This window comes from Plasmodium gonderi (assembly GCF_002157705.1).
Source record: "Plasmodium gonderi DNA, contig: Chr02, whole genome shotgun sequence".
In the NCBI taxonomy this organism is placed as follows: Eukaryota; Apicomplexa; class Aconoidasida; order Haemosporida; family Plasmodiidae; genus Plasmodium; species Plasmodium gonderi.
In genome coordinates, this window is record NW_021628926.1 from 180691 (window position 1) to 234531 (window position 53841).

Here is a 53841-nt window from a genome sequence, read left to right on the forward strand (position 1 = left end):
GACTCAAATATTTTTTGAATTATGTAATGAACAGAGGAAAATTTTTCTTGGCATGAAAGAAGCGATATCTAACATATCTTTCATGTTAGCAGCACAATTTAATATACAAAATAAAGAGAGGTCAAAATGTTGGTCTCCTATAAATATTGAACTTGCGAGAGTGTTAAATCGATTTGATATACGTGACCGTACTGATTTTAATAATTTTTTGATGCTTAAGAAACAACATTCTGCTGAAGATTTTGCTCATTTTATAGAAAAGAGAATTTTTTTATGGAACAAATTAACGAGAGAAAATAGATATGAATCCTTTCTTGAGCTATATAAGCAATTAAAAAAATGCAGTACCACAAGTGAAGCTCCAGATTTTGATCAAAACATCAGAGCTATGTCTCACGAGGATGTTTATGCTAATGACACTGCAATGACAAATAATTTTAATGCTAGCAACACTCAAATGTCAAGTAATTGCAATGAAAACAATAGCACAATGCCAAACAGTTTAAATGTTAACAGTGCAACAATGCCACACAGTTTCAATGCTAACAGTGCTACAATGCCACACAGTTTCAATGCTAACAGTGCTACAATGCCTAACACTTTCAATGCTAACAGTGCTACAATGCCATATAATGTTTTTAATCCTAATGCTGCAACCATGCCGAATATTATGTTTAATCCTAATACCGCTGCAATGCCAAATATTATGTTTAATCCTAACGGTGTTGCAATGCCATATAATGTTTTCAATCCTAACACCGCTGCAATGTCTTATAATCCATTTAATCTTAATAACCCTGCTATGCTATATAATCCTAATAACCCTGCTATGCTATATAATCCTTTTAATCCTAATAACCCCGCTATGTTATATAACAATTTTAATGCTATTAATAGACTTAGAGCACCGAATAATCTCAATGTGGTTAATGCACCTATGCCATATAGTAACGTTGCTATGCCACACAATAATTTCAATGCTAATATTATGGGTACACCACCATACAACAATTTTAATGCTAATAATAAACCTATGTCTGGAAATAATTTGAACACTAATAATGCAGCTATGACACATAATAACTTCAATACGAATAATGTTACAATGCCGTACAATAATATGAATACTAATAATGCCCCAGTATCGTACAGTAATTTGAATACTAATATTCCAGCTGTCCCTTACCAAAATTTTAATCCTAATAATACAGCTATGCAGAATAGCAATTTTAATCCTAACAGTGCAGCTATACCATGCAACAATTTTAATCCTAATGTAGCAGCTATGCCTTGCAACAATTTTAATCCTAATGTTGCATCTATGCCATATAACAATATGACCCCGAATGGTAAACTAATGACACCAGAACTAGAAATAGATAAAGAACACTCCAAGAAGAAGAAGAAAAAAAAATGAAACCTGAAAAGTTGCAAAATCTATATCCCTTAGCAAAACATAAACATATATATATATATATATGTATATATAACGTATAAATATAGGTACATATATTAACCATTAGGAAAACGTTTAAAAAAAAAAAAAAAAAAAAAATTGACATCTATGCCTGTATTGGATTCAATACCATTTTGAAGTTATACGAGAAAAAAAATATATATATTAATATCCATACATGTATTGTATTCAATACCATTTTGAAGTTATATGAAAAAAAAAAAAAAAAAAAAATATATATATATATATATATGTGAGTTAAACAACTTGTTTATTCTATTTGTTATTTTTTTAAGACAATCAACAAAGTTGAGCTCAATTTCTTATCGTGCAATTCGAAATAACTTTTTTTTTTTTTTTTTTTTTTTTTTTTTTTTTTTTTTTTTGTGTATCCATTTTGTTATAATTTTTTTTTTTTTTTTTTTGTAATGCTACATAAAAATAAAAGAAAATTATGGATAATTATAGCTGTATATATATACACACACGCGCGAAGTTTTGTTTAAATTATACAATTTTTTAATTTCTACAACTTTCATTTGTATTAACAAATTTGTGTCATTATATAATTCTACGTAGTTTTTATTCATGTTTAAACATACAACTCATTTTTACTTTGTTAAAATAAAATTTGTCAATGTGTCTTATATTACAATACGGGTTATAAGTCTGATATATACATTGTGACACACACCTCCATCAACTCAAATTTTTGCATAACATATGTATAGCCCTTGTATATCCAATATATGTGCAATATATACGCAACATATTTGCAATATATACACAACGCATTTGCAATATATACACAACGCATTTTCAATATATATGCAACACATGTCCTTAAGGACACTGCTAGAAACACTTCATTGAACTATTTTTCTAGTGACAAGTTAGTAGAAGAGAGGGGGTTGTTACAAAGAATGCAAACTTTCACCCTTGCTCAGCAGGAACAATTAAAGAAATTGACCTTGAAAAATAAATTTAAATCATTGCAACAATTTGTAGCACATATATATTGCATACGCATATATATATATATATATATATATATATCGCAGTTCTTCTTTTTTCTTTTTCATTATACTACATTTCTTTAATAATATACACACTCATTTATCTTAATTTGTATGTTATTGCATAATATATGCCGACTGTTTCATAAAAGTTTGTGCAATTTTGAGCTCAAATATTATTCTCTCTTCCAAAATAAGGAACATAACCAATGATTTGGAAGTTTTTTCTTTACAAAAAAAAAAAAAAAAAAAAAAAAAAAAAAGATACAATAGAAACTTTTAAAACTTATAGCGATTGGGGTAATAAATGTGCGAATTTACTATTCCTGCTTCCACCTCCCCAACACAGAAATAGGAAAAGTATCAAAATAACACAGTATGCACATGTACATGTGCATATGTAAATACCACTATGACTTTGCCTGATTAAGATCCCAAAAAGAACTTTCTAACACATCAAGGATTTTGAAAGATAGTCTAATCAGGAACCCATTTCTAACAGTTGTGCTAACTCAGATTGAGTTTTTATATCTTTGGAACTGCAACTATGGGTTACTTCTCCATTTCTTAGTACGTAAATAAAATCACAGCAGGATAATGCGTGTGTGTCATGAGAAATTATTAGAACCGTGTTATCTGGAAAGTAGTTTTTTATAATATAATTAAATGGTTTTGCGTTGCCAATTAAGAAATTATTCAAATTGGAATGCACAGTATTAAAATTAAAAATAGGAATTTCATCAATTAATATGTATTTGTATTTGTGCCTATTCAAGAAAAGACGAACTAGCGAGAGGTACCTTATGCAATCATCCGTCAGTGAAATTGTGTTATCTAAAACATTAAACTTTCTTTTATTTTTTTTCTCTTTCTCATTATGTGTATTTTTCTCTTGTTGATACATATACTTGTTCAAATCATTTATATTCAATCTTATACCAATTAAATCGAAAGCATCGACAACTTCTTCATCTGTAAAATTTTTATAAGGATCAATAAATTCTCTTACTCTCCAGTTATGAAAAAAGAATGAAGACTGTGGCAAAACAGTGATCATAGTCTTTTTCTCCCTTCTTTGAATAGTGTTAATAGGCCTTCCTTCTATTGTTATTTTCCCGCTACTAGTAGGAATTAAACCCAAAATGGATAAAATTATTGTGCTTTTACCTGAACCAGATTTGCCTACTATTCCTATTTTTTGATTTTTCAAAGCATATATATTAATATTTTTTAATGATGGTTCTTCATCTTCATAGCAATATGTATTACTATTTTTATCTAAAAGAACTTTTTTCTTGTAACTAACATATACATTTTCAAGACAAATGCCATATTTCTCTTTCGATTTATCTATAGTATATTTGTCTACAATGGTGGGATGTAAATGGGGCGTAATTTCTGCTGATTTGTCATATATTTTCTTCTTTTCCTGTTTGTCATGACATTTTGATATTCCATCTTCATCTACTTCATCTACTTCATCTACTTCATCTACTTCATCTTCTTCATCTTCATCTAAAGAACCTTTTTCATGCTTTAATTTTGAAAATTCCTCTAGTCTTTGAACACAACACATCTCCTTTTCCACAAAGGTATAATCACATAAAAGAATTTTTGTGAGTACACCAAGCCTTGAAGAAAAAGTAATGCAATATCCAATTGTGCTTATAATTCTTTCGTAATTTTTGCCTTCATACAAATTTCCTATTTTATTAAAAAAGATATGAGGGTGCATAACAAAATAAGTAGTTAATATCAAAACAATAAGCCTAATATAAAAAGATGCCCATATAGTTATCGACCACTTCAAAAGAGAATAATTTCTGAAAGTCTCTATATAACCTTCGTGTATTTTTAAATGGTATAAATTTTGTTCATATATATTAATTACGCGTTTTCCTAATATAGAATTGCTATATATATTACATAACGGAGAATGGCACCTTAAATAGCCTCTTTGAGCTTCTTTACACCCTCTTGAATAATTTTTAAAAACAAAAAAATATATTAAGACAACAACAAAAGAAAAAATAATAATAGAATCTTTCATCATACAAAATAGTAAAATGGCTGATAGTACAAGTCGAAAAAAAAGGAAAATGAACTTGTAAAATCTTTTTAAAAATCCATTGTCTAAAGAATACATATCCGTAATAAATCTATTTATAATATTACCTAAATTATTATTGTAGTATATATGCATTGGCAAGTTCAAAATACTTATTAACACTTCCTTGTGAACTTTTACTGCTGAAATTACTGTGCCGTATATAATAAACATGAAACAAAAAAAGGATGCTACTAATGATATTATTGGCAGTATCACAAATAATTTTAAATACTTAACTTGCTGCTGAAGAATTTCATTTGAATACTTTTTATCATTTCGTGAAATCATACTAATCATACTTAAAATGAAAAATTTTATTTCATCTGTAAATATAGATATAAACATGAAAATCATTATATACAATATTATAACATTCCCAACTTTATTCAAAAGCCATATATATGTTTTTAGTTCTATTTTTCCTTTGAAAAATGATTCACCTTCATCATTCGAAAAACCAGCCGTGTTTGTGCACCACGTACTATTCTGTAAAGTTTGTGATAAATTTGTATTCATATTATTATCCAATCCTGTTACACAATTTTGTTCTTGTGGCACTTGTCTAGCAATTTCATTTATGTTTTTGCTAGCATTAATAATGTATCCATTTTCCAAAAACGATTTACTCTCTGTGATATCTCCTTTATTAGGTTCTATCACAGTAATATTATTCATTTTAAAGGAATCATTATCGTTTGACTCTTTCATTAGTTTATTACATTTTTCATGTTCTCCTTTTTCATGTATTTTACTGCATGCTTCTATTTCATCCCCCCCATTAAATTTTGTGTTGTCTATATTTAATTTTACTCTATTGACAATACTATTTTTCTGTATGTTTACATTTTTTTTTTTTACATAACATGATGCATTTCCTGAATGTTTTAAAGTGTAATTTTCTAACTCATAAATATCTGTTTTATAATGAATATTTTCAAAAAGACCATTAATTAAAAAATTATGAAGTGTGCTTTCATTCATAGATACAACAAAACTGCAATGATCTTTGAAAATTTTATTTTCCTCTTTGCAAAATAAATTATAAAAAATATTTTTAGATATTGCTGGGTCCAGAGATGTGAAAACATCATCAAGTAAATACAAAGAAAAAATGTTTTTCTCTTGTAGGAATTTTTGAACATTGTCTTCATTGGGTACGACGTCACCCTCGTAAACTACATTTGTTTTATCTTTCTTATCATTTGAAAAATCAGTTAGACTGTTCTTTTTTGTAAAATTATGATTTATATGCAATTCCTTCTCACCACTAGTGCTTACTTTATGCACATGCATGTAGTGATGATATAAAGCTCGTGCCAAGGAAATCCTAACCCTCTGTCCTTTACTTAAGTTATGGTCATTATTAATGTACCGCATATCACCATTTTTAAAAGAGTTTATATCATTTAATAACTCAGTTTGCTCGATGGCATAACGATAAATTCGTGAATTGTATTCTTTTCCAAACAAAATTATTGATCTAATATTTTCTATAGATAACCAAGTGTTCTGAGGTACATACAAAATTGGCATATTATACAGCAAATTTTTAACATATAAACTGCCATGAATCAATTGAATATCTCCTAAAATCGATTCGAAAAAAGCAGTTTTACCTGACCCAACATTTCCTATAACTATTGCTAAGGTGTTATTTTCTAAACTAAAATTTAGATTCTTCAATATATACTTATCATACTTCCGATCACCCTTTTTGGCAGTGCCAAAAAAAGCATTTTCTAATTTTATTATTAAATTATTTTTTTTCTTCGCTTCTATATTTTCACTATTGTTATATTTTTTTTCTTTCTTCGCACCTGTACTACTACTAACACAATCATGGGTGCAACAAATTGTTTCCTGGAAACAAGTTTTTTCCATACTTTCACTTGTACTGTAATTTACATCATATAATATTTTCTTATTTATTATACTTATGTGTTTTATTTTTTTATTAAAACAGGAAAACATAATACACTTTCTCAGCTTGTTTTTTAATTCGATAAAATATTTTTTACATCCCGAATAATCTTCTATTTCATTTTCTAAATATGTAGGAGCATATGATATATTAAAATAGCAGTTAATTTTTGAAACATACCTAGAATAGTTGTTAATATCATTATAATATAAATGATGATTAACATATTTATTTATGCGCTTAATATTTATTATGCCTTCTATTATATGATTTATTAAATTAGGAAAATTAGACACACTTAAAATTAAGGACTTGTACACAAATAAAGGCATGATAATTGAGCTAAAACTAACTTCTCTTCGATTATCTAATTTCTCCCTTATAAACAAAAAAAATAATACCACTTCAACTATATCAGCTGACACAGCATTTATAAAAATGCCAACAGTGCCCAAGTAAAGTCGTATTTTACAGAATATCATTTCTTTTTTCCGAACAAAATTTATATAATTAAAAGCAAACGATTCCCAATTAAACATTTTCATTAATTTAAATTCTTTCAATACATGATGTGTATTGTCAATTCTTTGGTCTCTATATTTTAAATATTTACTTTTAAACAGACTTGGCAAAAATGAAAATAAAATCATTGTACTATACAACACAATCGACAATGTTACTCCAGTTTTTACAGCATCAGAACCCATCCTTAAATAAAATACATAAAAAGATATATAAAATTTGACAAATATATTAGATAAGCTAATGATAGCACCAACAAAAAGTGCTAAAGAAGGAGTATCAGAAAACATAATGTTATAAATGTTTACATTAGATATGTCCTCTTTTTCCATATCTTCCCCTTCTTCTTTCGTTTTACTGTTTTTAAAAAAATTGATTAAATAAAGTTTTTTTTTAAATGAATCACCATAATTTTTTGTACAAATTTTAGGCATACAAGAAGGATTTTCATTAATATTATTATAACGAAATTTCTTTCCTATTCCATCTGATAGCATATTCGAAAACTCTTGTTTATTTCTATATAAGGAGTGATTCGTTAAATCACTGTTACGACTATACAGATTAATTTTGTAAAGGAAATGTATTAATGATATTTCCATATTCACTAGAAATTCATAATAATAAAAACTCAAAATAGAATCAAAGAGAAATTCAAAAAATAATAAAATAACGATGTATAGTCCAAATATTACTTTTGAGTTATTCAAAATGGCAGGATAAGATGGAATAGTTTCACCTTTTAAAATAACCATATATTTGTCTATAGATCCTCCAACAACAATTATAAATAAGGTGTGTAAAATATTAAAAATAATTATAGAAATTATACTAACTTTAAACGTTTTAAAAATTGACCATACAATATTATTGTAATATACGTTATATTCCTTTTTTACTCTTATATCTTTTGAGTTATTATCATGTTCTATTACAAAATTGCTGTTTTCATAAAAATGTTTAGAATTGCACTTTCTTACATTAATTTTTCTTAAGTTCTGTTCCAATTCATATGCATAATACGTCACATTATTGTTTTTCCGTAATACAGGGAACTTAATTTCATCCTTTTTAAGATCATTTAGCAACTTCGTTACCCATTGGAAGGTTATGAAACTAAAAATTGATACACATTCTGTTTCTTTTTCATCGTTGTCCTTATTTCCATTTCTTTCACATTTTTTAGGCGTAGTCATATTTCAATACAATAAATGTTTACATTAATTTGGCTTATTTTACATAAATACATGTTGCACATATATGTAAGCTGGTTTCTAGGAAAAACACTCAGATGTTGATAAAATGCATTGAGAGAAGCAACAGCATTCATCTACCCATTATACACTTTTTCTATTAAAAAATATACACGTCTCTTGAGTTTTATAAAACCATGATCTGAAAATTGAATGCCTAACAACGTATTTCCAAAGTGAGGTACTGTGGACAAACGTTATGTGTGAAAAACCAGTCTAGAGAATTTTAGTTGCCACTAAAATGTATTTCACACAAGGTTAGTACGTGAAGAACTTAGAGTGTCCGTTGAAATAAAATAGAATTAAAAAAACATTCTTGTTAAAATCTTCATTTTGCGCCGTATATGTGCTTACTGTAAAAGATAAAACATTATTAGGCATCTAAAAAAAAACATGTCAGAAAACAACTTTACATAGATGCGGAAAAAGGGTTAAGCAAAAGCAAAAATACAATTTATTTATTTTAAAAATATCTTAAGTTCAAATGGTTAAAAATAGAAAACAAAAAATGTTAATTATGCAAACTTAAAAACACATTAATCGAGCTGAAATAAAAAAATTTATGCATAAAATTTTGTTAAAGCGCGCAAAAAATAAAATGCAAGGCGAAAAAATAAATGTGAAAATAGTAAACATTTTTTATATTATATATTAATTAATAGATGCATCCCCAAAATGAAGCAATGTTGTAATGGGGGATAGACCCTTTAAATTTTACATACTAATTAATAGTATTTACATTCCTTTTTTATGGGTTATTAAAGTATTAGTCCAAGCTTAGAAGTAAAAAATTGGAAACAAATTTTCTATTAATAAAGTTTACCTGCCCATATAAAAATCGAAATATCTCAACCACTTTCTAATATTCGAAGCTTTTTTTATTCTTTTCCCCCCAAAAAAAAGTAAACACTGTTTTTTTGTTCTTTTACCATGTGCAGAATTTGCATTGTTTTTTGGTTCCATATTCAACATTGTTTAACGCACAACTGATATATAAAATTACTTGAACTTTGTTTTTTTTTTAGTTCCATGATAGATAAAAAAGTTAAAAATTCATCCGTTCTTCTATCATTTTTTGCCTTTGTTATTTTTTATTTCTTAAATTTATTTATTCCTCACAGCAAAGTTGACCTAACGTAAAACAACCTTAAGGATAGCATACACGTTTTACGCAATAAAATACCGTTTTGAGTGTGAAGAATGTTTTCACAAATTACTTTTACCTTTATGTGTTTGTATGTAGTGTTATTTCATTTGCAATTACGTCTTTAATTTATTGTCCATAAATTTAAGATATTATGTGTATGTGTCTTGTTTTTATCTTAAGGCAAATGTTTTAACATTTATATATGCAGTGGTAAAGGATTATTGCAGAAAAACAAATATCATTATGCTGGAAAACACAAAAAATTTTCTAATTAGTTAAATAATCTTGTTATATTTAATTTTTTGTGTTTTTTTTTTCATTTATTTAAGTTCTTTTTGTTCTTCATGTTTTTTTACCCATGTAAAGATTTAATTATGTAAAAACATCCCCCACCCTTTTTATAGCATCTAAAAATGCATAGTGTGCATGTTTAAATATTCATAAAATTGTAAACAAGTGTAAGTATGTTTATTAATCTGTGTTTATTAATTTTATATGGGTTTCCTCGAAGTGGAAAGGTTGGACAATATTATGTATAGGCATCAATACTTATCAGATGCTATTACATCAATGTGTAATCTATAATATGTATGTCGCATTTATGTGAAAAAAAAATTTTAATGCAAAATATTCTTCCCTTTTTTTAATTTCTTACTGAATTAAGAATACTTAAGTCTCTACTGTTCCATGTTGTGCAATGGAGTATGTACAGATATTCTTTTTCCCCTTCTTAATACATCGTGAGAATTCAAAATTGATTTATGCATATTATGAATGATTCTATTGCTTCAATTTTAAAGATCGGTAACTTGTAAGCAAACTTTTAACATTGCTTGATATGAAAATGTGTTGAAAACATTTAAAATTTTATAGTTATGTTTAACATAACATAATCATTATGGTTAAAGGAATTCAGGCTAATTTTTTAATTATAACAACATCTATTTAAATAAAAATTCTTCGTTAGCACAAACATGTTTGAATGATATGCTTCATATCCTTTTTGTTTTTGCTTTCATCATAATACTATCACTCAGAAGTTTCCTTATTTGCTTATTTATTATTTTTATTTAAAATAATATATGGCAAATTACATATGAAAACAATTGCTAGTGTCCGATAATTTGTTTTTTTACAAAAATTGTCGCGCCTGTGAATTCCATGCTAACCTAAAAAGAAGTATATATATGTTCAAAAAAGAATGTAATGAAACTACGACTGACGACTTTTCAATTATACTACACACACATGGTACGCGAAATGTCTTTTGTGATTTCCAAATTAAAAGGGTGTTCAAGAATGATGGTAAATTTAAGGAGGTTCCCTTTTTTATAGATTTATTGTCATGATATTTACACTCTTTGTTATCATGATAAATATGAACCCAAACTTCTGCTACTCATTTTTACCCCCAAGGCATGAATAATAATGAAGGGGCAGTAATTTTTTTAGCTAAACATTTAGATATTTATAAGAAAATTGTGGTACCTACAATATATATTTTTGCAAAATGATAAAATGTTCCTTCAATTATATGTTTTTATATATATAAAAAAAGTATTGTTATGTGTGAAATATATAAAGGGAATAGAGTATATAAGATTATCTTTCTATTTGTAAGATGAAAGACAAAAATAATAAATGCAAATTTATCTGTTTACAAAATAAAGGACTACATTTATATATTTTTAAAGGATTCATATTCATGTAAATTCATTTTAAATAAACGTTTCAAATTGTTAACAAGTTTCTGATTCCAAGTAATATAATTTAATGTAATATAGGATATAACAAAGAAAATAAAAGATAGAATGACTGCATACTTTTTTAAACAAAACTAAAAAAAATGATTTACAATTTTTTTTAACATTCTCTATATACGAAAATACAAATATTTGAACAATTTTCTTAAACTATGCACTCGTAGGGGCTTTCGTCATACCTACATAATATATATCATATTCCAGTGCTTAAAAGACTAATGTGTTAATAAGATAAGGTACATGCGAACAATTAAAAAAAGATATATAAATATTACTAAACGTTGTTATAGTCATATAAAACGGAAAAGTATAATCAAACAAAAAAAAATACATAAATTATAATGATAATACAAATGATAGTTTTAAACAAATCATCCATATGTGTAAGGTAAAAAGCGGTGAAAAATAAAAAAACAATAGTTATAAAAATTTTTTTTCGTTAAAATGCTGTTAAATAAACATAAGACATAATTAAAAAAAATATGTTTATTGTTTTCTTATAAATAAAGTGTTAAATAAATATAATGTTGAGTTAATAAAATATAAAAGTTATTACGTCATAAGTATTTTTAATTAAAAAAATAAATTCATTAATATAGTATTAGTAAATGAATATATTAATTTTGGGATAATAAAAAATATATATTAATAACAAAAAGAAAAAATAAATAATAATATATAAATTAAAAAATATAAGAATTAAACATGTATATAAATTAATTATCAATAAACAATAAAAAAATACAATATGTGTCATAATTAAAATTAATAATATATAAAACAAATTAACAATTAAATTAAATAATATATAAAATAAATTAATTAAATTAATGGCGCGTATAAAATAAATTAGTTATTAAATTAAATATAATAAATAAATTAAAATTAATAGCATATAAATTAGTTATTAAATTAAATATAATAAATAAATTAAAATTAATAATACATAAAATAAATTAATAATTAAATTAATTAATATAATATAATAATAAATAAATTAAAAATAATATATATAATAAATTAATTTATATTATAGTAATATATAAATAAATTAATAAATATTAATAATATATAAATAAATTAATTAAAATGAACTATATATTAAATAAAATTAATTTAATAATAATTATATATTATATAAAAATAAATTATTAGTACATTTAATTTTAAGTAATCATATTACAAAAATATAAAGCATTAATTAAATATAAATTTAAATTATTTTATTTTTTATAGCCCAATTATATAATATTTATTTAAGTAATATATATTTTTTTATAATTTAAAATATATAAAAAAAATTAATAATTAAATAATATTAAAGTAAATACAATATAATAAATTAAATTATAACATTTATTGTGTAAAATACAATATTATAATATAACTACATATTTTTATTACCATTTAATTATTAAATTCACTTTTTTTATATTTAAATAGATAAAGTAATATAATAATTAAGATTATTAATACAAATAAATATTATCAGTATAATAAAATAAAAAAAATTAAATAATTAATTTTATTTTTTTAATAATATTAATTAAAATATATATAAATTATTAGTTAAAAATAAAATAAATATAATTTTATATAAAAAAATATTGATTAAAATAAATAATTTAAAATATATACGTTATATTTTTATATTTTATAAAAAGATTTAATGATAATATATTTAATATTTTATTTATGTAATTTATAAATTATTTACATTTAATAAATATATATTTAATGTAAAAAACTATGAATAATTAATAAAATAAATAATTAATTATATTATATTTAAGTTAAATATTTATGCATTTAATATAGAGATTATTTAATAAAAATATTACCAATAATATTAAGTAGTATATTTAATTAAATAGCAATTTAATAATATATATTATTAACTAAAAATAATAATTATTTTATAAAACAATATAAAACTAAGTTTCATTATATTATTTATATTTTTTATATTATTTTAGTAAAAATAGTTAATTATTAATAATATTTTCAGCAAAATAATATAATTAGTTATATAAAAACAGTATATTAATTAATTTATTAAATATATAAATATTTGTATAAAATTAAACATAATAAACAAAATACCTTAATATTAATTTAAAATTTTAATAAATAATTTATTATTCACATAATTTTAAATAAATATAATATATATTTATTATTTTAAATAAATATATAAATAAAAATAAATATCTTAAATAACATTTAATTTATGTAAATAAATTTATAAATAAAAGTTATATTAATAAAAAAAACAATTATTAAATATTTTATATGTTATTTTTTAAAAATTAAATAAAATAATTATATTTTTGCTCTGTAATTAAAGAAAATAATTTTATATAACATCATATAAAATTAATTAATTCATTTTAATAAAAATAATTAATAATATTATAATGATTTAAAATGTAAAAGATACATAAGGAAAGAATATATATTAAATATGTTTATCAATTTTTATATTTAATTAATTAAAGTAATTATAAATAAATTAATATTAGCGAAGTATTAATAAATTCCTTTAATTAAAATGCAATAATGTATTTATATAAGAAAGAATAAAACAATGAATAGGCTTATTGTATTAATATCTAAGGGTAATATGTATACATATGTACTCAATAAAAACAATTATATAATTGTATGTTAAGTGTGAATTATATTCCTTTTTTTTTTTTTCTTGCGATTATAAGTAATTTTAATACAATAATATTGTGCAATATGTTATCGCAAATTACATAATAAATTTTAGAAAACGTTTATTTCAAATGTAAAACCACTACTAGAACACATAAGGAACAGAGCATATAGTTCCCATTTTTTTTAACTTCTGCTTATATAAATTTGTAAAAATTATGTTTATTATAGTTTTTAAACTGAATGTACCAATATTAACACAAATATTTCCATTGAATAGGAAAAAACATGTTTTGTAAAATAGGACACACTTCTTAATCTTTTTTTGGACACCATTATAGCTTCCTGTCGAAGTCTTTTTTTTTGTCTGAGCTCATATTTATATTTAGATCATTTGTAATCCCGTTAAAAGTGCACATAAATCTTTGTGCAGATAACATGTCATTTCTTCATTGTGTATGTAAATTTTATGTATCATTGACTCTACATTTAACATATTTATTAAGTGATACATTTCCAGGTTAAAAAGCATACAGGCAGTTATGATGACAACCCCTTTTTATTTTTCATAAAGTTTTTACAATTCATCACATTTTAAGACTGTCATTTTAAGTACATACACTTGCTTATCAGAAAAAAGTCGTAAGTGGAAATTTACGCACAAATTTATGATGTTTAATTTCTTTAGAATTAATCACTGTCAATTTTCACTGTAATTCATATGAAATCTTTCGTTCATCGCACAAACATTTTATGTAGAACTAGTATTATGTTAAATTTTTTATTTGTTTAACAACGAGAAAGCCTTTTAATTGTAACGTGTCTTTTATGACTTTTGAATAAACGGTAACACCTGTAATTATTTTTAAAAATGTATAATATATTTATTACAGCTTATAATTCGCTATTTCTAATCTATAACTATAATGTATGAACCCCTTTCTTTAGTTAAGATAATTTTATAACAAAATTATTCTTAAAGTAATAAATTTATGGAGGATAAACACCCTTTTAAACTCTACTTTTATTAAACATTCATGTACTCAACAGTGGCTAATAAAATATGAAGAAAAAAACGAAAAATTTTTGAATATTTGTAATGTCCTTGAAATAATTTCCCCATATTTCAGCAAGAGTTTTACCATGATTCAATAAGAGTACCTATAGAGCGCTCAAATTTTCCTAATGTGAGTCTTTTCAGGATTAATGTTATATGTTAATTCATTAGTAGTTATTTTTTTCTTTTCAAGAGGAATATAAATTCAGTTAAGAATGATTGAAGAAAAAAATATAGAATGTAAATATGAAATAAATTTAACCCATAAAACTTTTTGTGTTGTCTTATTCAAAAAAATACACAAAGGTGTTCTAATTAAATGATTAAGTATAAATCTCAAATAGTGCACACTTGTGAAAATTTTTGAATGTGTATTAGATTTTTTACACCTTAGAAAAAATTAACATTGCACTTTTTCCGTTGTGATTTTTGTTTATCTTTTTGTATGTAGAACGATAACCAATATTTTTTATTTTGCTTTTTTTTTTTTTACGGAGTATTAATTGAAGCTTCAATAACAATGTCGCAACAAACTTATTACAATAAGAATTCTGTTTATAATCATTTTCAATAGCGACGAGACTTTGTTATTACTTTTTTCTTCTTTTGAACGTGTGTTAAAATAATAGAGACATATTCATTATTCCATAAGGCGTATTAAGCACAAGTGATATTTAATATAGTTAAAAATGAATTTGACCTCTCCCCTTCCTTATGTGTGTTAATATGTAAAAGAAAACATTTAAAGACACACTCTTTTAATTAGGCAGGCAGCCTTTTAAAGAAAAAAGAATCGTAATTAAAAATTGTTAAGTTTAAAAAAAGTGAGCATGTTTTAATTTTTCCCTCAAAATTTTTAAGCTACTATTTGTTTAGTGATATCTTGTTGAAGGAAAATACACATAAAACGAAAATTAGCATTTTCAAATGTCTAAAGTTTTGTATATGTTGTTTATTTTGCATATAAACATGAAGAAAAACTATACACAGTTATATTCAAAAAAAATAGTGACAAAAATAAAAAAATGCGAAAACATAAAATGCAAAAATACGACGTAGTTATTAAAAATTGTTTTTTTCCATTTTTTTTAAAAAATTTGTGTATTTTAATAATGAATACAGAAAAAGACAAAAAGGAAACCAAACCTCTTCGATTATTTGGTATGTATTAGTTCTGTAAAACTTTCTTTAACGAACTCAAAAATTTAGATACATGCAAATATGCAGATGCTGTGACACATAATATTAAGCTAACTGTGCACCTATTAATTTTCGCTGCTTAATTATTCAGTGATTTAATTATACCCTTAAGACTTTGTGTAAATGAATCAATTTTAGATTCATGAAATCCATGTTCCATGGTAAATTTTTTTGCTACGCTTTCAATGCTTTCGTCATCCAATATGTAGAAATCCTCTTGATCTTGAATTATTTTGCTTTTTACTTCTTTGGATTCTTTTTTTCCTAACAAGTCTGCTTGAATGCTTTCTTCTTCAGAGTTGCTTACAAATGAATAATTAGTTTTATCATTAATTCCGTTATAATCACCATACTTTTCTTCGCTGGATCTTATTTTCAGTTGATTTCCATTTTCTAGTTTGATAGTGTCTACTTCACCATTTAATAACTTCCTAATTGCCTTAGCTGCATTTTCTGTTTCAGTGAAATCTTGATTTTGCGAATGATTTTCCCCCAGTACAGTACTAACCAGCAGGACAAATAATAGCATTTTGTATAGAGCACATGAGGACGCTGAAACAAGTTTCATTTTCTTGGAATATATGAACGACAAGAAGTTGAATGATATATAAATTGTGGAAAAAAATGAAGTTTTATATTTCTTTAAAAAAAGACTTAAAAGAACGTCTTCTTAAATTGAAATGTAGAGGAATATACTGTTCTTTTAAAATTATAAATTACCAAGTGTTCTTGACAAAAAAACAATAACATTTACTTAAGAAAAGAAAAAAAAAAAAAAAAAAACAGTTGTTGAAAAAGGAGAATTAAACTAAAACAATTACCCCGTTATTACGCGTACATTTTTTTTTTCCAGCTAGCTAAACAGCTTTTTATGAAAATGCATTTGAAAGAGTTTCTTACCAAGTATGAAAAAGCTAGATATATGTATATATACATATGTATTTTTTTTTTTTTTTTTTGATTAGCCAAATTAAAAAAAAAAAAATGCTATGGCACTTTGTCTTGTTTAGAAAAAGTCTTCGGCTTAAGGTTTAAAATTTTTATGAATGCTTTCAAATGTTCATCGAAAAAAAAAAAAGAAGACACAAATCTTATATGATGTATAATGAAAGCAAAAAATGAATTTAAAATAAATTTGAATATTTTCAATTTAAACCCATTAAAAATAATGTAAAGGTTGTCTTAACTTATCTCTATTGAATGTAGCACAGTGTATCAAATCACTTGCATAGCTTTCCTTCTCTTGAATGTTGTTCTTCACTAAACATAAACGCATTTTAACATCAATACTTAAAAAAAGACATGTCAGAAAACGTGACAAAAGTATTATTGAAAAGTGTTTATTACAGTGATATTTAGAACGTTTATACAAGTGATAAACAAATGTTTTATTTTCTTTAAATAAAAGAAAATACTTATGTGGGAAACAAACTCATAATTTTTCACATGGACCCAGTGATATACTTTTTACATTACTTTTTCAGTTATGTTTCGAAGTTTTGTTTTCTTAAACCTGTCATTAGTACAGATGAAAAATAATGTAATTGAAATAGGAATTATTTTTTTCATTTATATTTGTAAGATATATTATTTTAAAACATTTTTAATATTGAAAATGTATGTTACCGCGGCTGAAAATATTTTGAAAAATTATGTCAAGGTAAAATGTCGTAAAAATAAAAAGACTAAAATAAGGAAACTTAATGTAACGAAACTTTAGAACAATGATAAAACTCTTAGTTTTCCACACTTCAAATTTTCTAATTCAAAAAGCACATATTTTTTGCTATTAGAAAAAAAAAATAATGTCACTAACTTATACTATATAAGCATTCTAATATGTAGAATAGAGCACTTGCAGAACTGAAACAGAATGAATTAAAAATCTTAAATGAAAATGCGGTACTCTCTGGGTTCTAGATTATTTAGAAATGACTATAACAATTTTTTTTCAGTTAAATGGTAAGAAATGAAATGCTGAGACAAAAAAATTCACTACACAAAAATTGACATACACTTTTAAAAACGTACACACATTCTTTATATTGTTTTAGGTTTCAATTGAGCGCTTCATTTTAATCGCTATCATAAAAAAAAAAAAAAAAAACACCACAAAGGTGTGGTAGATATTGGTCAATTGATGGATTATTTATTTTTCTCGAATATACAATCTTTAAGAATAAAGATGAAAAAAAATCCACAACACATTTTTAAATATATCAAATGAAACATTTGACGTTGCTAGTTTTTGTTGTGTATACTCCATAAATGAAGGAACACAGATATGAAAATATATATAAAGAAAAAAAAGGGATATGTATAACAAAATGAAAATATGAAATTGATTTTTTATCTTCTTAAATGTTTTGTTATTTTATTATATACGTGCGCGATTTTTTTAGAAACCAAAGTTGCTACAAAATTTAAAAACATAAGATATTTTATATCCTTTATAAATAACACATTGTTGCACAGAGAAAAAAAACGTGGCCTAAAAAAGAATAATAATATAAGGAAAATGGAAGTTCAGGAGAATTTATTTATTGACATAGGATCCAATTTGACTGATAAGATGTTTGATGGAATCTATAACAAGAAGAAGCATGAGAATGACCTACAATAGTAACAGGAAAAATAGGCCCACATTCGCACGTTGTTTGTGCATAAGTTACATATATATATGTAACTTGTTTATGTATATACAAGAACAAATAATACATATTTCATATATAAATCGATGCTTACACATTACATTTCAATTTCCTCCCTTTTCCTTGCTGATAACCGCATGTGCTATGCAACAGCGTTTTGAATAGAGCCAAGAAGAACAATGTTGAGAAGATTATAATAACATGTTGCTCTCTGGAAGACATTGATAAATCTCTGAAGATTTGTGAAACATACGGTTAAATTTTGCTGTTGTTATACCTATCAGAATAAAAATATTATTATATCCTTTGCTAATTTGTTTTCTAATTTGTTTTCTAATTTGTTTTCAAATATGTTTTCTAATTTCTTTTCTAATTTGTTTTTCTTTTTAATTTATTTTTAAAACAGATCCTGAGGGTAAGTTCCTTTTTCTAACTGCTGGCGTACACCCAACTAACTGCTATGAGTTTACTGAAAAAAATACTATTCAGGAAAAAGATAAACAAGCAAAAAAGGAGTATGAGCAATTTATTAACTATTTCAAAAATGGGAAAAATTTAGTGCCAGAAAATCAGAAGCCTGACGATGCTGTTGATGCGAAAGGGCATGCTTTAAATTCCACTAATGTTCAGACAAACAACGAAAAAAATAAAAATTCCAGTGAACCTTTAGGGAATGTGTTTAAAATCCCTGGTTTTTTGTATGACAAAAAGGATCAAAATTATTTAGAGAAATTGAAACAAAAAATAATAAATCATAGCAAGAGAATTGTATGTATTGGTGAAATAGGATTAGATTTTGACAGGTTATTTTTTTGCCCCCAATATATTCAAATTAAATATTTTATATATCAATTGAAATTAGTTGAAATGTTCAGACTACCAATTTTTTTGCATATGAGAAACTGTTCTGATATATTTTTTGAAATTCTGGAAAAATATAAACCATTAATTGAAGATGTAGGAGCAGTAGTTCATAGCTTTACAGACAAGGAGGAGATAATTGAAAAAATAAGCACTTACAAAAATGTATATATAGGGGTAAATGGTTGTTCCTTAAAAACTGTGGAAAATATAAATGCAGTGAAAAAAATACCCTTAAATCTTTTGTTATTAGAAACCGACGCTCCTTGGTGTTCCATAAAAAAAACCCATGCATCTTATCACTTCATTAAGGAAAAATATGAAAAACGGAATTACACCAACTTAAAAAAAATAAAAAATGTAATCCAATGTGATAACGAAACAATATTTAAGGAAAGGAATGAGCCCTATAATATTGTGTAATTAAAAAAAAAAAATAATAATGAACCCAAGAAATGTTCTTATATGCATATTATTTCATATGCATTCATTTGGGAAGGGGCATACATATATATATATATATATATATATATATGTAATACTCATTGCGGCTTAGTTCACAATTAAAAATTGAAATACATGTTCTGCTTCTAGTAAAGTACATTTTATTTCATACGCTTCGAGTCATTTGAAAAGTTACAAAGCATTTCAAAAAATGAATGTTCCTGGTGTGAATACATTGCTGAAAAAAAAAAAAAAAAGGAAAGTGGCGTTGTACTTTTTCATCAGCATTGGATTCCTCCGAATCTTCTATTTACATTTATTATTTTGCGTTTTGTTATATTGCTTTGCCATGTTTTGCTTTGTTTTATTTTTGGTGCTATTCTCTCACTGTTTCCACATGATGTTCTTATATATATAATGAATGTGTTTTTATTTGCATACACAGATAAGCACGCATAAAAAAAAAAAACAAATGATGTATATATATATATACATAGGTGCCATATATACATGAACTGAATTTGCAAATTCACCTTCGCAGAGATATAGCAGAAATCACATATAAGGTTAAAAGGACCAATATTCCGTTCGATGCATTTTGTGACAAGTAAGCAATTTTCCACCGAATATTTTGGGGTTACATGTTTACAATATATACACGCATAAATGTTAACAACATATTCGAGATCATTTGCCAAATTGTGCAATTGAGGAATTTTTTTTTTTTTTTTTTTTTTTTTTTTTTTTGTGTCATTCTTTATTTTGCTTAAATTTAGTTTAATTTTTTAAATGGCGAATATGAGTTTTTACGAGTGGAATACAATAATATATCACAACTACATATAGAGCAGTATGTCATATGCATATTTGACCTTTTTTTTTTTTTTTTTTTTTTTTCATGTATCACTCTAAAAAGAGTCAGATGTAACACCCTAAATTTGTTCAAAAAGCTACGGTAAAATATTTCATTTAAATATGATGTATACAAACATTTATGTTGTCCAAGGGGAAACAAAATAGTTGTAATATACCGTGAGCAGGAAAACAAACCAAAAAGGAGGAAAAGAAAAAAAAAGAGGAACAAAAAGAGAAAGAAAAAGAAAAATAGCATACGAAACACAAACAAACCTTTAAGACATTAAGGAACACGTCATAGGGAATAACATGGTGAATACTAAAGATACAACGAAGGATACAGTGAAGGCACACTTAGAAGCGGTAAATATATGCTCACCCTGAATTAAATTATTTCTCAAGCGTTATTTACTTTTGCGTGGATCATAAACTGCTACACACCTTTGCACATACTGTTTTGTCATATCCTCATCTCCTTTTCTTATCATTGATTCTTTATTTAACTTTAATTCCTTCCACTATATTGCTTATTTATTTAAAAACCTTTCCCCAAGATTCAAGAATGCAAGGAAAAAAAGGAGAAATACGTGAAATGCTTTAATAATTGGTATAAAAATAATTTCCTCAAAGGAGATTTAACACAAGCATGCGATGACTACTATGAGGATTATCAAATTTGTGTACTAGTAATAATTCTTAGACTAACTTCAAAAGTTCATCTTTTAAATGTGCCTACAATTTTTGTGTACCAATTTATTATGTATATATGTATGTATATATGTATGTATTTATGTATGTATGCATGCATGTGCTTATGATGTATACCATTTTTTCAGGTTTTCTTTTATATTGTGTATGTATGATGATAAATATCATTTCATTTTTTCTTCCAACAGAATGATCTTAATAAAAAAGGTCTGGGACACTTAACAAATTTGCAAAAGGAGAAATAAACAGAAAAAAGGTATCACGGCAGACATTTAACATTTTCCATGCACACATACAAAACATATATGAACTCTTACTCTTACACATATTTATGCTTGTAGAGAACAGAAAAATTTTGACCTTTTGCAATTCTAAATTTAAATTCTTTTTGTCTCATACATATTTTTTTTTTTTTTTTTTTTTTTTATCATGTTTAACCACACAGCCTTTTTACACATTTGATTATTTTGTCACTTGTCCATTTTATCTTTTTGCTATTTTGTTATTTTTCTCCATTTGTTTTTTTTTGCTTTAACTTTGGCAGCTACATACAGCTACCATACTTCAAAAATTATTTAAAAAAAAAAAAAAAATAATAAAATAAGTTCAATGATTTTTTTTTTTTTTTTTTTTTTTTTATTATTTTTATTATTATTATATTTTTTTTTTTTTTTTGACTATTTGGCTAATTTAATAAAATTTCATAATGTTAAAAATGCATTCATGAATGAAAAATAAATATGTCGAAGTTCGCCCGACATTGGTGACACTTTTTACATGGTGCTGCATGCCCTCGTGGCCTTCACGCCCAGAGTATTCACATATGTATATGTATATGTATGTATATATATATATATATTTTTCGCATTATTGCAATTACGATATACTATAAAAAGAGCTGAATGAATGAGTGCACATTTGAAAATGAAGGAGCTACATATATTAAAAAAATATAATCACACATAGGTAGGAAAAATAAATGTTAACGGAAGTGAAGCATGTAGTTACAAATGGAAATAAACAACTATCAATGAGAGTAGACAGAAATAAACATGGTGATGGTGCTGAGGGATGGGACTGAAACTATGAGAAGTAGACAAAATCAATGAACAGATTGTAAAAAATATGAGTTCACGTGAGTAATTTAAACAAAGATATGTACAAGGTTGCCTAGTTAAAAAAAAAAAAGGTGAGGAAAAAGGTGAGGAAAAAAGGTGAGAAAAAAGCACAAAATTTAAAAAATAATTAATTAATTCTTTATAATAAAAAAAGAAAAAGAAAAAAAGGATATAATAACAATGTTTATGATGATGAAGAACAAGACGGAGGAAAAAGAGTTTGAGTAAGAGAGATTGTAAAAGAATAGGTGTATTTGAAAATAGAGGAATTTTTTTAAAAAAAAAAAAGTTTATTTTGTCTACTAATAAATACTATACATACTGTTAAAAGATCCGTAATTTTCATGATCTCTTTTTTTTTTTTTTTTTTAAATTCTGAATGCAAAAAGGATATGTATCTCTTTCGGCTCTGTTTTGAACTGTTTAATTATAAATACAGATTTTCATATGTAGCTTAAAAAGAAAAAAAAGAAAGGGACCTTTTTTTTTTTTTCTTTTTATTCTCAAAAATATGCACACAAATGGGGGATGGGAGGAGGAGAGAAGAGAGAAAAGAGTTTTTTTTTTTGTCTTTGTATACATGTATATATATTTTCTCTATATATACTTATTTCTGAGATATTTCTCTTATGGTAACATTTTCCTAGTTAATAATTAATAAGACTTTTCCTTTTTTATTTTTTATATTATATGTTTTGTTCTACCCTTTTCACCCATGATAATTTTATTTTTTTTCTTTTTCTTTTTTCTTATCTATTTTTACATCATTACGATACTTCGATGTGCGTGAATTTATATACATGTACTGTTTTTACTATCTTCATAATTTTCATTTGAATTATTTGAATATATAAAATTCTTCTTATAATCTTTGTTCTTAGTCAAGTAATCAAATTTACTTTTTTCATCAGCAAATGGTATTCCCGTTTATTTAGTTATTACCAAAATTATTTTCTACGTGTATTTCATTATCCATAGAATTGTTATTATGGTTTTCCATAATGTGTGATAAATTATATTCATACATAAAATCAGGGTAGCCATTATGATACTGTTGCTGGGTAAACATGTTTAGCGGGTAATACATATACAAGTTATTTGGAATAGTTTGGTTGTTATATAAATAGTACAAATTCATATCCATGTTGTTCTTAAAAAAATTGTAATTTCCTACGTAAATATGAAAATGTTTAAAAGGGGAAATTAATGGAGGGGAAAAAAAAAAAAAAAAAAAAAAAAAAAGGCGATGATCATATTTGTGATGACGGAGAGAGGTGTCCATTTTGATAATGCACGGGTTTTGTTCATACACGAATGTTTACATGATAATACACGTCTGGAAAAGCGTTCTTACAAACGTGTGCAAACAGACGTGAATGCACTCATATATATACATACATATGTGCTATACATATATATACATACATATGTGCTATACATATGTGTACACAATGAGCGGATTGGGTGTGTATACCTATATTGTAATTGGGGGGAGGCATCATGGTGTTGTAGTTTCTAATTTTGAAAAAATCTTTTCTCGGTGTTGGATATTCAACAGGTTTATTCTTGTTGTACATTTTTTTCCCTTTTTCGTTCTTATCCTTTAAGGTTGCATTTTTCCTGTTATAAAACACATTCTAAAAAATGTTATTTAAAAAAAAAGAAAAAAAAAAAAAAAATGAGGAGTGCTTAGGTGTCTTTATGTTACTACATAAAAATATCACACATACATTGCCATTTTTCTTATTTTTCATTTTTTATTTATTTTTTTTGAAATATATATACCGAAAGAACCTTAGTAATTAAAGATGTGTTCGGAGGTAAATCTAACAATTCGCTTAATCGTTTCCTAATAATGTGGTGAGAGAGGGGGGAAAAAAAAAAAAAAAAAAAAAAACGATTCATTTATGTTCCTTGATTATGTGTGTATATACACAGCTTTTCTTAAATAGTTCATACTGATAAGAAAGACATATGTACGTGATACATTTTTGAAATACACTTTATATTTTTACGTTAAAATATTTTTGATATAATTTGAGTAGTTTTTCATCCATATTTTGAAGAAAATTTCATTTTCTCTTATGCACAACTGTATGCCTGATAGATCAATGAGATTGAATTCTTCTCCGATAGCCAAAAGAACCTAATGGGAAAGGAAATTTTAGAAAACAAAATTTGGACCACCAAAAATTAGAGGACAAAAGTTGGGTGAAAAACAGCTGCTTCTTTTAGTTGCTCTATTTATTTATTTGTTTGTTTCTTTATTTTTTTATTTTTCTCTTTTTTATTCCATTCTGCTCTATCTCTCTCTTCTTCTCCTCCTCGTAGTGCAAATCAGACGACAAACAAAATGTTGACGCTCAAAACAAGTACAATTGTTCTCATGAGAATTTTACCATTTTTTCCCAAATCAAATCAACAACATTGTCTCTAAAGGCGTGGTCATTTTTTATAATACAGATAAAGCCGTTTGGATAATCCTGAATTGAAGGAAATTTTTTTATTTTTTTAAGTATGTGTTGCACATTTTTTTTTTTTTTTTTTTTTTTTTTTTTTTGCATATAAAGGATATACATTGCATCCTTTCGGATTTGAAATTCATAATTTTTTTCCCAATTTTTTTTTTTAGTTTTCTGTTCTTTTCATTCCGTTTCTATTCTTTTTTTTTCCGTTCATCGAGTTGTACCTCGTAGAGGGGCTTGAAGGTGTGCTTAAACAGGTAGATATTGTAATATTCTTTGATAGACGATGGTGATTTCAGATATTTGTAGTTCCTGTGATGGGGAAAATAAATACACATGTACGGTTGTGTTGTTGTGTATATTTGCTTCCATCAGCATCGCGAGTTTTTTCTATTTCTTCCTTTTGATGTCATTTTAGGCTTTTTATTTTCTGCCCTTACTTGTAAAACTTCTCAATAGTGCTAAAGGTTTCCAGGGATATCAAACCGCTCAAGTGCTGCTCGCAATATTTTTTATTTTCTTTGTCAAACGAGAATGCCCACGAATTTTGCAGGTAATTTTCATTCTGCTTTGGAGGGGGATGAAAAAAAAAAAAAAACAAAAAAAACAAAAACAAAAAAACATACATATCCATGTAATATGTGACCCCACAAGCATATATATTTTGCGTACAAATTTATTCATGTTGATTACATTTACTGGTGGCCACTAGGGGTGCAAATACAGAAACACACTGGGGATTTCTTATCGTACATATATATATATATATATAGAATGACACATATATTAATTGTACATCTTAACTTTTTCATTTTATTATTTCATTTTTTTGTAACGGAAAATGTGAATGTTTTTCTTATTTTTACCTTATGCCTGTTCTTCTTAGAACCCTTTTTGGAATTCGCCTTAATCTTTTGATCCAGAGAATTTTTTTTTTGGGTGTTATTTTCTCCATGTGGATTGCTATTAATTAATTTATTTTCTGCACTATTACTGTTACGCACGTTGTTTTCATTACTATTGGAAGACTCCTTTGTATTTTTCTTGTGATTGTTANNTTTTTTTCTTTTATTAATTCGTTCTTGTTGTTGTTTGGAATTTAATAGTCGTTCCATTTTTTTTCTCTGATGTATTTTTTTTTGTGTTTCCTTTTTTATTTTCCTTATTCATTTCTTTTTTTTTTTTCCCACTTCTTTTCCATTGTCTGCATTTACTTTCTGCACATATTTGGCATTTCCATTTCCTGTAGCACTTCCAATAATGGTGACACATCCATATGTATCACTTCCCTTGGGTTCTTTGCAATCATCACATCTATTCTTTTGTTCTCTTTTCCCTTCTCCCTCTATTGTGGATATATCATTCTTTTCGACTAATTTACACCTTCCCCTAAGTGCAATGTTGTTGTTATTATTATTATCATCATCAACATCATCATCATTATTTTTATTCATATGATTTTCTTTCTGAATATTTTTTTTATTTTTCGGATTATTTTCCTTAATCCCTGATTTGTTATTCTTCACGCGTTCGCCCTTTTTGGCTATCTTATTTTCATCATTAGTAGACAAATCATAATTTTGGGGCTTTCCTTCTCTTTGCTTGCCCTTCTTTTTATCTTTCTGTTTATCTTTTTGCTTATCTTTTTGTTTTTTTTCTTTTTCAATTTCAGCTACTTCGATGTTGTTAATACATTCAAGATTTTCTTTCATTCTTTTTTTTTTTTTTTTTTTTTTTTTTTTTACAATCCAATATTGCTTAAATTTAAAAAAAAAAACAAAAACAAAAGAAAAACAGAGGGGTTCAAAAGTCTCGTGTGCAATGGATAAACGTAGACTCCAGCAAAAGAAAAATTAGACGCAATAATTGCAGACGAGGAAAAAGGTAAAAAAGTAAGGGTGCACAGATTGAACAGAATAAAACAAGAAAAAAAAAGGAAAAAAAACGGTGAAAAAAACGGTGAAAAAAAAGGGAAAAAAAACGGTAAAAAAAACGGCAAAAAAAAAACGGCAAAAAAAAAACGGCAAAAAAAAAGGCAAAAAAAAAGGCAAAAAAAAAGGCAAAAAAAAACGGAAAAACAAAACAAGAAAAAACAAGAAAAAAAATTCAGAAGCGTAGATTATTCAAAGCGCTATTTTTATGTACACATTATGAATGTGTATTATATTTGTCTAGCATGTTTTTTTTTTTTTTTTTTTTTTTCTTCACATGTACATAAAAGTATACATTTATGCATATAAATTTTACCTCATGTAGAGATGCAAACAAAAACTGTACGTAAAAATATATACACAAATACAAGAAAAAGTACACTTTTTGTCAAAAGCATAAAATATATAAACATGTGTTTGTGCACCTAAGTATATATCTAAGCAACATTCAAATGTGTGTATGACGTATGTTACAAATGATTTTTTTTTTTTTTTTTTCTGCTCCCCCCTTTATCTTTGTCATACAACTTGTGTAAACATGTAAGACAATGAAATTTTTTGTAGATTAGGAGATGAAAAAAAAAAAGGAATTTAAATAGAGATAAACAAAATGATCAAAAGGAAAGAATAATTCTTTTATTAAGTTGCTTCAAAAAAAAAAAAAAAAAAAGGATGTCTGTGGGGGTAAATATTAAAACGAAAATATATATATATATATATATTTTTCTCTTTTTTAACACAAATCTATGTTTCAAATATGTTTATGTAACTGTGTTCATAAACGATATATATGTGAATGGTTATGCACGTGAAAAAATGTTGTAAAAATTGGATACATAAGTTAGCTGATCCGCTGGTAAAAGATAAGAAGTTGAATGCCTACGTTTCGAATTTCTATGAAAATAAGTGGGTACATATGCAGTAACAGTAACAGGAGCATATATACATGCATAGATACATACATGAATTAACACGTACCTTCAAAAGCTGCAAAGAATTAAAGTACGAATTTTCTTTTAACATATGAATTGGCAACATGTAGGTGAAGCATATGTATATGCGTTCTTGTCGTGTATATAAAAAATGTACATAGGCTGGAAATGCTTCTGGAGACATGAACTCCTGTTGTGTGCATATGGCTTACATATATCCACACATATTAGCAAAGTTAAATGCTCTACAAGAACATGTATACATTACATAGCACATACAGGGTAATTTTGTTCGTTCGTTCGTTCGTCCGTTCGTCCGTTCGTCCGTTCGTTTGTTAATTCTTCCCCTGGGCAAGTCGTTCTCTAGCACGTTCAATTGCACTTATGTAGCGTAGATATATAAAAATACATTTGCATAGAGGTGTAATGAAAAATTCACACGTGGGCTTGTAAAAAAAAAAAAAAAAAAAAAAAAATTCAATTTAAAGAAGTTTAAAAAACAAAAAATGAAAAAATGTATAAAATGATGGAAATAAAAGGATGTGAAATAAAAGGATGTGAAATAAAAGGATGTGAAATAGAATGGTATAAAACAAAATGTGAAATAAAAGGATGTGAAATAGAATGGTATAAAACAAAATGTGAAATAAAAGGATGTGAAATAGAATGGTATAAAACAAAATGATGTAAAACAAAATGATGTAAAACAAAATGATGTAAAACAAAATGATGTAAAACAAAATGATGTAAAACAAAATGGTATAAAAAAAATGCTATGAAAAAAAATCGTTTGAAACAAAATAAAATTTCTGCGCCTGTAAATGTAAAAAAGTAGGAAAGTCATGAATATTGGGTTTTGCATTGGGTATACTATTAAGGGCAGGTGCATATGTTCGTGACACTGTACGACTAAGTGTACGTATTTGTAAGTTGCATAAAAGCACGTTTCTTATGTACTTTTCAATTCCTTATTTTTTACGTACTTTTTTCCATTGCCACATTTCATAGGCATACTTCTCTAACACTTTACACTTTCTAGGGCCCTTAAGCAATTGCACTTTGCATGTCAAAATTGCCTTAGTGTAATGTGTCGAGTAGATTATGCCAAGGTGCTTAAGCGATGTCATTCATATTATATATATATATATATATATATAATGTATAAAATAGATATAATAAATGTGAAAGGGATATACGCAAAAATGTTACGTGTATGTTAGAATTTGGAAAGGCAAGAAAAAAAAAAAAAAAAAAAAAAGCCTCAAAAACTTTATGTACGTTTATATATTTGCTTATAAAGAGAAAAAAAAAAAAAAAAAGGAAACTCTACTATGAGAAAACAGTATAGGGAGAAAAAAAAAAAAAAAAAAAAAAAAAAAAAATAAAAAAAAAAAAAAAAAAAAAAAAAAAAAAAAAAAAAAAAAAAAAAATAAAAAAAAAAAAAAAAAAAAAAAAAAAAAAAAAAAAAAAAAACCTAAAAAAATTTATGTAAGTTTATATATTTGCTTAAAAAAAAAAAAAAAAAAAAAAAAAGGAAACTCTACTATGAAAAAAAAGTATAGGGAAAAAAAAAAAAAAAAAAAGGAAACTCTACTATGAGAAAACAGTATAGGGAGAAAAAAAAAAAAAAAAAGGAAACTCTACTATGAGAAAACAGTATAGGGAGAAAAAAAAAAAAAAAAAAAATCACAATGTTTACGTGATTTTATACAGCATGACATAGTAAAAGGCATAATGATGAGAGTTAGTCCAATATGCATATTTGTTAAATCATACAAGATTGAATTAACATGATGGTGCAAAGTTTGGCTCATAAAAAACGTGATGAATAAAAAAAGTGAACATGTACCCTTGCATATGTAAGCATATATACACACGTACCTACAAGTGTTTGTATGGTTGAATGCATGCATATATACGTACATACATGCATACATAGAACTTACATGCATGCATAGAACTTACATGCATACATAGTACTTACGTGCATACTTACGCACATACACACACACAAATGCTTTTAAAGGCGAACAAGACCCTGCACGATTTCCCATTTCATCCCTACTGGTTTGGGCTGAAACCCAACATGAAAAATGTACTTGACGACAACGCTATATTTAGCTGCATGGAGGAATTTTACTCGTTTCGATTTTCAAACATTAGTAGTTTTAATTTATTAAATTTAAGTCACTCCAACAATAATTATGTGAATGTATGGTTTGACAATTTGGACAATTTAATTAAATGTCTTAAAATTAAGTATTCATCAAACAAGTCAAAGATTTATTTATACGAAAAATACCTTCATGAGAAATATCCAATAAATGACACATTTGATTATAAAAACCCGCGCCAATTTTACTAGCTAGGAATGATATGAGACTGTGCATACATGTGTAAATATTTATAGAACTTTTCACATAGTTGCACTTTTTTTAAGCAATTCTTCTCTTGCCCCTTTTTTGCACATATTTCGAGCAATTATTATTTGCTAAAATTTTACCTGAACCACCAGCTAAGGAAAAAATGTGAAAATTGCATGAACGGCAAGGGAAAAAAATACATCATACAAAAATGCACAAAAATATAGAGAAGAAGGAACAGGGAAATACATACGAACAAGTTAGACTAGCTGAGATACAAGAGCTGAGGATACTTGCAATAGAAGAATACAAGGAATATATAAATTTAATCAAAAATACAGAATTACAACAAACAAAATTGCAGCTGAATTGGTCTAAATTTCATTTATTTTATGAACAAAATAAGTTCGACACATTTGGTTCTTTTGTACAAGGGGATTGTCGTAAGAACAGGGAAAATAATCTTGAATGGGTGGAAAAAAAAAAAAAAAAAAAAAAAAAAAAAAATTATTCGAATTATAAATCCATTGAAGATGATTTAAAAATAATTAAACAAAAGGAAAAACAAAATGACTGTTATTATTTTAAAGCACACCATAACAACAATAATAACAAGCAATTCATTTTACACATTTTAAAAGAAATTCCCAATGCAGTGGAATTATACATAAACATTAAAATTGAGACAATTAATAAAATAAAAAATCGCATATTAACCGATATGAACCATTTTTGCAAAACCAGATTGAATAAAATTATTTTCCTAATACTCCTGAGTGAAATAAAATTAAATAATTTACAAATTCGTCAAAAGGATGTTAATCATGAGGAAAATAATTTAAATATATCCTTGACAAAAAATATAATTCTTTTTTGTCAAAAACTTGTTGAAGAAATTACAAAAAATTTAATTCCTTTTTTCTTTTCATTCAATATATTTTCATCCCCTGATTATTTTAATTATCACTTTGAACATTTCCACCAACTTGTGGAGAATATTGGACACATTTCTTAAGCTCACTTCACTCACCTTGCGACTCTTGTGTGGTGGGCGTTAAACACTGTGGGGGTTAATTCATATACCCCTCCATGGCAAGACGAGGGGTTTTTGCTTATGCACACATATGTATATATTAAGCATGTACATATATATGCACGTACATATATATATATATATATATATATGAATATATATAATTTCTCTCCCACCGCGTCTCGCCTGCTTTATTACATACATTTTCACCCCAAGGGGTTCGTAAAAACGGTTTACTACAAAATAGAACTCCCTACGCAGGATTTGTTTCGTTCTGTTCCGCTCTGTTCACTTGTTCGTTTCTTTATTTGGATGTATGCTTTTTCTTTTTTTAAGTGCTTACTTTTCTTGGTAGTTTTTTTTTTTTTTTTTTTTTTCTCCCTTTTAAACATAAAAGAGTTTGCTGTAATGCAGTTGAGAAAAAATGCTCTCGCGTGGATGCGGAAGCATCAACAGATGAATATTATTTATATTTATACAATATATTTTTGCACATATATATATAATATATTGTATATATATGTACATATATATATATTTATGTGTTTACTTTTGCATATATTGTAGATCATAAAAGTACTGCACGACATCCTCGAATACATAATGGGTAGGAAACATTTGCATGTACATGCAAGTTTTCATGGGCACATGTAATTATATGTATTCCTTTTTTTTTTTTTTTTTTTTTTTTAAAAAAGCACCTGATAGAATGCTGCACACATAAAGAATAAACACATACGACAAAAATGAGCTTGCTGCAAGTACCTTTTTTAAGCTCCAGATGGCATGAAATTATTAATATCCTGTAAAAGAAAAAAAATTTGGGATCAAAGAGAATATTGAATCGAAAAGGGGGAAACCATAGAAATAATTGGCTTTCATTCCCTTTTTAGAATACGAAGAAAGGATAGGAAGGGAAAGTTTTAGAAAATGCAAAAAAGCATAAAAAGGAAAAAAAAAAAAAAAAAAAAGTACAAAAAACTGTGTGAAAAATGCAAAAACGGTGAAACAAAAAATCGCTGCAAATTTTGTAAATAGTTATGTATAGTATATGAAAGAAAAAAAACAAAAATATATATGTATATGTATATATATATGTATACATAATATGTATAATATGTATATATATGCACATTTATGTACATATATACATGCACATCCACATAAAAATATATGAATCACAAAACAGTTTACGCGGCCTTTTTTTTCACGATTGTAGCTAACTTTTCGAAAATCTTCGTTGACGAATTTGTTCTTTTAAAAAACAAAAAAGTTACATCCCTTAGTCTGTGTAGGACAGGTGCTTATTACAGAACAGGAGAAAGAGGACTTTATAAAACGATACATCAAAAACGTAGAATAACGAGGAACATTTTTTTCAAATTAAATCTTCCTGGAGGAAAAACACACCTTTATCGAAAACACGTCGTAGAAAGGAATTTTTTCGCCAATAACACCTTTACCATGAGTAAAGATCAACCCTTTGTGGTAATATAGAAAAGACACACAGGAGGTGTCCATAGATTTATTCGGTGTGCAAGCCAACGGGACCCTGTAACGTATCGACGTGGGGGTTTCCTAAAATGTCTAAAGAAAAAAAAAAAAAAAAAAAATCCGTTATTTTTTCCCTATTTTTCCCAATTTTTTTTTTTAAGATATTTATGCTTGGAGGGCCAGGAAGCGGAAAGGGAACACAGTGCAAATTAATTCAAGAAAAATTTAACTTTGTTCATATTAGCGCTGGTTCGTTTTTATTTACTGTATTACGGATTTGTTTTGCCAACTTGTTTGCCAATTTGTTTGCCAACTTGTTTGCCAACTTGTTTGCCAATTTGTTTGCCAACTTGTTTGCCAATTTGTTTGCCAACTTGTTTGCCAATTTGTTTGCCAACTTGTTTGCCAATTTGTTTGCCAACTTGTTTGCCAATTTGTTTGCCAACTTGTTTGCCAATTTGTTTGCCAACTTGTTTGCCAATTTGTTTGCCAATTTGTTTGATTCTTTGTTATCCCCCCCCCCCCTTTCTCGGTTCATATCACCTTTTTAATTCGCGCCATTACATTGCTCCTCACACATTTGCACGAATTTTTTTTTTTTTTTTTTTTTTTCTCCAAGGGGATTGCTTGAGGGAATACTTAACAAAGTGCGAGAAGGGAGAAGTAGACACAAAACACCAGACCATAGTTGAGGACTGCATAAATAATGGTTCGAAAGCAAAATAAGAGTTATTTCTAGAAAAGAGTTTTATGTGGTGCTCATTTCTTTATGCGCAAAATTCATATTTATGTGCATGTTCGTGATTTTCCTGTGTTGTATGTCCACTTAAAGAAGGGGACAGTGTCGAAATAATTGTGTAGAAAAAAATAGCTCGTGAGATTTTTGGGCGTTCTGCAGATAAGATGCTGCACTCACAAATGTTTCACCCCCTTGTGGCACCTTCGTATTGCAGGAAATATTGTTCCGGTGCACATAACACTAGAACTGATGAAAATAAAAATGAAAAACGAGATTGAAAAAAGAAAGAAACAAGAAGAAGAAAAAGAAAGTGATCCGGAGAAAATGCCTGAACATGTGGGGAAGAAAAGCTTTTCATTTGACGCCTTGGATGAAAATGTCAAGTTAAAAAATGCAAATATGGAACATTGTCATGACAAATTGAGATATGAAAATTGCATATACGAAAGTAAACAAGTACAAGAAATATTAAAAAAAAACAAGTTCGAACAAAAGGCAAAATACAAATTTATAATTGATGGGTTCCCAAGAAATTACGACAATTTTGAAGGATGGATGAATGTGATAGGAAATTATGCTTATGTCCATTTGTGCCTTTTTCTTTATTGCGACGAAGACACTATGATTAAGAGGTGCATGAATCGTGGACTAATGTGCGGTAAGCAGGGAGTGACACTGGGTCGATTAATTCATTCATTCGTTTTTTTTTTCTCGTTTACTCGGGATGGTGGGGCGTTGTGCTGGCTTATTATTACTCTATTTTGTTTTACTCTATTTTGTTTTACCCTATTTTGTTTTACTCTATTTTGCTTTACTCTATTTTGTTTTACTCTATTTTGTTTTACTCTATTTTGTTTTACTCTATTTTGTTTTACCCTATTTTGTTTTACTCTATTTTGTTTTACCCTATTTTGTTTTACTCTATTTTGTTTTTCTTTTCCAACCGGCTTGCCCCTTTCTATTGCACGTACAGGCAGAGTAGACGACAATATGGACACACTCAGAAAACGATTTGAAACACATAAAAACGGATGCATGCCCATTATAAATATTTTTATAAATGAAAGTAAATGCATCTTCATAAATGCCAATAAAAACATTGAAGATGTTTGGAAGGACATACAGTATGTATTTACGAATATGTAGCAACAAAATATTCCCCAGTTGGTGACGGAATGTAAGGCAGTTCTAGCCATGCAAGGGGTGTCTGCCATGCTTGCGCTTTGCAGGTTTCCATTCCCCACTCCGTGCGTTCACGTATCGATTTTACGTATCAATTTTACGTATCGATTTTACGTATCAATTTTACGTATCAATTTTACGTATCAATTTTACGTATCAATTTTACGTATCAATTTTACGTATCGATTTTACGTATCAATTTTACGTATCAATTTTACGTATCAATTTTACGTATCAATTTTACGTATCAATTTTACGTATCAATTTTACGTATCTCCTCCCCCCCCCCTTAAGGAGAAAACATTTGAATAACTTTTTAATTTCTCAAAAATAAATATCTATGTCTTTAAATTTTATTGTTATGTTGTTCGAATAGCTTACATCTTTCAATTTATAGCTTTTTTTTTTTTTTTTTTTTTTTTTTCAACTACCTATCCCGATACATTTGTGTGTTACCCCTAACCCTTCCCCTTCTTTGTGACGAACTTTGGATTACGTTAAATTTGATGTGTTTTTATACATGCATTACACACTTGTGTGTTGTATTTATATGTACACTTTTATTATTATTTTTTTTTTTACAAGAAAAGAATCATGCACATTCGCATAAACACAAAATTTTACCCTCCGCAGGATATACACTTCTAAATATGGTAAAATATTTTTGTGCCTACACATGTTACACAAGTAGCCAATATGCCTATATATTATCCTCACCAGTTTTGTCAATTTTTTTTTTTTTTTTTTTTTTTAATTACCTTTTTAGTTTGTTAAAAAGGTAAAATGATTAAGAAAATGTTTCTGAGCTTATTCATCCCATCTTATCTCTTTACAGACAAAAAATGGATACACATAAAAATGTGGACATGCAATTGTTCACAAAAATGTAACAGACTTTGTAGTAAATTTAAAGCAGGGTAAATAGAAAAATGAAACCCCTTTTCGGGTATGAGGATCCTCACATATCTCTTTCCCCCCACTTGCTATTATAGAAAAAAAAAAGAAAAAAGGAAAAGACAAAATTTAGGAAAACTTCGACTTCTTTTTGGCTAGCTTTTTTAACCTTTATATTATTTTATATTATTTTATATTATTTTATTTTATTTTATTTTTTTTTTCTTTTTCCCTTAACTGTTCAGGTGAAAAAATGTTACGTTCAGGTTGTATGCACAAAAAATAATGGCCAGCGAGATTAACAAAAAAAAAAAAAAAAAAAAAAAAAAAGGAACAATGAGCATGTAAAAGCACATGCATGTCTGTTGATATTTAGATCTGTATGCACAATAAAATATATAAGCAAATGTACATACAGACAAAAGGGTTAATTTGGATGATCGAAAGTGAAGAGAAAAAATAAAAGGATCAATGTTTGGGATAAAAAAAAAAAAAAAAAAAATAGTGTGTGCAAGCGGGTATTAACGTAAGTTCATATATATATATAAGCACATGTATATATGTGTGCAGTACTTGCATGCAGAGCAAATTCGGGGAACACACGGAAGGGTCTGCCCTTCATCATCACCCTCGACCATTTTCTTGAAAGGCCAATTCGACATCATCTCACCTGTTCTGATTAACGTAACTATGGGATGGATGATGCTGCTTAACCATTGCTGCTTAACAACTGCTAGGATGGATAACCTCTGGTGCAGAAAAACCCCAGGTGGGAAAGGAGAGACGTGCTCATAATATGTGAGGCGCGGAGACATAGGATTGTTCATAAAATTTTTGGCCAGCCTTGTTGGTCTCGCGCCAATGGTAGAGGAAATTTTTAAAAAGCTCAGTGCGCTGCTCGTGGTTTAAATTCAAGTAGTTGCTGAGTTGCTGGTTAATTTCTTCATCCGAATTGATTATGAAAGGGTTGCTTTCCCGATCATCTGAATGTGACTTATTAAAAAAGTTGTTTTTGTTTTTGTTTTTTAATCCATTTTCAAGTTCATCAATTTTGCAGTGCAATAATGTCTTATCACTTAACAAAACATTTTTTTCGTTTTCAATTTTTGAATTTTCTAAGCGTAAACCATCAATTTGATTTACTAAGACAATTTTTTCATTATTTAAAATTTCAATTTGTTTTCTCAAATCATTAATTTCTTTATTTAAATTAAATTCATTTTGTGCAATTTTTCTTAATTGTTGATTTTCATTTACAACTTTATTCATTTCCATTTCTAAGCTATTATTTAAATCAATTAATGTCTGCACATTTTTGTTTAAATTTGTTATAGTTCCTTCAGAACTATTTTTCACTCGATCAAATTTTTCATCATATGTAATTATAATATTTCTTAATTCTTCAATTTTTATATGACTATTCTTTTCTCTTTTTAATGTCTCTTTTAGCAAATCGGACACTTTATTGTAGCTAATACGAATTTTATTTATTTCTTCTGTGCTTTTTTTTCGATTTCTTTTTAAACATTCACAGTAGCTTAACAGCTCTTGAAATAGATATACGATATCTTTTTTTTTTTCTGAAAAACATTGGGATGATATGTGCAAATGCTCCAAACTGTTATCATTATTCCCTCCTACCTTGCCGTTCATAATGCTGTTATTTTGTAGAAGGTTCAAAGAACTTAAGCTCGGAGTGTTGAAATTGTTTCCTTGCAAAGTTAGACTACTGCTCACGCTGCAGCAGCTATTCACAGTGTTAACAAGGTTATTGCTTGCACTGATGCAGTTGTTTGCATCGCACATGCTACGATCCACTTCTCCAGAATTGTAATCCGTCCCTCCAACTGTATATTCAGCTCCTCCAGCAATGTTATTGGTGAAAGAGACAAGGGACGTACTCAAGTTAGCGTTGTTCTGATTCATGGTAGACTTCCCATTGTTAAGAGAAAGCAAAGTGTCTTGTGTCTTCCAAATGGTTCCAGAGAAATTCCCTATTTTTCTCTGATCAGTATTTGCTGTCCATGTGCTATGGTTCCGTAAATTATTATTTAAGGAATATTCGTCAATCCCATTTTGAACAATTTTATTTTCAATTTCTTTTTTTTCATTACTTGCGTTTATCGAATTTTTTTTCGGGGTGAAAAACACAGCTTGCTTCATAAGGTAGTAATTTTTTTTATTATCACTATTGCACGCGTTCATGTTTTCAAGATGTACAGTGCTCTTGTGGGTTCTACTTTGCTGCTTTGGCGATTTTTCACTTGGTCCGTTTGGGTATTTTTCACTCGCCCCGTTAGGATGTTTTCCAGGCTTGTCAGGTGTCCGGTTTATCAATTTATCTCCCGATTTGTCATTCCACTTAGGACTTAAATTTCCATGAGTGGTAGCAATAAAAGGATTGTTAGAAAAAATCGTCACTTTAGCTACGCCTTCTTCAATAGAATTTCTTGTGTTCGTGTCGATATGTCCGTCTGTTAGAAGATCCGCATTAATGCAAGTTTTGTTTTTCTCAATTTTTTTTTCACAGTTTTGGACCCCCTTTAGATTTTCCTGCTCTGCCTTCCCTTCAGTTTCGCTTTCGGTTTGGTTTTTATTTTTTAACAAATGAAACGCATCGCTCCAAATGGCCTTTCGGGAGCTTTCTTCCAGGGTTTTTGATCTGTTTATGTTAGGCTTCGTTAAACTGTGGTTGGCTTCAATATTTTGGAGTAATTTATTATCGTTCTTTTTTTTTTCTGACTCGTTAAATTCCATTCTTTAAACGAGTTGCAAAATTTGCACATTCGTGCTTTTTTTTTTTTTTTTTTTTTTTTTACTTTTATTTACTTTTATTTATTTTATTTTGTTTCACCTCGCTTCATATCGATGCACTTGTTTTATTTTTTCTTTTTTTTTTTTTTTAACAAGTTTGCAACAAGTTCAGTGCCAGAGGTCTTCGCAAGGTGTGTGCCTTTTCCCAAGTGAGGAGCTGCGGTTGTGCACATGCATACATGGTGGTGCTTCAAATGAATGCAGAACCACGAGAAAAGGTAGCTTTGTGCATTCAATGGGATATGGTTGTAAAGGGAAGAAAACAACTAGAAGATAAGAACAGACATGTCGGAATTAAGCAAGTTTACACATGAGAACGTATAAGTGTGACGAAAAAATATCCCCCCAAAAAAAAAAAAAAAAAAAAAAATATATATAATGTAATGCAACACAAATATATACCTTTCTGCTTATCCCCTTATCCCAAAAAAAAAAAAAAAAAAAAGAGTAAAAAAATTAAGCCAATTCACTGTTTTGTCCTTATATATATTTGCTCCCTTTTTCTTCAAAAGTTTTAATTAAAAATGTATTCAGTTGGGAAGTGTATACACGATTCATATGCGTTTCATGTTTTTCCAATTTATATTTTTTATTTAAGTTTATTCATTACTCATTATTAATTATTCATTATTTATTACTTTTTATTACTTTTTATTGTTTTTTTTTTTTTTTTTTTTTTTTTTTTTTTTTGGCATTACTTTTCAACAGAGATATAATACTTATTTTTTCTCATCCCCTGTGTAAATGATGACTAGACCTACCCTTTTGATTTTTGTCTAATTAGATCCATTCACTGATCTTCCTAGTCAACCCTTTATTAGCTCGTTTGATGGTTCCTTTGTTATGTTTTTTTTTCAAGTCCCAATATATGCACACATAAGTTTGTTCACATGAACATTCGGTCACTGTTGCATGAACATTCGGTCACTGTTGCATGAACATTCGGTCACTTTTGTATGAACATTCGGTCACTGTTGCATGAACATTCGGTCACTTTTGTATGAACATTCGGTCACTTTTGCATGAACATTCGGTCACTTTTGCATGAACATTCGGTCACTTTTGCATGAACATTCAGACACTTCTAAACGCACATGTATGTACACACACACATACACACAAAAGCATGTAGCACTGAGCCCATATCTCCCCCTCCCCCCCCAATCCCATTTTTATCACCTTACATATAAATGGACATATCGACATCAGCAAAACAAATCTCAACTACAACTGCCCATAGAAGGAAACCCTACCTTATTCTACCGCTATTCATTTTTTTTTTTTTTTTTTTTTTTTTTTTTTTCACTCAAGCAAAATCATAGAAAAAACAAAAGAAAAGTCTGTATTCTCCATGATAAATGCGTTCCAAAATGTAGCCCTTTTTTCTTCTTTTTATTTCTGCATATTTATTCCGCACATTTTTTTTTTTTTTTTTTTTTTTTTGCGGTGTATTGTTTATTATGCTAAACATTTTTTAGTAACACTTAAACGGATAAATGAAATGTCGAAATATGTTTTTTCTGCAGTGTACACACACCCGGGCGTGCGTGCAAAATAGGAAAAAAAAAAAAAAAAAAAAAAAAAAAACGCTTGATGAATGCATATTGTTATGACGCAAAATTGAGCCAATTGGGTAAATTTTCTCCTGCTGCGGTCCCTTTTTTGGAGAGGCATGCAGGTTGCAAAACGGAATAATTAAAGAAGAGACATTTTTTGAATTACCTTTTTTGAATTACCATTTTTTGAGGTACCCTTTTTTGAGGTATACCCTTTTTAGAAGTGACATTTTCCCCTTCACACTTCAGCGATTTAACACACCCACCCCACTGCTTCTCTTCTTTGGAAAGGACATAGCGAAAGACAAACACGAACAGAGTTAGAGACTACGCGAATCCTTCCTGCACGTTTAATGCCAGCAAGGTGAAACGTACAGGAGAGACCGCTAAGGAGAGATCGAAATGTGGGGTGACTAAAAATTTGATAGGATTTACAAGGGAGCGCCAAATTGGAGTGCAAAAACTGGAAAAAGCAAACGGGCCATCAAACAAGGCACAAAACAAGGCACCAAACGGGCAGAGAAATAGCTTAACAAACGAACGGAGCGCCTGTGGTAATTAACTGTGCCGGTTTCCTACCCCTCCCCCCACGTGTAGTATATACATATTTTGCACTTTTTCTAAAACGTGAAGAAAAGCAAACGAGTGGGACGAAGCACTTCGAAGAAACCTTATCCTCATCACTGGGGTCACTTATTCCTCGTTATATGATCACACGGATGGTTGCATAAGGCTAGTTTCATACCTCCCCACCCACCCACAAGTTAAGAACAATACAGGAAAAAGACATTCAGCTTAAGTATTTTCACAAAGAGACACAACATTTGAAACGTGTAAACACAGCAGTTTTGTTAAAATTTTATTTACCTCATTTCCCAGATTTGATTTCACTTTTCTCCATGTAACCACAAATGAACTTCTACGGTGTGAACGGAATTGATGAACTGAACGGACTCGATAAGGTCCTAATTGAAGAAATTGAAAAGGAAACAAAAAACACAGGAGATAAAAGAAAATTCGATGTTTATGATGAATATGAATTGCTGTTTAATAAAAAGAAAAAGAAGAAAAAAAATGTTCACATAGAAAAGAATGGGGTGTCTTCTGCTAATGTATATCCTGATAACAATGCACAAGATAACAGAACTGGTTTTTCTTTATTTGATCGAGAATTTCATAACCATTACATTTTTAACGATTATCATTTTATGAGGGAATATGTTTATAAGAACAATTTAACATCAGATGATATATTTTTTAAAAAAGAAGAATGTGAAATTAGATGCATAAAGGAAAATAAGAAACTCATTAACAGTAATGAAGACCTCGATGATTTCATCAAGATATACGATTGCAATGATATCTATCCACCCATGTACGTGAAAAAGTTGGAGGATGAGTCTCGTCAGGAGGTGGGAGGAATGTACAACAGAAATGTGAATAATGAGAAGGGGAATCAGAAAATTGGATCGGATGGGATCAACAGCTGCTTTTTAAGACGAAACAACGAAGGGTTCAGAAAAACGCTCGAGAAAGTAATACGGGAAATTAGGGAGGAGGAGCAGAAGCAGGAGCAGAAGCAGGAGCAGAAGCAGGAGCAGAAGCAGGGTCTGACTAACCAAACGGAGCAGAACCCAGGGAACGAGGCAAAAGGCAAGAAAGAAAACTTTACGAAGCCGACCAAGTGCGTAAACTTTGTTGAAAAGTACAGGGCGAAGTACTTCTCAGAATTACTGACAGACGAATCAATCAATCGAGAAGTGCTATTATGGCTAAAGCAGTGGAATGAAATAATACAGAAAGGACCAAGCAAAGCAGAATCAATTCAAGGTAACGATAAAAATGCAGAAGAAGGGGAAGCAAAGAAGAATAGTGATTTTCAACGTATACTACTACTGGGAGGACCAGCAGGAAAAGGAAAAACAACACTAGCATATGTTATTGCAAATCATTTTAAATTTAATGTGATAGAAATAAATGGAAGTGATGATAGAAACAAAGAGACATTAATTCCATTTATAGAATCCATAGTATGTAACAATTCAATCGGGTCCAAACCTAATATATGTATCATTGATGAAATAGATGGATTAACAAACACACAACAGAATATAGATGCAGTTATGAAATTTTTAAGCAAAAAAGACAAAAAAAATAAAAGTATCATTAAAAGACCAATTATATGCATATGCAATGACATATATCATAAGAGTCTTAAGGAACTTCGAAAGATAAGTAAGGTTATAATTGTGGACAATGTTAATACTGAAGTTTTGAAGGGACGTATCAATTTTATTTGCAATCAGGAATCTATTTCCATAACTAACGAAACTGTTAATAAGTTGATAGATATATGCAAAGGAGATATACGATCCATTTTGAACACCATTTATTTTCTGAGCATAGGTAGTGGGGTCTCCACCACCTCAGAAGGTAACAATGCAAAGAGTGTTGTTCATAATACGCACATCAGAACATGCGAAATTGATAACCTGAGAAATGTTCAGGAGGAGACATCTCACAAAGGAATTAAAAAAAAGAGAAAAGTGGTTACCATTGGAATAGACCTTCTCAATGAGTACTTGTTTTACAAGGACGCAAACAATAACTACATAGAATTATTAAACCTGATATATGTAAAAAATAAAAATAAAAAGATGATAAAGGGATTGTTAAAAGAGTGCCATAATTTTTTTTATCTCAATTTATCGAATGAATACAACTACCTGCAGTCTTATTACTACATTTATGACAATTTGATGAACATCTCATTTAATGATTTCGATTTCTGCAAACTTAGTTATTGTCTTGATTTCTTAACCTTTTGTGATACAATTGAATATAAACAAAAGCAGATTTTGAATTACTCTTTACAGAAAACATTATTCTTTGCTGTGTTTCTGTACATTTTAATAATTCATCTTAATATGAATTCACATGTGCAGTACATATTAATGCACAATAGTCATACCAATTTTAGCAGAACTAAACAAATGAGCATGAAACAAATTAAAGATAATTTTATAAAAGACGAATTTGGGGTTATAACATATAAATATGTATATTCAAAACATTTTTTCTTCGAAATGATTAATTATATTTTTTCATTTTTCTATATGAACGAATTTTTTTACAAAAATGTTCATCTCTGGGGGAATGTTAATTATTACAAAGAATTAGATATTCCCAAGTATATCCTAGTTCCATATAACTTTAATAATGTCAGCAAAATTAAATTATTCGCCTTAAAATTATTGCATATGATGACTTTGTTTAATATTTCCTTCACTAACATTTCTCTCCCATCTTCAACATTCCTCACACAACCCTTTGGAGGAGGATCTCATCAAAATCAGATGCGTCTTCCTGGAGCGAGTGCAAACGGAAGTGGGTTTGGAAGTGGAGTTGGAAGTGGAGTTAGAAGTGAAATTGGACATGGGTTTGGAAGTGGAACCAGCTCGTGGCATGCTGAGAAGACATACATTTTCGACCCATGTGTAGATGATCTGCTACTGTATGCAGAGAAGAAAATCAGCGGGTATAGACAACAACTTCAACAAATGAATAAACCAACAATGAGTGTGTCCTCACTAACGAACTCTTTTAATTTCAAAAGTTTGGAATCTTTTCTCACAAATACTGTGTGTGAAAAATTAAATGAATTAAAAAAATGGATTAATAACCATTCGATACACTATGAAGATAAAAAAAAACATACAAATCATATGGAAATTATTAAGGCTTCCTCCTCAACTAAGATTAACAAAAAAACGTTTGAAATTAATTACACTCCAAATTTTGAAAAATCTCTAACAGATATCATTTTAATTGCATATAATAGTGGCTATAAAAAAGCTTTTTATACGTATTTCCAAAATGAAGAAATAAAAAATAATACTACACATTCTAAAATGAACACAAAAGGAGATTTAATAACAGCACAACATGGAAAAAGTGAAGACACACCTTTGCTTAAATCATTGGAAAATCTGAAAAGTGAACAAAAAATATTAAAAACCAAAATTTTGCATAACAATAGTACTTCTGCTCATACCATTACTGATCTCATCCAAGTTGAAAAAAAATATATGGATCTTACCATTAACAAACAAACGAAAATTTACTTCTCAGGAAAATATGTCAAAACCAAGGGGCGTTACAAAAACATTGAGGAGAGATGCAATGCAGTTCTCCAACCCCTAAACTTTTACATCTTCCAGGGGATCTGAAATGTGAAGAAAACGTGCAAAAAAAAGAAAAAAAAAAAAAAAAAATGGTGGTGGCAAAAACGAAAAATAGACGATATAAAAAGTTACACCGTTATGTGTAGAAAAACAACGAAGCATCATCTCTTCCCAATCATATGCAATTATCTCATTAAGCAATTAACATATGCTTACTTTTCAACAGTGCAAAGATAACACCACATTATATTACCTCCTCTTTTTTTTTTTTTTTTTTTTTTTTTTTTGTTTCACGCTTCTACCGCTTATAAAAGCAATTTAGGACCTTTTCAAAAACACCACGAAAGATATATTCTCTTCCTGAGAGATATGCGTGGGGATATATTTAAATATGTTTTTTACACAATTATAGTATCATTGTGTAATTTTCATCTTATTTTATAACACATTACATTACTGCTCCTTTTATTATGCCTTCTTCTACACATTTATATTTCACACATCGTTCACTGCACATACTCTTATGAATACTGCAAGGAGGGGAGGGAAAAAAAAAAAAAAAAAACTTTTCAAGTTGGGTTGAAAAATCATCTCTTCCACAATTTCTCTACACACTTGTTAAAATTACCACAATTAGGACTTCACCCTTGGAATATGAACAAAATTGACATTTACTCTTACAAAGGATCCAAAGGCAGGTGGGTGGTTGACAACATGGATTTGCATTTTTTTTTTTTTTTTTTTTTTATAAGTTCGTTGGATTAATATAGAGAGAGAACTCCTTTTAGCGGGAATCAGAAAAGAAAAAAAAAAAAAAAATCTTATCGGTGTACATGCTTATACGAATGATATGTTTGAATTATATATAATTATTCTGAACTTTAATAATAGCACAAATTTGAACCTTTTATATGAATCATATTCCTATATCTTATGTTTCTTTTTTATTCTCTCAATTTGGTGCTTTTCTTAAGGTGGTGGTAGGAGATCTCTTGCTTTTGCCCATTTATTGTTTTTAATTTTTTTGTGGTGAAAATACAAAGTTGCTTACCCCTCCCCACTGGATTGGAAGATTCAAGAGTGCGCGTGTGTGTGTGTGTATGTATGGATGTATGTATGGATGTATGTATGCGTATGTATGGATGTATGTATGGATGTATGGACTTATGTATGCGCGTGAGCATGTGTATGGTTTGGTAGGGACATAATGGGGGAACACAGAATTACGAAACTGAATAAAACTTGGAACACTTTTGATTTATTCATGAATCAGTACATCGTTAAGTATAAAAACAGTAAGGTCTGTTACCTGTGCAAGGTAATTCTAGGGAACTTAATGGAGTGGTCGATCCCGTTAGATTGGCCACCTGCAGCTGTGTATGCATGTCTGTTGTTGTGTCTCATCAGTGTTACATCACAATCTGTAGTTTGTGAGAAAATGGAGCTTACTTTTTGTTTCACGCTATTTTTAGCACATTTTTTTTTTTTTTTTTTGGTGCATGTCTCTCCCCTAGCACCGGTTTCATACTCTCACCCCATTCCACGTGCATATCCCCTTGGCAGAACAAGATAACAGCTAATCACATCGAAAAAATGGAAGATGCTTGTCCACAGATGTGGAGGCATTTCCACGGCATGACCATTCAGCCCCGGTGTCCCTTGCAGAGGTTTGTTCAAAATGGTGCAAAAGGGAGAAGCGAAAAAAGCAGATGCGCAAACGGCAGATGTGCAAAAGGAAGAAGTGCAAAGTGGTTGTGTGTGCTACGAACTTCTGCCGAATGGCGCAGGCAGCGTGCAACGTTTGTATAAAATCGTTTCGAGGGTACACTCTGCACATGTCTCTTTTTTTTTTTTTCCCATTTTTTTTTTTTTTTTTTTTTTTTTTGTCAGCTTTGGCCGTGTGATGAAAGTAAAAGATTTACGATTTGAAGAACTTGAGACCTATAGAGATAGCCTTGAACGGAAATAACATTTGGATCATGCGGGTCGAGGAGAGAAAAAAAAAAAAAAAAAAAAAAAAAAAAAAACAAATGAAGAAGCAACAAAAATTGTGGAACTAATCGAATCACATAAAACAAAATAGGAGGAACCGTTCAACTGTGCTTACATGGTGTAGCAATAAAATGTCTCCTTCCATTTGCTAACAATTTTAAACAACATCATACCCTCACCCCTTTCGCATATTTTCGACGAGTTCATTTCGTCCACTCGTCCACTTCATCCATTTAAGTGAACACACGCGATGGGGGAAGAGATATATATATATATATATATATATATATATATATTTCGTTGTTCAAGTCTCCCGGAAATAATGTTAAGCTATTTTTGGTAATAAAAAAATGGACCTCAAAATTGTCCTTTTTTAAAAGTGCTATTTTTTTTTTTTTTTTTTTTATTATTTCTTCCCGATTTTACAAAATGCACAAGGAATGCACGTCATATGTGTGTTCATATTTTCTCTCTTAAAGAAAAAAGTGAAAAACAAAAGATACGAATGAACTTGTGCATTTAGGAAATAGAACTCTCCGATCCACTACTAAATTATTCATATATAAATTATTTAAAAAAGAAAAAAAAATATGGGTGAATTATCCCGATACACATATATCCCTATATGGCACATGTACAAGTGTGCATGCATAATTGTGGGTGTTTAGGTTTTTTTTTTTTTTTTTTTTTTTTTTCCCCTTTCTCAATTTGTGCATATATATATGCGATAAAGAGAGTGGGCTAAGTAGGAAAACGTTATTCTCATGTACTTGACATATTGGTCAGTATAAACATTTGATAAAATCCGTAATTTGAAATTATTCTCATTTTTTCTTTATATCTCACTTGTCTTCGCGTGAAGGTAGAAGCATATTTAATTGTCACCTCTTTAGACAAGCTACTACTTTTACACACTGCTCCCTTTTTTTTTTTTTTTTTTTTTTTAAATATTTCGCACAGTTTTCTCAAAAAGTAAAAAAATAAATAAAAAAAAAAAAAAAAGAATACTTCATCCATTCGACAAGATTAATTCCTTCACAGAAAGGATTAGCTTTAAAACAGTTTCGAATGAGGGGAAAAAAAAAAAAAAAAAAAAAAAAAAGAGAAAAACCAATGTCACTGTACGTTTATACACTTGTGTACACAAGCGTATACTCTTTTTTTTTTTTTTTTTTTTTTTTTTTTTTTTTTTTTTAACATTTGACTACAATTAGATGCTTAAAATTTTCCTCTTCTCCTTTTTATGTTTATGGAATGTTAGCTAACGATTCATCTTTTTCTTCCTCTCCTAGTTAAGTTTATTTTCTTTGTCTGAAAATGCTAAGATTGTTTCTCACTGAATACGACATGCAAAATAATTATGAGTTAGAAAAGGGAATATTTGCTATACTTCTGCAGAACTACCACGTAAGATTCTTCATTCCACGTACATGCATGCAGAGAAGGAAAAAAAAAAATAGATTGATCTGTGTTAAATAGAAGCGGTTACTGTGGATCCTTCACATATATGCATGTAAGTATGTATACGTATGTAGCATCTCCATAGAAAAAGCTTAACTTTAAATTCATCTCAACAAAATCGCGCACATTCTCTAACTTCAGCACTTCTGCTGAGGTTTTTCCACAATACAAGACACTTTTTTGTGCATGTTAACGGTTCAGAGCAAGCCAGTATTCACTCCATCACTCACTTTGTCACTCACTTCTCCTACGTGTGGAAGTCTACCCGTGTGATGTTCCATCCAAATGACTCACCAAATTACACATTAACTGTCGAACCAATTAATGTGTTTACATTTTAAACTCAGACATAACTCACAAGTACGGAGGAAAATAAAAAAAAAAAAAAAAAATGAATAATGCATATGACAAGAGATCGGATTCTATGGAAGAAAATGATTGGTTCTCAAAAGATATCAACACCATTAGTAACACAACGAATAATGGAGGTTTTCTTCTCACCCCTAAAGAGACTCAAAATATATGTATATCAAATAGAACAACTGAAAGTGAAAACGAAAAGGAGGAAATAACTGCTGGACGATACCTCTCCTCATCAGACATATCCACAAGGGAATGCCAAGTGAGGGGGAACCTTTTTCTAAGTGTCAACGAAGAGATTGAACTGGAAAGAGATCATATCAAAACATGCAACTCTGACAAGCTATGCAGCTCTGACAAGATAAGCAGCTCTGACAAGATAAGCAGCTCTGACAAGATAAGCAGCTCTAACAAGATATGCAGCTCTGCCAAGACACACAACCCTTCCAATGGCATAAAAATTCACACAGATTTAGACATTTGCTATGATCAAGTCCATGATGGGTACCCCAACAAGGATCTCCAAAACGATGGGGTGATCAAAATATGTATTAACAACATTAATGAAGTTGCTAATGATTCCATCCTGCATGTTCTTGATGCGGATAGCTACACGAAGTGTTATGATGAGAGGATGCTATCTCCTGTGTATAAAAGGGAGGAAAGGTATGGCTCCCCACACGTGTACGAGAACCACAGTCCGAACCAAAGCCTAAATTCGAACCCAAATTCGAACCCGAACCAGAACCCATACCCGAACACAAACTCAGATGCAAGAGCAAACGCTAGCACCAATGCCAACCAGAGCGCTTCCTCCCGTTCGAACACCCAAGTGAGCAACACGAGGGAAGAGGAGAAAATAAATGCAGTCAACGAATTAATGAAAAACATAAAACAGTTTAATGATTCTATGCAATCTATATCATCTACTAAGGATACAAATTTTCAGCAAAATTTATCAAAAATTTATTCCGAACTTGCATCTACTAAAAATTTAGAATCGCTGAGTGAATTCTATGAAGATTCTAGCCATAAAGGAACCTCACACAAAGACGAAAAAAATTTCGTACGTACCCCTCCTCATACAGTAATAAACGACACAGAAAAGGAAAAAAACATACACACAAAAGTGAATAATGAAGGGAATAATGATGGGTTCGTACATCCAAACGATTGGATTACACAAACGAACAGTGTAGATGAAAGTAAAATACCTATACAGGATGATGTAAGTAAAGAAGAAAATCAAATAAAACAACTTGAGGAAGATATGCAAAGTAAAAAGTATTCTATCAGTGAGATTAGTCCTCTCAATCTTAGAAGAGGTGACAGCAGTTGTATATCATCCAATCAATGGGAAATGATGAAAAGGAGCTTTTGTGACATTGAAAATAATTTGATGTACTTGAGCAGAACAAGTATGAATGGTAAAGAATTGGGTTCTAATGAAATGTGTTCTACCGGAATAGATGTAGAAAGTGGATATTTTGGCGCAGATAGCAACCCATGCACTCCAAATCTCACATATGCATCTATAGACTTAAAAAAGTGGAATTCATCAAGTGAATCCTTTCCCATTATGGATTACACAATTGTTCAATCTAAGCACATAGGTTTAGACGAAGCTTGTTCTTATCAGCTCCACGCAGATGCAGAAGTTCAGATGAAGTCCCATACAGATGCAGAAGTTCAGAAGGAGTCCCATACAGATGCAGAAGTTCAGGTGGAGTCTCATACAGATGTAGAAGTTCAGAAGGAGTCCCATACAGATGTAGAAGTTCAGAAGGAGTCCCATACAGATGCAGAAGTTCAGGTGGAGTCTCATACAGATGTAGAAGTTCAGAAGGAATCCCATACAGATGCAGAAGTTCAGAAGGAATCCCATACAGATGTAGGACTTCCGAAGGGGATACCCACCGATGTAGGGGCCTTGAAGGGGTCATCCCTAACTCCTGATTCTCCCCTGGTGCCACAAACTAGAACCAAATTAACGAAACTGAACCTTAGAAAATCTGTCAACTCACAGAATCATGGGTTCTCGAAGGAAGATGAGGTAGCCAATGTGAAAATATCATTAAAGAATGAACAAACGAAAGCGGAAGTTGGAAAAGGAATACACACAATGATGAAAATAAAATCACCAAGAAATATGGGCAGGGGAGCCTCTAACAAAGCAATAATGAATGTGTCGAAAATTGTGAAAATTAAGAATAAGGTACCAAGTGAAGGTACAAAAACGCCAAAAGTGGCCAAGCGAAATAGTGTGGGAGGTTCTAATGGAGGAATCAAATCGGATGGGAAATTTGGCTCACCGGCTAGTGCTACTACTTCTGCTGCTTCTGCTACTACTGCTTCTACTTCTGCCACTTCTACATGCACAAACACAGGGATCCAGCTTGGTTGTGTTCACCCGAATAGCGGACATAATGCTGGTTCTCCAACTCACCAGAATGTTCCGATTTGTGCAAAACAGAACAACAAAAGTGAGAAAATCGGTTCAGGAGAAAAAGACATCACATACAACATGAACGTAGTTATTAGATGCAGACCAATGAGTGCTAGCGAAAAAAATGAAGGAGCAAAAAATGTAATAAAGATTTTAGACAACAAAATGATAGTACTGCTGGACCCCTCAGATAACTCAGATAATGTATTGAGACAAAATAGAAGCAGAGAAAAAAAATATGTGTTCGATTATGTATTCGATGAAAGTAGTTCTCAAGAAGACGTATACAATAATAGTGTAAAATGTTTAATAGATGCAGTTATAAATGGATATAATTCTACAGTTTTTGCATATGGGGCTACGGGTGCAGGAAAAACGCACACAATCATAGGACACAAGAATGAACCTGGAATTATGAACATGATATTAATAGACTTATTTGAAAGGATTAAAAAAATGCAAGTTATGAATGAATACAAAGTAAAATGTTCTTTTATCGAAATATATAATGAAAATATTTGTGATTTATTGAACCCATCAGATGAATATCTAGATGTAAGAGAAGATCCAATTAAAGGAGTAACTGTATCTAACATTTTTGAAGTGTGCACTACATCTGTAGAAGAAATTATGGAATTAATACATACAGGGAATAAAAACAGAACCCAAGAACCCACAGATGCAAACAAAACGAGTTCTAGAAGTCATGGAGTTCTACAAGTAATTGTAGAAGAAACAGAAAAAGGACAAGGTATATATCAACACACAAAAAGAGGAAAATTATGTGTAATCGATCTAGCAGGAAGTGAAAGAGCTAGCCAAACAAATAATAAAGGAATGAGACTGTTAGAAGGAGCGAATATTAATCGATCATTACTAGCATTGGGAAATGTCATTAATGCATTAGTCTCAAGAAGCAAAGGAACAAGTAAATCAAATTTCATTCCATTTAGAGACAGTAAACTTACAAGATTATTAAAAGATTCTCTTGGAGGAAACTGCAAAACTGTGATGATTGCTAATATAAGTCCATCGCATCTATCATATGAAGATACGCATAACACATTGAAATATGCAAATCGAGCAAAAAATATTAAAAATATAGTTACATCTAACGTAGTTGTTGTGAAACAACATCTTACCATGTACATTGATGTTATAGAAAAATTAAAAAATGAAATCGAACTTTTAAAAGAACAACTCAACGAGAAGGAAAAGGCAAATGAATACATGAGTACTACTTCTACAAATTATGATTATTATGAACAATTGAAAGACTACGAGAAAAATTATTCCAAAGAGGAACTCATAAACATAATCTGCGTTTTGAAAAAAGAAAATCAACGTCTTCGAATGTATGAAACTGGAGAATTGCAAGAAGTGTTTCCTCCAACAGCTTCAGCAGAATTTTCAAACACGGACAAAAATGCACACATAGAAAGTAGCAGTTCCCAGATAGAAAACAGCAGTGCACAGAAAGAAAGATGCAGTACACATATTGAACAATGTTCGCAACAGGAAGAAGAATTAGCCAGATGCAAACAACAGCTGTCCGATTTAAAAACTGTGAATGAGAAACTCTTCATTGATAATAAAAAGTTCCACGAGAAGCTACAGGAATATTTCCAAGTTTCTCAGAATTTACGCATTCTCAATGAGGAGTACAAGCGTCAGATCGATGGGTTCAAGGCCATGATGCACAACAATGATGTCAACCATGATCAAATTAAGAAGAAACTTGATGACTTGAAGAAGAAGTACGATCAGTTGAAGGTTTAGATTGAGAGGTGCCGTGGTTAAGCGATGCTTGTTTTGCCACTTTGCTGCACCATTCTGTTTTGCCGTGTAGAGAAATAGTATGCACTTGACAAAATGTCGGTTCTTCCTACATATCACATTTTGCATCTACCGTAAAGACTCAAAACATGTTGCACCTTTTAAGAACCCATTTTCATTTTAACAAGCCGAATTAAACACAACTTTTTTCCCCACAGGAAAGCACAGTGGACAAAGAAAACCAAGAAGATTTTGATAAATGGAAAAACGAATTAACCAAAGTAATATAGCAAGTCGTTTTTTTTTTTTTTTCATTTTTGCACACTTCCATTTTTTCATATTTCCCCTTTGGTGGGCGTTTCTGCTGACATCCGCACTGCATCTAGGGGACAGTCAATATCGCATCTAGATAGAACCCGCAACTCGTCTAGATAGAACCCACAACACGTCTATATAAAACACAATAATCCGCATCAAGGAGGAAATGTTATCCACGAGTTGCCTCCGCCCTTCACAACATGTCAATTCTTCGACCCCGTTTTTAGTCATTCTTATGAATCGTTTTTTTTTTTTTTTTTTTTTTTTTCCATTGTACTATTCATTATTTGATATTTTTTTTTTTTTTTTTGATTTCATTTTTCTTTTTCCTCTTTGATCTCTTTCCTTTTCTTCTCCTCATGAAGGTGCTAAATGAGAGGGGGNNAAAAATCAAATCAGCAATTCTGAGTGTTGAGAGGGAGTTGATTGAGAATAAGAAAATTAAAGCGGATAGATTTTCCCAGGAAAATATTCAAGAGATTCAAGAAAAGGTAATTTCTTGATTGCTTATGTTCATTCGTATTTACTGAGTGTTCTCCCGGGAGGAATAGCCACCAAGGATTTGTAAACATGGTTTTACTACATGGATCATTTCCACAATAGCAATTTTTATCCCAATATTTGACAGCACATGGATTCCCTTTCCACAGAAAAACAAGATGGATAGAGATTTCCAATATAACATTCTTAAAACCAATGAACTACTAAAAGAACTTTCCCTCAAGATAAAAGATGAAAAGACAAAGAACTTCTTGTACTTATTCTACACAAACAAGGTTTTGTTACAGGAAAAGGAGGAACTTCAGGTAATTCCGAGAAAAAAAAAAAAAAAAAAAAAAAAAAAAAAAAAAAAAATGGATATACTTTTGTATAAGTGGCTAGTCGTGAAATCAGAAAATGATTCTTTCAATTGTAGTACATATGTTCACTTCAAGAAAGACAACAACAACAAAAAAAAAAAAAAAAAAAAAAAAGGAGAAATGCATATCATCAAAAACATGAACTTTTAAATGAAATGTTTACAGGAATATTTTGAGTTATCATCTACAATAATTAGTCAAAAAGAAGAACAAATTAATAATATCAAGGGTCAACTTAAAATGCTTGATACGTGCACACTGTTGAAGATGTGATCTTTGCTTCTATCCGAGGAGGGGCTCT

The 53841-nt window shown here is 28.9% G+C and overlaps 11 protein-coding genes across 11 annotated transcripts in view, besides 13 other annotated features; 8 read left to right on the forward strand and 3 right to left on the reverse strand.

Moving 5' to 3' along the window:
* The window catches only part of PGO_020285 (Plasmodium exported protein, unknown function), a gene marked incomplete at both ends in the record, with an annotated part of 2492 nt that extends 1075 nt beyond the window's left edge, over positions 1–1417 (forward strand). Inside the window, one exon of the mRNA XM_028685848.1 lies at positions 1–1417. This exon is cut by the window's left edge and continues 515 nt beyond it. Coding sequence (XP_028541649.1) covers positions 1–1417 — 1417 coding nt within the window.
* A 1536-nt stretch (positions 1418–2953) lies between these two features.
* Positions 2954–8221, reverse strand: PGO_020290 (ABC transporter; the record flags this gene model as incomplete). Its single annotated transcript, XM_028685849.1, has 1 exon — positions 2954–8221. The coding sequence occupies one exon, from the start codon at positions 8219–8221 to the stop codon at positions 2954–2956; it is 5268 nt and encodes a 1755-aa protein (XP_028541650.1).
* Positions 8222–16182: 7961 nt separating this feature from the next.
* PGO_020300 (hypothetical protein, conserved) lies at positions 16183–16671 on the reverse strand (the record flags this gene model as incomplete). The annotated part of the gene is made up of 1 exon (XM_028685850.1): positions 16183–16671. One exon carries the CDS (start codon positions 16669–16671, stop codon positions 16183–16185), a length of 489 nt encoding a protein of 162 aa, XP_028541651.1.
* A 1767-nt stretch (positions 16672–18438) lies between these two features.
* On the forward strand, positions 18439–20670 carry PGO_020310 (TatD-like deoxyribonuclease; the record flags this gene model as incomplete). Its single annotated transcript, XM_028685851.1, has 4 exons — positions 18439–18725; positions 18908–19008; positions 19161–20034; positions 20601–20670. 4 exons carry the CDS (start codon positions 18439–18441, stop codon positions 20668–20670), a joined length of 1332 nt encoding a protein of 443 aa, XP_028541652.1.
* A 553-nt stretch (positions 20671–21223) lies between these two features.
* Positions 21224–21867, forward strand: PGO_020320 (hypothetical protein, conserved; the record flags this gene model as incomplete). Its single annotated transcript, XM_028685852.1, has 3 exons — positions 21224–21277; positions 21469–21600; positions 21811–21867. The coding sequence occupies 3 exons, from the start codon at positions 21224–21226 to the stop codon at positions 21865–21867; spliced, it is 243 nt and encodes an 80-aa protein (XP_028541653.1).
* A 1804-nt stretch (positions 21868–23671) lies between these two features.
* Positions 23672–23910: a sequence feature (contain untaranslatable codon;~hypothetical protein, conserved).
* Positions 23911–24214: 304 nt separating this feature from the next.
* Positions 24215–24377: a sequence feature (contain untaranslatable codon;~hypothetical protein, conserved).
* A 148-nt stretch (positions 24378–24525) lies between these two features.
* Positions 24526–24589: a sequence feature (contain untaranslatable codon;~hypothetical protein, conserved).
* A 166-nt stretch (positions 24590–24755) lies between these two features.
* Positions 24756–24886: a sequence feature (contain untaranslatable codon;~hypothetical protein, conserved).
* Positions 24887–25139: 253 nt separating this feature from the next.
* Positions 25140–25223: a sequence feature (contain untaranslatable codon;~hypothetical protein, conserved).
* A 206-nt stretch (positions 25224–25429) lies between these two features.
* Positions 25430–25517: a sequence feature (contain untaranslatable codon;~hypothetical protein, conserved).
* Positions 25518–25645: 128 nt separating this feature from the next.
* Positions 25646–25770: a sequence feature (contain untaranslatable codon;~hypothetical protein, conserved).
* Positions 25771–26071: 301 nt separating this feature from the next.
* Positions 26072–26320: a sequence feature (contain untaranslatable codon;~hypothetical protein, conserved).
* A 3762-nt stretch (positions 26321–30082) lies between these two features.
* On the forward strand, positions 30083–30433 carry PGO_020340 (hypothetical protein, conserved; the record flags this gene model as incomplete). The annotated part of the gene is made up of 1 exon (XM_028685853.1): positions 30083–30433. One exon carries the CDS (start codon positions 30083–30085, stop codon positions 30431–30433), a length of 351 nt encoding a protein of 116 aa, XP_028541654.1.
* Positions 30434–30642: 209 nt separating this feature from the next.
* PGO_020350 (hypothetical protein, conserved) lies at positions 30643–31446 on the forward strand (the record flags this gene model as incomplete). The annotated part of the gene is made up of 1 exon (XM_028685854.1): positions 30643–31446. One exon carries the CDS (start codon positions 30643–30645, stop codon positions 31444–31446), a length of 804 nt encoding a protein of 267 aa, XP_028541655.1.
* A 1191-nt stretch (positions 31447–32637) lies between these two features.
* Positions 32638–34843, forward strand: PGO_020360 (UMP-CMP kinase; the record flags this gene model as incomplete). The annotated part of the gene is made up of 5 exons (XM_028685855.1): positions 32638–32949; positions 33120–33207; positions 33578–33667; positions 33912–34355; positions 34671–34843. The coding sequence occupies 5 exons, from the start codon at positions 32638–32640 to the stop codon at positions 34841–34843; spliced, it is 1107 nt and encodes a 368-aa protein (XP_028541656.1).
* Positions 34844–36562: 1719 nt separating this feature from the next.
* On the reverse strand, positions 36563–38530 carry PGO_020370 (hypothetical protein, conserved; the record flags this gene model as incomplete). The annotated part of the gene is made up of 1 exon (XM_028685856.1): positions 36563–38530. The coding sequence occupies one exon, from the start codon at positions 38528–38530 to the stop codon at positions 36563–36565; it is 1968 nt and encodes a 655-aa protein (XP_028541657.1).
* Positions 38531–41054: 2524 nt separating this feature from the next.
* PGO_020380 (replication factor c) lies at positions 41055–44372 on the forward strand (the record flags this gene model as incomplete). Its single annotated transcript, XM_028685857.1, has 1 exon — positions 41055–44372. One exon carries the CDS (start codon positions 41055–41057, stop codon positions 44370–44372), a length of 3318 nt encoding a protein of 1105 aa, XP_028541658.1.
* Positions 44373–45534: 1162 nt separating this feature from the next.
* On the forward strand, positions 45535–46296 carry PGO_020390 (hypothetical protein, conserved; the record flags this gene model as incomplete). The annotated part of the gene is made up of 3 exons (XM_028685858.1): positions 45535–45645; positions 45891–45994; positions 46218–46296. The coding sequence occupies 3 exons, from the start codon at positions 45535–45537 to the stop codon at positions 46294–46296; spliced, it is 294 nt and encodes a 97-aa protein (XP_028541659.1).
* Positions 46297–48171: 1875 nt separating this feature from the next.
* Positions 48172–52359: a sequence feature (contain untaranslatable codon;~kinesin-8).
* A 221-nt stretch (positions 52360–52580) lies between these two features.
* Positions 52581–52643: a sequence feature (contain untaranslatable codon;~kinesin-8).
* Positions 52644–53045: 402 nt separating this feature from the next.
* Positions 53046–53171: a sequence feature (contain untaranslatable codon;~kinesin-8).
* A 159-nt stretch (positions 53172–53330) lies between these two features.
* Positions 53331–53486: a sequence feature (contain untaranslatable codon;~kinesin-8).
* A 219-nt stretch (positions 53487–53705) lies between these two features.
* Positions 53706–53813: a sequence feature (contain untaranslatable codon;~kinesin-8).
* The last annotated feature ends 28 nt before the right edge of the window (positions 53814–53841 follow it).